General features: G+C 46.1%; 1 protein-coding gene across 1 annotated transcript; it reads right to left on the bottom strand.

The window, feature by feature from the left end:
* Positions 1 to 39501: 39501 nt before the first annotated feature.
* On the bottom strand, positions 39502 to 40796 carry LOC119293710 (calmodulin-binding protein 25-like). Its single transcript, XM_037572086.1, has one exon. It carries the CDS (start codon positions 40692 to 40694, stop codon positions 40146 to 40148), a length of 549 nt encoding a protein of 182 aa, XP_037427983.1. The 5' UTR covers positions 40695 to 40796; the 3' UTR covers positions 39502 to 40145.
* Between the last annotated feature and the right edge of the window lie 31293 nt (positions 40797 to 72089).

Genomic DNA, 72089 nt, shown 5'->3' with positions numbered 1-72089 from the left:
AATGTAATGTAGGCATGTATTCCATAAATAGTCACACGTGCTTATGGAAAAGAACTTGCATGACATCTTTTGTCCTACCCTCCTGTTGAAGCGGGGTCCTAGCGGAAACTAAGGGATATTAAGGCCTCCTTTTAATAGAGAACCGGAACAAAGCTTTAGCACATAGTGAATACATGAACTCCTCAAACTAAGGTGATCACCGAGAAGTATCCCGATTATTGTCACTTCGGGGTTGTCGGATCATAACACATAATAGGTGACTATAGACTTGCAAGATAGGATCAAGAACACACATATATTCATGGAAACATAATAGGTTCAGATCTGAAATCATGGCACTCGGGCCCTAGTGACAAGCATTAAGCATAGAAAAATCATAGCAACATCAATCTCAGAACATAGTGGATACTAGGGATCAAACCCTAACAAAACTAACTTGATTACATGGTAAATCTCATCCAACCCATCACCGTCCAGCAAGCCTATGATGGAATTACTCACGCACGGCGGTGAGCATCAAGAAATTGGTGATGGAGGTTGGTTGATGATGACGACGGCGATGAATCCCCCTCTCCGGAGCCCCGAACGGACTCCAGATCAGCCCTCTCGAGAGAGATTAGGGCTTGGCGGCGGCTCCGTGTCGTAAAACGTGATGAAACTTTCTCTCTGATTTTTTTCTCCCCGAACGTGAATATATGGAGTTGGAGTTGAGGTCGGTGGAGGTCCAGGGGGCCCACAAGATAGGAGGGCGCACCCTACAGCCCCCCCCCCCGTCTCATGGACAGGCCTTGGGACCCCTGGTCTTGCTTCTTTCACCAAAAATTCTTATTAATTCCAAAAAGTGCCTCCGTGGATTTTCAGGACATTCCGAGAACTTTTCTTTTCTACACATAAAACAACATCATGACAGTTCTGCTGAAAACAACGTCAGTCCGGGTTAGTTTCATTCAAATCATGCAAGTTAGAGTCCAAAATAAGGGCAAAAGTGTTTGGGAAAGTAGATACGTTGGAGACGTATCAACTCCCCCAAGCTTAAACCTTTGCTTGTCCTCAAGCAATTCAGTTGATAAACTGAAAGTGATAAAGAAAAACTTTTACAAACTCTGTTTGCTCTTGTTGTTGTAAACATGAAAAGCCAGCATTCAAGTTTTAGCAAATATTATGAACTAACCATACTAACAATAACACATAGGTCTCACAATTACTCATATCAATAGCATAATCAACTAGCGAGCCATAATAATAAAACTCGGATGACAACACTTTATCAAAATAATCATAACATGATATAACAAAATGGTATCTCGCTAGCCCTTTCTGAGACCGCAAAACATAAATGCAGAGCACCATTAAAGATCAAGTACTGACTAAACATTGTAATTCATGGTAAAAGAGATCCAATCAAGTCATGCCCAATATAAACCAATAGTAATGAATGCAAATGACAGTGTGCTCTCCAGCGGGTGCTTTTAATAAGAAGGGTGATGACTCAACATAAAAGTAAATAGATAGGCCCTTCGCAGAGGGAAGCAGGGATTTGTTGAGGTGCTAGAGCTCGATTTTAAAATAGAGATTGAATAACATTTTGAGCGGTATACTTTCACTGTCAACGCAACAACTATGAGATGGTTGTATCTTCCATACTACATGCATTATAGGCAGTTCTCAAACAGAATGGTAAAGGTTTATACTCCCCCAACCACCAACAAGCATCAATCCATGGCTTGCTCGAAACAACGAGTGCCTCCAACGAACAACAGCCCTGGGGGAGTTTTGTTTAATTATTTTTATTTGCTTTGATCTTTTGGATCATGGGACTGGGCATCCCGGTTACCGGCCCTTCCTCGTGAATGAGGAGCGGAGTCCACTCCTCTTGAGAATAACCCACCTAGCATGGAAGATATAGGCAACCCTAGTTGTAACATGAGCTGCTCGAGCATACAAAACAAAATTTTTCATTTGAAGGTTCGGAGTTTGGCACATACAAATTTACTTGGAACGACAGGTAAATACTGCATATAGGAAGGTATAGTGGACTCATATGGAACAACTATGGGGTTTAAGGGGTTTGGATGCACAAGCAGTATTCCCGCTTAGTACAGGTGAAGGCTAGCAAAAGACTGGGAAGCGACCAACTGAGAGAGCGACAACAGTTGTAAACATGCATTAAAATTAATTTACACCGAATACAAGCATGAGTAGGATATAATCCACCATGAACATAAATATCGTGAAGGCTATGTTGATTTGATTAAACTACATGCGTGAACATGTGCCAAGTCGAGTCACTCATTTTATTCAAAGGAGGATACCATCCCATTATACCACATCATAATCATTCTAATAGCATGTTGGCACGCAAGGTAAACCATTATAACTCATAGCTAATCAAGCATGGCACAAGTGATGACTCACAAGTGTAGGGGATCTATCGTAGTCCTTTCGATAAGTAAGAGTGTCAAACCCAACGAGGAACAGAAGGAAATGATAAGCGGTTTTCAGTAAGGTTTTCTCTGCAAGCACTAAAATTGTAGGTAATAGATAGTTTTGTGATAAGATAAATAGTAACCAGCAAAAAGTAAATAAAGTAAATAAAGTGCAGCAAGGTGGCCCAATCCTTTATATAGCAAAGAATAAGCCTGGACAAATTCTAATAATAAAGAATGACCTCCCGAGGACACATTGGGAATTATCGTCAAGCTAGTTTTCATCATGTTCATAAGATTCGCGTTCGGTACTTTGATAATTTGATATGTGGGTGGACCGGCACTTGGGTACTGCCCTAACTTGGACAAGCATCCCATTTATGATTAACCCCTATTGCAAGCATCCGTAACTACAAAAAGGAGTATTAAGGTAAACCTAACCACCGCATTAAACATATGGTCCCATATCAACCCCTAACGAAGCAACGCATAAACTAGGGTTTAAGCTTTTGTCACTCTAGCAACCCATCATCTACTTATTACTTCCCCATGCCTTCCTCTAGGCCCAAATAATGGTGAAGTTTCATGTAGTTGACATTCACATAACACCACTAGAGGAAAGACAACATACATCTCATCAAAATATCGAACGAATACCAAATTCACATGACTACTAATAGCAAGACTTCACCCATGTCCTCAGGAACAAACGTAACTACTCAAAAAGCATATTCATGTTCATAATCAGAGGAGTAATAATATGCATAAAGGATCTGAACATATGATCTTCCACCAAGTAAACCAATTAGCATCAACTACAAGGAGTAATCAACACTACTAGCAACCCCCAGGTACCAATTTGTGGTTTTGGCACAAGATTGGATACAAGAGATGAACTAGGGTTTTGAGAGGAGATGGTGCTGGTGAAGATGTTGATGGAGATTGACCCCCTCCCGGTGAGAGGATCGTTGGTGATGACATTGGTGATGATTTCCCCCTCCCGGAGGGAAGTGTCCCCGGCAGAACAGCTCCGCCAGAGCCCTAGATTGATTCCGCCAAGGTTCCGCCTCGTGGCGGCGGAGTTTCGTCCCATAAGCTTGCCCACAATTTTTTCTAGGGTAAAAGTGATGATATAGCAGAAGATGGACGCCAGAGGCCCACCAGGGGGCCCAGGAGATAGGGGGTCACGCCCTATAGGGGGGGCGCGCCCCCTGTCTCCTGGACAGGGTGTGGGCCCCCTGGCCTATTTCTTTCACTCATAAATTCTTATTAAATCCAAAAAGTTGTTTCGTGGAGTTTTAGGACTTTTGGAGTTGTGCAGAATAGGTTTCCAATGTTTGCTCTTTTTCCGGCCAGAATTCCAGCTGCCGGCATTCCCCCTCTTCATGGTAAACCTTGTAAAATAAGAGTGAATAGCCATAAGTATTGATATATAATGTGTAATAACAGCCCATAATGCAATAAATATTGATATAAAAGCATGATGCAAAATGGACGTATCAACTCCCCCAAGCTTAGACCTCGCTTGTCCTCAAGCGGAAGCCGAAATCAAAAAATATGTCCACATGTTTAGAGATAGAGGTGTCGATAAAAATAAAATACGGACATGAGAGCATCATGATCATTGTAATAACAACAACATATATAGATTTTGTCATATGATTTCCTATGCTCAAGTAATAAGCAATTCACAATGTCAAGTATGGTTCAAAAACTTCATTGGGAACTAACAAACTATAATCTCAGTCACTGAAGCAATTGCAATTTATCGTAACATCAGAAAGAATCAATAATAGAGTTTTTCAACAAGCTCACATACTCAACTATCTCGTAGTCTCCCATAATTGCTAACACTCACGCAATACTTGTGGTTATAGAGTTTAAGCCGGACACTGAGAAAGATAGGGGCTTATTGTGTTGCCTCCCAACGTATTCACCTTTAGGTGATGTCAACAATAATAGCCTATGCCAACTTACATCCAATTGGATATATGTATCATGATCTTTCAAACACTAGGAGCTTGCCAAAGGATAAAAATATAAAGGGAAAGGTGAGCATCACCTTGACTCAAGCATAAAGTAAAAACATAAAGTAAAAGATAGGCCCTTCGCAGAGGGAAGCAGAGGTTGTCATGCGCGTTTAGGGTTGATGCATAAAGTCTTAGTGCAAAAGAACGTCACTTTATATTGCCCTTGTATGTGGACCTTTATTATGCAATCCGTCACGTTTATTACTTCCACAACAAGTTCGTACAAGGTTTATTTTCTCTGCACTAATAAGTCATACATATTTAGAGAGCAATTTTTATTGCTTGCACCGATGACAACTTACTTGAAGGATCTTACTCAATCCATAGGTAGGTATGGTGGACTCTCATGGCAAAACTGGGTTTGAGGATATTTGGAAGCACAAGTAGTATCTCTACTTGGTGCAAGGAATTTGGCTAGCAAGAGGGGGAAAGGCAAGCTCAACATGTTTGGAAGGTCAATGACAATATACTTTAACTGAGATGTCGGAAAACATAAACCATTATGTTGTATTCCTTGTCCAACATCAACTCTTTTAGCATGTCATACTTAATGAGTGCTTCACAATCATAAAAGATGTCCAAGATAATATATTTATATGTGAACCCCTCTTTCCTTATCACTTCCTATTAATTGCAACGATGACCAAGGCTACGTTCATCAACTCTCAACAATTTTTATGCCTCATACTTTCTATGTGTGAAGTTATCACTATCCATAAGATCAATATGAACTCTTTTGTTCTTTCTACTTTCTCAAGATCATAGCAACATAGCAAAGCCCTTGACTCAACACTAATCTTTATTATAGATACCACACAGACTCGATTACATAAATAGATCACAATGCAAAACTCAAAACTACTTGATATGCAAAACATCAAACTACTAGATCAAGATACTACTAAAAGGATCGAACTAAATAAAGCGGTAAAAATAGGAGTGTGATGGTGATACGATACCGAGGCACCTCCCCAAGCTTGGCAGTTGCAAAGGGGAGTGCCCATACCCATGTTATTATTTCCTCGGAGGTGATGGAGGTGGTGATGATGACGGTGGAGTTGTTGCATTTTTCTTCTCTAGCTTGCATCTGAGGCAAAAAATTTCCTCCCTCAGATCCTCATTCTCGAGCTCAAGTTTCATTATCTTTTTGCATAGTGCTGCCCTGCTGTCCTGCAAAAAAACGTGGTGGGATAGATTGGACCTTAGGGAGGCTTGACTTCTTGAACTCCACATGCATATCACCAGGTTGAGGCAGTGGATCGTCCTCTTAATCAGAGCTTGGCTCCTCCTTCCCCTTTGGATCATAGTCTTGTTCTTCCTCTGTGGTCCAGCCATAATGTTCCACATCCCCATATACTTATGGGTTTGCGATATAATTAGCCATGTAGCTCTCTCCCTCCGAATCTTGGGATGACATCTTGTTCCAAATCTGCAACAGGAACAACTCGAAACGAAAGCAGAGGATATTTGCGTGATACGGTGATCAAAACCTTCGGGAGTATATATAATGAATTTTTACCGACCAAAATACGTAACATACAAGAAAACGGAGTCCGGGAGGCGCACGAGGTGCCCACGAGACACGGGGCGCGCTCTACAGGGGGGGGCGGCCTCCTCTCTCGTGGGAGCCTCGTGTCCCTTTCGGACTACTTCTTTCTTCCTAAAATTCTTAAATAATCCAAAATTGATAAAAATTGCCATTAGAGTTGTTTTGGAGGCAGTTTACTTACCGTACCACGTACCTATGCCTTTTCGGAGTCTGGAACGTTCTGGAAAGTGTCCCTTATGTATTCCTCAGGGGTTATGGTTTCAATAATATTAGTTTCAACATTGATAGGATTACCTGAAATATAATATTTAATTCTTTGACCGTTTACCACCCTCGGATTTGTGCCTTCGAAGTTGTTGATTTTTATAGCACCAGAATGATAGACCTCCTCTATAACGTAGGGACCTTCCCATTTTGAGAGAAGTTTTCCTGCAAAAAATCTTAAACCAGAGTTGAACAATAACACATAATCTCCTACATTAAACTCACGCTTTTGTATCGTCTTATCATGCCAGCGTTTGACCTTTTCTTTGAAAAGCTTGGCATTCTCATATGCTTGGGTTCTCCATTCATCAAGTGGGCTAATATCAAACAACCTCTTCTCACTGGCAAGTTTGAAATCATAATTGAGCTCCTTAATAGCCCAATATGCTTTATGTTCAAGTTCAAGAGGTAAATGACATGCTTTTCCATAAACCATCTTATATGGAGACATACCCATAGGATTTTTGTATGCAGTTCTATAGGCCCATAATGCATCATCAAGTTTTTTGGACCAATCCTTTCTAGATCTATTCACAGTCTTTTGCAAAATTAATTTGAGCTCTCTATTTCTCAACTCTACTTGACCACTAGACTGCGGGTGATAAGGAGATGCAATTCTATGATTGACATCATACTTAGCGAGCATCTTACGAAAAGCGCCATGAATAAAGTGTGAACCACCATCAGTCATAAGATATCTAGGGACTCCAAACCTCGGAAAGATAACTTCTTTAAGCATTTTAATAGAAGTGTTATGATCAGCATTACTAGTTGGAATAGCTTCTACCCACTTAGTAATGTAATCAACAGCAACTAAAATATGTGTATAACCATTGGAGGCAAGAAAAGGTCCCATATAATCAAAGCCCCAAACATCAAACGGTTCAATAACAAGAGAATAATTCATAGGCATTTCTTGACGTCTACTAATGTTACCTACTCTTTGACATTCATCACAAGATAAGACAAACTTACGAGCATCTTTGAAGAGAGTAGGCCACTAAAAACCAGATTGTAGTACCTTGTGTGCAGTTCTATCTCCAGCGTGGTGCCCTCCATAGGATTCAGAGTGACACTTGCGTAGGATCTGTTCCTGTTCATACTTAGGCACACAATGTCTAATAATACCATCTACTCCTTCTTTATAAAGGTGTGGATCGTCCCAGAAGTAATGCCTTAAATCATAAAAGAACTTTTTCTTTTGCTGGTATGTGAAACTAGGCGGTATATATTTAGCAACAATGTAATTAGCATAATCAGCATACCAAGGAGCAGTACGAGAAGCATTGACGACCACTAATTTTTCATTAGGAAAGCTATCATTAATAGGCAGTGGGTCATCAAGAACATTCTCTAGCCTAGACAAGTTGTCTGCAACGGGGTTCTCAGCTCCCTTTCTATCAATAATATGCAAGTGAAATTCTTGGAGAAAGAGAACCCATCTAATGAGTCTAGGCTTAGAATCTTTCTTTTCCATAAGATATTTAATAGCAGCATGATCAGTGTGAATAGTAACTTTGGAATCAACAATATAAGGTCTAAACTTATCACATGCAAACACAACTGCTAAGAACTCTTTTTCAGTAGTAGCATAATTTCTCTGGGCAGTATCAAGAGTCTTACTAGGATACTGGATAACATTCAATTTCTTATCGACTCTTTGCCCTAAAACAACACCTACAGCATAATCACTAGCATCGCACATAATTTCAAAAGGTAAATTCCAATCAGGTGGCTGAACAATAGGTGCAGTGATCAAAGCTTTCTTAAGTGTTTCAAATGCTTCTACACAATCATCATCAAAGACAAAAGGAATATCTTTTTGCAATAAATTAGTCAGAGGCCTAGAGATTTTAGAAAATTCCTTAATGAACCTCCTATAAAAGCCGGCATGACCAAGGAAACTTCTTATACCTTTTATGTCCTTGGCATCTTTTCAATAGCATCAACTTTGGCTTTATAAACTTCAATACCTCTCTCGGAGATTTTGTGCCCCAAGACAATGCCTTCATTAACCATAAAGTGACACTTTTCCCAATTCAGGACGAGACTAGTGTCTTCGCATCTCTGCAAAACTCGATCAAGGTTGCTCAAACAATCATCAAAAGAGGATCCATAGACGGAGAAGTCATCCATGAATACCTCACAAATCTTTTCACAAAAATAGCCATCATGCATCTTTGAAAGGTAGCAGGTGCATTACATAAACCAAAAGCCATACGTCTATAAGCAAAAGTACCAAAAGGGCAAGTAAAAGTAGTTTTAGATTGATCCTTCGCAGACACAGGTATTTGAGAGAAGCCAGAATAACCATCTAGAAAGCAAAAATGTGTGTGTTTGGATAGCCTTTCTAGCATTTGATCAATAAAAGGTAAATGGTAATGATCTTTCTTAGTAGCTTTATTTAACTTACAAAAATCAATTACCATCCTATAACCTGTAATAATTCTTTGCGGGATCAATTCATCTTTATCATTAGGAACAACGGTAATACCTCCCTTTTTAGGGACATATTGGACAGGGCTTACCAATTCACTATCAGCAACGGGATAAATAATACCTGCCTCAAGGAGCTTTAGAATCTCCTTTCTTACCACCTCCTTCATTTTGGGATTTAATCCTCTTTGAGGGTCTCTAACTGGTTTGGCATCTTTCTCCACTGAAATTTTGTGTTGACATAATGTGGGACTAATGCCCTTAAGATCATCCAGAGTATATCCAATAGCAGCTCGGGGCTTCTTCAGAGTTTTCAATAATCTTTCTTCTTCTTTCTCTGAAAGGTTAGCACTAATAATAACAGGATATATTTATTTTTCATCAAGATAAGCATACTTAAGATTATCAGGTAATGGTTTGAGTTCAAACACAAGATCACCCTTGGGTGGAGGAGGGTCCCCAAGAATTTCAACGGGAAGGTTATGTTTCAACATAGGTTCCTGTTTAAGGAACACTTCATCTATTTCTTCCCTTTCATTCATAAACATGTCGTTTTCATGGTCTAGCAAATATTGTTCTAACGGATCAGTTGGAGGAACAACAATGGAAGCAAGACCAACAATTTCATCCTTACTAGGTGGTTCCCTTTCATGAGGTTGTCTACTAAACTTGGCAAAATTAAACTCATGAGACATACCATCTATGCCAACAGTGACAATATTCCTTTCACAATTAATCTTAGCACTAGCTGTATCCAAGAAGGGTCTACCAAAAATAATGGGACAAAAATCATCTTGTGGGGAAGCAAGAACAAGAAAATCAGCAGGGTATTTAACCTTCCCACATAGAAATTCAACATCTCTAACAATCTCAATAGGTTTGATGGTATCCCTATTAGCAAGCTTAATAGTAACATCAATGTCTTCTAATTCAACAGGTGCAATATCGTGCATAATTTCTTTATAAATATCACAAGGTATCGCACTAGCACTAGCACCCATATCACATAAGCCATGATAACAATGATCTCCTATTTTAACAGAAATAACAGGCATGCCTACAACAGGTCTACGTGTCTTAGTATCAGGTCTAGCAATATTAGCAGTCTCACCCAAGAAAGAAATAACATGCCCATCTAAATCCTCATCCAAGAGATCTTTAACCATAGCAATACTAGGTTCAACATTAATTTGTTTAGGAGGTGTATAGGTCCTAGTATTACTCTTACGAACAACAGTCGAAGCTTCAGTGTGATCTTTTATTCTAACAGGAAAAGGAGGTTTTTTAACATAAGCAGTAGGAACAATGGGATCACTATATGTAATAGTCTTTTCTTCGATTGTAATAGGTGCAACTACTTTCACTTCAACAGGAGGATTATATTTAAACCACTTCTCTTTAGGGATTTCAACGTGAGTAGCGAAAGATTCACAAAAAGTAGCTACTATCTCAGAGTCAAGTCCATACTTAGCGCTAAATCCACGAAAAGCATCGGTATCCATAAAAGATTTAACACAATCGAACTTAGGTGTCATACCTGACTCCTTACCATCGTCGGAACCCCAATCTTCAGAGTTGCGTTTAATTCTTTCCAATAAGTCCCATTTGAAATCAATAGTCTTCAGCATACAAGAACCAGCACAGGAAGTATCGAGTAGGTTGCGATTATCAAGAGAAAGCCGAGCATAAAAATTCTGAATAATCATTTCCCGAGAGAGCTCATGATTGGGGCATGAATACAACATTGACTTAAGCCTCCCCCAAGCTTGAGCGATGCTTTCTCCTTTGCGAGGCCAGAAATTATATACGTAATTACGGTCACGATGAACAAGATGCATAGGATAGAACTTCTGGTGAAATTCCAACTTCAATCGCTTATAATTCCAAGATCTCGTATCATCACATAGCCTATACCATGTCATTGCATCTCCCTTCAAAGATAAAGGGAAGACCTTCCTTTTGACAACATCATTGGGAATACCTTCAAGCTTAAATAATCCACAAACTTCATCCACAAAGATAAGGTGTAAATCAAGATGCAATGTTCCGTCTCCTGCAAAAGGATTTGCTAGCAGTTTTTCTATCATACCCGAAGGAATCTCAAAGTGAATATTTTCATAAAGTTCAGTAGGTTGAGGATCATCTCTTTGCTCTTCTGGTTGGGGTGAAGATACCCCAAACAAGCCCCTCAAAGGATTAGTTTCCATAGTGACAAGTAACAGATAATTTCATTACCAAGTTCCACTCACCAAAAGCGCTACACTCCCCGGCAACGGTGCCAGAAAAGAGTCTTGATGACCCACAAGTGTAGGGGATCTATAGTAGTCCTTTCGATAAGTAAGAGTGTCAAACCCAACAAGGAGCAGAAGGAAATGATAAGCGGTTTTCAGTAAGGTTTTCTCTGCAAGCACTGAAATTGTAGGTAATAGATAGTTTTGTGATAAGATAAATAGTAACGAGAAAAAAGTAAATAAAGTAAATAAAGTGCAGCAAGGTGGCCCAATCCTTTATGTAGCAAAGTATAAGCCTAGACAAATTCTAATAATAAAGAAGGAGCTCCCGAGGACACATTGGGAATTATTGTCAAGCTAGTTTTCATCACGTTCATAAGATTCGTGTTCGGTACTTTGATAATTTGATATGTGGGTGGACCGGCACTTGGGTACTGCCCTAACTTGGACAAGCATCCCACTTATGATTAACCCCTATTGCAAGCATCCGCAGCTACAAAAAGGAGTATTAAGGTAAACCTAACCACATCATTAAACATATGGGCCCATATCAACCCCTAACGAAGCAACGCATAAACTAGGGTTTAAGCTTATGTCACTCTAGCAACCCATCATCTACTTATTACTTCCCCATGCCTTCCTCTAGGCCCAAATAATGGTGAAGTGTCATGTAGTTGACGTTCACATAACACCACTAGAGGAAAGACAACATACATCTCATCAAAATATCGAACGAATACCAAATTCACATGACTACTAATAGCAAGACTTCACCCATGTCCTCAGGAACAAACATAACTACTCACAAAGCATATTCACGTTCATAATCAGAGGAGTAATAATATGCATAAAGGATCTGAACATATGATCTTCCACCAAGTAAACCAATTAGCATCAACTACAAGGAGTAATCAACACTACTAGCAACCCACAGGTACCAATTTGTGGTTTTGATACAAGATTGGATACAAGAGATGAACTAGGGTTTTGAGAGGAGATGGTGCTGGTGAAGATGTTGATGGAGATTGAACCCCTCCCGATGAGAGGATCGTTGGTGATGACGTTGGTGATGATTTCCCCCTCCCGGAGGGAAGTGTCCCCGGCAGAACAGCTCCGCCAGAGCCCTAGATTGATTCCGCCAAGGTTCCGCCTCGTGGCGGCGGAGTTTCGTCCTGTAAGCTTGCCCACGATTTTTTCCAGGGTAAAAGTGATGATATAGCAAAAGATGGACGCCAGAGGCCCACCAGGGGGCCCAGGAGATAGGGGGTCGCGCCCTATAGGGGGAGTGCCCCCCTGTCTCCTGGACTGGGTGTGGGCCCCCTGGCCTATTTCTTTCGCTCATAAATTCTTATTAAATCCAAAAAGTTGTTTCGTGGAGTTTCAGGACTTTTGGAGTTGTGCAGAATAGGTTTCCAACGTTTGCTCCTTTTCGAGCCAGAATTCCAGCTGCCGGCATTTCCCCTCTTCATGGTAAACCTTGTAAAATAAGAGAGAATAGCCATAAGTATTGAGATATAATGTGTAATAACAGCCCATAATGCAATAAATATTGATATAAAAGCATGATGCAAAATGGACGTATCAACAAGCAACTATAATCTCTAGATGTCATTGCAAATATGTTTACTTCATAATAGCTGACTCAGAAATGATGAACTCATCATATTTACAAAAACAAGAGAGGTCGAGTTCATACCAGCTTTTCTCATCCCAATAAGTCCATCATATATCGTCATTATTGCCTTTCACTTGCACGACCGAACGATGTGTATAATAATAAGAGTGTACGTGCACTGGACTAAGCTGGAATCTGCAATCATTCAACTCAAGAGAGAAGACAAGTAACATGGGCTCTAAGTTAAATAAACAATCATGCATATAAGAGCCACTAAGCATTTTCAATATAGTCTTCTCGACCCCCAAAGGAAAGAAAAGAAAATAAAACTATTTACACGGGAAAGCTCAAAACAAGTAAAAGAAGAACAAGAAATCTTTTTGAGTTTTCATTTTAATTTCTACTACAAGCATGGAAATTAAACTAACTAATTTTTTGATTTTTTCTTAAGGTTTATCAAACACACAAGAAGAAAACTAGAAAAAGAAATTTAAACTAACATGGATAATACAATGAAAGAGTATGAGCACCGACAACTAGTGTGTGAACATGAATGTAAAGTCGGTGAGAAATACGTACTCCCCCAAGCTTAGGCTTTTGGCCTAAGTTGGTCTAGTACCAAGGACCGCCGCTACTCTCCCTGGTGTAATGGGAGGTGTAATCAGGATACCACTGGCTGGTCATCTCCGGATCCCACTGGACAGATGATGCACGATAAGGGTCCAGTTCAGGTTCCGGCTCAGGTTCAGGTTCTGGAGTAAAAGCTTGGGCTTGATGATTGTTCACCGCTTCTGGTGTGACAAGAAAATTTTCTGCAAGCAAATCAAACAACAGAGGCGCAGGCAAAATAATAATCTCAAAGTGTTTCTTATTAAATCGCAGCAAAATGAGCTAGAACTCGTGCTTGAGCTGGATGAGGATTTTTTTGGGTAGAAGATGAAGTGTGTGGGTGCTGGCATAAGTGGAGGGGGGCCACCAGGGGCCCATGAGACAGGGGGGCGCGCCCTCCTCTCTCGTGGCCTGGTGCTTGCCCCTCCTGCAGTGTTTTAAGTGTCTAAAATCCTCAAATATTCCAGAAAAAATCATACTAAATTTGCAGGGCATTTGGAGCACTTTTATTTTCGGACTATTTTTTTAATGCACGGATAATTCAGAAAACAGACGGATAATAATATTTTTGCTTTATTTATTCTAAATAACAGAAAGTGAAATGAAGGTACAGAAGGTTGTGCCTTCTAGTTTCATCCATCTCGTGATCATCAAAATGAATCCACTAACAAGGTTGATCAAGTCTTGTTAACAAACTCATTCCGAATAACACGGAACCGGAGAAATTTCGAATAGCACTAAGTTACCTCAACGGGGATATGAAAATCCCCAATAATAAGAATATCATACTTTTCTTGACAGTAGGGAGAGGAAATTCAAAACCTCCAAAAATGATAGCTGGAACTTTTTCAATAGAATTGATGCTATGAACTTGAGATTGTTTCCTCGGAAAGTGTACCATATGCTCATTACCATTAACATGAAAAGTGGCATTGCCTTTGTTGCAATCAATAACAGCCCCTGCAATATTAAGAAAAGGTCTACCAAGAATAATAGACATACTATCGTCCTCAGGAATATCAAGAATAACAAAGTCCGTTAAGATAGTGACATTTGCAACCACAACAAGCACATCCTCACAAATAGCAACGGGTATAGCAGTTGATTTATCAGCCATTTGCAAAGATATTTCAGTAGGTGTCAACTTATTCAATTCAAGTCTACGATATAAAGAGAGAGGCGTAACACTAACACCGGCTCCAAGATCACATAAAGCAGTTCTAACATAATTTCTTTTAATGGAGCATGGTATAGTTGGCACACCCGGATCTCCAAGTTTCTTTGTTATTCCACCCTTAAAAGTGTAATTAGCAAGCATGGTGGAAATTTCAGCTTCCGGTATCTTTCTTTTATTTGTGATGATATCCTTCATGTACTTAGCATAAGGATTTAATTTAAGCATATCAGTTAAGCGCATACGTAAGAAAATAGGCCTAATCATTTCAACAAAGCGCTCAAAATCCTCATCATCCTTAGACTTGGATGGTTTAGGAGGAAAGGGCATGGGTTTCTGAACCCATGGTTCTCTTTCTTTACCGTGCTTCCTAGCAACAAAATCTCTCTTATCATAACGTTGATTCTTTGATTGTGGGTTATCAAGATCAACAGCAGGTTCCATCTCTACATCATTGTTTTTGCTAGGTTGAGCATCAACATGAACATTATCATTAACATTATCACTAGGTTCATGTTCATCACCTGATTGAGTTTCAGCATCAGAAATAGAAGTATCATTGGGATTCTCAGGTGTGTCTACAGTAGGTTCACTAGAAGCATGCAAAGTCCTATCGTTTTTCTTTTTCTTCTTCTTAGAAAAACTAGGTGCCTCTAAATTATTTCTCTGAGAATCTTGCTCGATTCTCTTAGGGTGGCCTTTAGGATACATAGGTTCCTGAGTCATTCTACCAGTTCTCGTAGCCACTCTAACAGCAAAGTCATTTTTATTATTTAATTCATCAAGCAAATCATTTTGAGCTTTGAGTACTTGCTCAACTTGAGTAGCAACCATAGAAGCATATTTGCTAACGAGGTGAAGTTCATCTTTAACTCTAGCCAGATTATCGCTTACGCGTCCCATCTCGAAAGCATTATTCTTTAACTCTCTACCAACATAAGCATTAAAACTTTCTTGCCTAGCCATAAAGTCATCAAATTCATCTAAGCATGGGCTATGAAATTTAGTAGAGGGAATTTCAACTTTATCATATCTATAGAGAGAATTTACCTTTACTACCCGTGTCGGGTTATCAAGAAAATGTGGTTCTTTAGGCGGTATATTAAGACCATGTATTTCTTCAATAGGAGGTAAATTCTTAACATCTTCAGCTTTGATACCTTTTTCTTTCATTGATTTCTTTGCCTCTTGCATATCTTCAGGACTGAGAAATAAAACACCTCTCTTCTTCGGAGTGGGTTTAGGAATAGGCTCAGGAGTTGGTTCAATTGGTTTAGGAATTACTTCAGGAACTACTTCAGGAATTGGCTCGGGGAGAGTCCAATTATTTTCATTATCAACATATTATTCAATAATATTTCAGCTTCGCCGACTGTTCTTTCCCTGAAAACAGAACCAGCACAACTATCCAAGTAGTCCCTGGAAGCATCGGTTAGTCCATTATAAAAGATATCAAGTATTTCATTTTTCTTGAGAGGATGATCAAGCAAAGCATTAAGTAACCGGAGAAGCCTCCCCAAGCTTGTGGGAGACTCTCTTCTTTGATTTGCACAAAATTATATATTTCCCGCAAGGAAGCTTGTTTCTTATGAGCAGGGAAATATTTAGCAGAGAAGTAATAAATCATATCCTGGGGACTACGCACACAACCAGGAGCAAGAGAATTATACCAAGTCTTAGCATCACCCTTTAATGAGAACGGAAATATCTTAAGGATATAAAAATAGCGAGACTTCTCATCATTAGTAAACAAGGTAGCTATATCATTCAACTTGGTAAGATGTGCCACAACAGTTTCAGATTCTAGGCCATAAAAAGGATCAGATTCAACTAAAGTAATAATTTCAGGATCAACAGATAATTCATAATCCTTATCAGTAACACAGATAGGTGAAGTAGCAAAAGCAGGATCGGGTTTCATTCTAGCATTAAGAGATTGCTGCTTCCATTTAGCTAATAATTTCTTAAGATCATATCTATCATTGCAAGCAAAGATTTCCCTAGCAGCTTCTTCATTCATAACATAACCCTTAGGAACAACAGGCTATACATAATCATTGGGAGAACCTTCATCATCACTATCATCAATAATAGGTTCTTCGGTAATTTCATTCCCTCTAACTCTAGCAAGTTGTTCATCAAGAAATTCGCCTAATGGCAAAGTAGTATCACGTACAGAAGTAGTTTCATCATGCATAGCAGAAGTGGCATCATCAATAACATGCGACATATCAGAATTCATAGCAGTAGCAGGTTTAGGTGTCGCAAGCCTACTAATAACAGAAGGAGAATCTAGTGCAGAGCTAGATGGCAGTTCCTTACCTCCCATCGTAGTTGAGGGCAAAATAGTAGTTCGGTCGTCTTTCAAGTTCTTCATAGTGATCAACAGATATAAATCCCAAGTGACTCAGAGAATAGAGCTATGGTCCCCGGCAACGGCACCAGAAATTAGTCTTGATAACCCACAAGTATAGGGGATCGCAACAGCTTTCGAGGGTAAAATATTCAACCCAAATTTATTGATTCGACACAAGGGGAGCCAAATAATATTCTTGAGTATTAGCAGTTGAGTTGTCAATTCAACCACACCTGGATAACTTAGTATCTGCAGCAAAGTATTTAGTAGCAAAAGTGGTATGATAATAAAGGTAATGGTAGCATAAGTAAAGATAAATGTTTTTGGGTTTTTGTAGTAGTTGTAATAGTAGCAACGGAAAAGTAAATAAGCGAAGAACAATATGTGAAAAGCTCGTAGGCAATGGATCAGTGATGGATAATTATGCCGGATGCGATTCCTCATGCAATAGTTATAACATAGGGTGATATAGAACTAGCTCCAATTCATCAATGTAATGTAGGCATGTATTCCGTAAATAGTCACACGTGCTTATGGAAAAGAACTTGCATTACATCTTTTGTCCTACCCTCCCGTTGAAGCGGGGTCCTAGTGGAAACTAAGGGATATTAAGGCCTCCTTTTAATAGAGAACCGGAACAAAGCCTTAGCACATAGTGAATACATGAACTCCTCAAACTACAGTCATCACCGAGAAGTATCCCGATTATTGTCACTTCGGGGTTGTCAGATCATAACACATAATAGGTGACTATAGACTTGCAAGATAGGATCAAGAACACGCATATATTCATGAAAACATAATAGGTTCAGATCTGAAATCATGGCACTCGGGCCCTAGTGACAAGCATTAAGCATAGCAAAGTCATAGCAACATCAATCTCAGAACATAGTGGATACTAGGGATCATACCCTAACAAAACTAACTTGATTACATGGTAAATCTCATCCAACCCATCACCGTCCAGCAAGCCTACGATGGAATTACTCACGCACGGCGGTGAGCATCATGAAATTGGTGATGGAGGATGGTTGATGATGACTATGGTGACGAATCCCCCTCTCCGAAGCCCCGAACAGACTCTAGATCAGCCCTCCCAAGAAAGATTAGGGCTTGGCGGCGGCTCCCTGTCGTAAAACGCGATGAAACTTTCTCTCTGATTTTTTTCTCCCTAAACATGAATATATGGAGTTGGAGTTGAGGTCGGTGGAGGTCCAGGGGGCCACGAGATAGGAGGGCGCGCCCTACAGGGGGGCGCCCCCCTGTCTCGTGGACAGGCCCTGGGCCCCCTGGTCTTGATTCTTTTGCCAAAAATTCTTATTAATTCCAAAAAGTGCCTCCGTGGATTTTCAGGACATTCCGAGAACTTTTCTTTTCTACACATAAAACAACATTATGGCAGTTCTGCTGAAAACATCGTCAGTCCGGGTTAGTTTCATTCAAATCATGCAAGTTAGAGTCCAAAACAAGGGCAAAAGTGTTTGGAAAAGTAGATACGTTGGAGACGTATCAAGTATGTTGTATAGTTCCACCACATCTATAGTTAGATGAACTAAACAAAATTGCCATTAAATATTACTACTACTACGGAGGGGCTTTGTACTACTTCCGCCTGCCTATCCTCTGCCGAGCACGCTCAGTAAGAGGCGGAGGAGGAGGAGCCTACTGACGGGCTGGGCAACCGCAATGCGGTGCCTGCCGCTAATGCAGCTTCAACGACGCTCGCCTCGAACGCCCTCTGTCGCTCTAGACGACCCCTCTCGAAGCGGTGGTTCTTCTCGTAGATATCCTGATTCCTCGCCTCTGAGGCGGCGTGTACCGCTGCCACTACGGCGGTAAGGCTCTTTGCATGCTCGACGAGGTGCTCCTCCTCCTCCCGCAGGAACTCAGTGTAGCACACAAGGTCGTTGTCGCACGTGCAGGCATCCACCTCCGCCCCTCGCCTTCAGGCGGCGGCGGCGGAGCGGGTGATGACCCCGGCGGTTGACGGTGGGCTGGTGGCCACGGCGACAGACGACGGGGTGGCGGCCCCGACCACCACCTCCCGCCTTCGGGCCGCGGTGGCGGAGCGGGTGATGGCCACAGTGGCCGGCAATGGGGTGGCGGCCATGACGACCATCTCTGGCCTTCGGGCCGCGGCGGCGGAGCGAGCGACGGCCCTGGCTTTCGACGGTGGTGTGGCGGCAATGCCGGCCGGCAACAGCTGCTGACGGGCACCGGCGATGGAGCATGTGGTGGGTGTTCCGCGCACACCCAACAGGGACGCCACGCGCACTACACTACGCCGGGAATGCGCCGCCGCTGCGGTGTAGCGTCCCAGCTGGAGCTATCCTTTGATGATGACGGAGTGATTGAGCGACAACGACAGACCGGTGCCATTGGCGAATGTGGGAGAAGCAAACGAGATAAGCTACAGGGATGGAGGGGAAAATGCAACGCAGGACTCGCCGGTCGTGAGGGTTTTTATAGAAGGCTGGTAAGCATTGGGATTTTGGGGGATTTCACCGAGTCGGGCGGGAAGCTTGCACGGGAACCTGTGAGGTTGTCGGCATTCTGGGAACGGGGGTACCTAGACTTGCCTGCTTGCGGCCTGCAGCGTGGCTCAAGGAGTGGCCCAGCACGGCCCATCTTCATCAGCACTTGCTCACGACCCTCGCGAGGGGCCAAGCCTCGCGGGGAAGGGCGACAGGAGGCTTCCACAGGCACGGCCTCGTCAGGCTGGCTCGCGAGGAGGCGGAGAGATCAAGGCGGGGTACCTCACGAGGTGCCCGTGACGCAAGCCATGATGATCAGGGCCAGGCGGGCGCCAGGCGGGCGCCGGTCTGTGCAGAGTCCTTGTTTCCCCTTTGGTGCAAAGGGGGCAAGCGCAGGCAAGGGTATCAAGCAAAGGCAACCATTTCGGTGCAACAAGACCAAGACCAGCAGGGCGGCAGAACCGAGGTCATCGTGGAGCCCAATCCAGCGTCATCGTCAGGGTCTTTGGCAGGCGAGGACCAACTTTAGTCAGGATAAGTGTACTAGATGTTCCCCTTCAAAATGGCCAATTGTTGGCGCCCTTCCCGCTCAATATTTGGGAAGAGGCCCAGGGCCTCCGCCTATAAATAGGACTAGCCACCCCCAGGGTAGAGGGACGGATCCATCGGCATCTCAAATCGATCCCTCCAAAGGGACAACACCACCATAGGAACAGACCCTCGCGAGGCTGTTCTTCCCTTGTATTGTTCATCAGCCCCAGAGGCAATCCACCACACCACACACTGGAGTAGGGTATTACACCACAATGGTGGCCTAAACCAGTATAAATCTTGTGTCCTTTGTGTTGTTCTTCGTGTAGTTTAGATCCTAGCGAGGCGGTGAGACATGAGTAGGCTAGGGGTGTGATCTCCGTGTGCACCCCAGTGTTCGAACCTCAAGGGTCTACCGGAACCCGAAATCCGACATTTGGCACGCCAGGTAGGGGTGCACCGGAATCTGCCTTCCGTCGGCTCGTGTTTCGCCACCCGTCGCACCATCATCAACATGTCCGGCGACCCGACGGGCAATCCCGATCCCTGGGCGGCGTGGCCCGCCCGCACAGAGCCGCCTGCCCAGGGCGACCTCAACCCTGCGCCCCAGGCAGCCCGCGGTCCGCAAGGCGCTGCGGGCCTCGGGTGACGTGGCCAAGCGGCACCAGCTCTCACGCCACGGCAGGTGCGGTCGGCAGCCAAGGCCTCGAGCCATGCCGTGGCTGCGGCGCCGTACTCGCGGCGAGAGCAGGCAAACTCAAGGGATGCGCTCACAGTAGCGCGAGAGCTGCTGCAATGCAGGCTGCAAGAAGGCGGCCGCGACGTGCTACTGGAGCGGGTGGCAGAGGTTCTGGGCTCTGCCGCCTCGGGGGCTCACCCCTTCTGCACCCAGCTGCCCCCTCAGGCTCAAGGCGGATTGCACGGAGGCCCCACGCGCGCCCGCACAGCCCCGAGCGGGTTCCAGGGCCACTCCAACACCACCCTGGCCGTCAGTGCCTGGTCACCAACGGCACTTCCTCCGCCCCTGGCCAGCGAAGGAGGACTTGCCGCAGCCCAAGATCCCAGCGGGCCGTCGTGCCACCACCCCCAGGTGGGCGCCTCAAGCAGGGTTGCGTGGCACGCGGGGCACTATAGCGAAGCGCTCGGGGTGGCGGCCCCGGAGGAGTACGTGCCCCACATGATGGATCAAGGGCACGCGCAGGAGGAAGATCACAACTTGTTCCTCGGCCCAAGCTGGGGGGGAGAGACACCCGAAGCTGAGCTCTTTCATGAGCCCCGAGAAAGCCCCGTCGACCGCGCTGGAGGCAACGATTATCGGGTACCGCTAATTCCTCAGGAGCAAGCATACACTAACTGTGGGTCGCAGGAGGTACAGGTCGTCGCAGCAGATGGCTGCCCCAATCCAGCAGCTTCCTACCCCTCTGGAGGAGGGCGCCGGAGGCTGTAGGAGAGGGACCGGGATCCGGCATCACCACCGCAGCGTTCGGAGCAAGGCGTCCTCAGGAGCTAGGCCCTCTGTCGGGGAGGTGCCTCAGGGCCTACCCCCGGCAGAGGACCCGTGGTCGTCGGGGGAACCGCTGGCGACCGCTCTACCCCATCGGCAGCGTCCTCGGTCTCCGGCCGTCGTTGATGTCATTAGAGTGTGGCGCAAGGCGGGGCCCTCGTCTGGCGATATGAAGCAAGGCCGATACCTAGGAAGAAGGCCCAGTGCCTGTGAAGCTCGCCGCCCCATGACACTCTCATATAATAATGAGTGGGGTTGTACATGCCCCGGAGTCTCCGGAGAGCCGCCCTCGGGCCTCGGGGGCTCCCACCCACGCCCAGTGGCAGCACTTAGCTCCGCGCTGGTGAGAAGACGTCAAACACTAGACTAGGTGCCGGACGCGGCTTTTTCTGCTTTCCTTGCTTTCCCCCTCGGTTGTTGCTTTTCCCTGTTCGGATTTAAGTTGGATTTGAGCTTGAGACTTGCGTGTGTTCGGGGAAGGGGTGTTTTGTCTCGTTCGAGAAATCTCTCGCGTTCTGGTCACTGCTTTGCGTCCGTCCGGCCTCAGTCGCCTCCCCTCGTGAGCCCCTCACGAGCCAGGTTAGGCCCAGCATGCGCGCAGCCCAGGCTGCCGTCACCACGCCCTCTCCAGAGGTTCTCCTTGCAGGTCCAACAGGCTCGCTCAGGAGACATTCATGACACCACGACCCCCCTGAAGGCTAGGGGCCCGTACGGGTCAAAGGTAACAGGCCAGTCGACTCGCCACGACACCGGTCGGCTGGCGCATGCACACGGGTGATATCATGTCTACAAATACGCTAACTGCAAGTTTTTACATGAGGGGCTCCCCCTCCCAAAATGCTCTTACAATCCTCTGGGCCAAGCCCGAACTCTCTCTGCGCAGGATGAAAGCAGGAACAGCACGCGGTCAATCGGACAAATCCCCCAATGCATCCTCAGGGACACCTCCGGAGTCGCCACTGGCATCACTGGCCTCGCCATCACCTTCTGCGCCGCCGCCGACAGCACCTGGGCCGTTCACCACTCCGCCCTCGTCAGCGGCCACGACCATGCCATCGTCGTCGAGGTGAAAGCCCTGACGAGGGCATCCACGTTGTCTTCCACCCAACGCGTCAGATCGCCCCGGATCGCCAGGGGTACCGGTGCAATGGCGGCGTCAAAGTCGAAATGGTGATCCATATTCTGGAGATGACTGAAGACGCGAGAAAAACCACGCCCCAGTAGGGCACGACTCCTCTCCTCCACCAACCTGTCGGCTCTGCCCGCCCGAGCCTCTAGCTGTGTCACCACGTCGGTGAAGAACTGAAGATTACCAGCATAGTTGACCACACAAGGTTCCCCAATGGCTGCCTCGCAGATGATACCCAGGGTCGTGTTGGCTCTTTCCCGGAGCTCACGGAGCATGGGGCTGTGCATGTGCTCCAAGGTCTGCCGCTGCGTATCTCATCCTCGTTCCGTCGTGCAACGGCCTCGGCCACGTCCACCCTTTGATGGAGAAGAAGCACCTCAGCGCGGGAGGAAGCCAGTTCCGCCTGTGCCGTGCTAAGAGCGGCTTGGGCAGCGTCCCCGCGCCGCGTCACTTCATCCAGCTTGGCCTTCAGGGCGGCAGTCCTCCCCTCTGCTTCAACCTTGATCAACTCCAGCCTCTCCTCGAACTCGCGCTCAAGGTTCAAGCGGGCCGCTGCCACCCGACGATCAACCTCTTCTATGTCTCGGGCTTCCCTCTCAGCAACATCATCCTCCGCCCGCATCACCATGCGCTCCCTTGTCTCCAACCGCTCGAGGTCCAGGGTGCGTTCGGTGGCCTCCATCATCAGCGCCTCCTCGCGTCTCTGGAGCTCCGCCTGGTCGGCCGAAGCCCCCTCCATCGACGCAAGGGTTGCCTCATGCAACTCCACCTGCTCCTCCAGGGAGCTACTCCAGGCCCGAAGCTCCCACACCCGCTCTTCTGCGACCTTGCATCGACGGTCAGCCTCCTGAGCCTCCAAGATGGCCCGGGAGCAGGCCTCCCGAGAAGCTGCCAGTGACACCTCGGCCTTCTCATTATCAAGGTCACGCTGGTGGCGCGCAAGGGCAACGACCACCTTCAGCTTACGCCTCTCCTCAGCTAGGCGCAGGCCCTCGGCCTCAAGACGTGCGTCCTCGTCATCGAGCTCTACACCAAGCTGGCTCACCGCGTCCGCCGCCCTGTGGAGGAACCCTTGGCGGAGGGCGCGGCGCTCTCGAGCGTGCTTGAGCATGTCTTCCGCATCGCCTTCCGCCTCAGGCACGCGAGGAGGTCCACATACCAGCACGCCCCATCCGGGTAGGGGGCTAGGGGCTGGCATCCTCACGGTGACCGGACGCGCCTCACCAGAAGCCTGGCCCGGGACCAGTTCGCCCTCCAAGGAAGACCGCAGGGCTGACCTCAGCCCGACGCCGTCCACAACCAGTCGAAGATCCCAGGGCAGGCTGGCTATGCCTCGGAAGGGCTCGCGAAGGATGGTCGCGAGGTGCGCAGAATCGGGATGCACCACAAGATGGCGTGCCTCTCCGACCGGCCTCACCACAAGGGCAGTGCTGGAGCCCGGGGCGCTTGGGGAAGGTGGAGAGGGCGGGGCCCGGAGGGATGGCTCCTCAGCCATCTCCGCGAACTCGGTAGGAAGGGCCCTGCAGGGCGATAATCAGTTGAAGCAGCAGGAAATTAAGGGACAGAGAAAGGGAAAGGCTTACTCATCGGTGGCGAAGTACTTCCTGCGCTTCAGTAGACGGCAAGGGTAATCATCACCCAAGGCCTCCCTCCTCTTTCGGAGAGCCTCGAAGTCCACTCGAAAGCGGCCCAGGAGCTCGGCGCAAGGGTCAGCCTGCGACGAGGAGGAAGCGCCGATGAGGTCGACGTCGGGGGCATCGCCTTGGCGCCTGCTGCCAGGCGCCGCACCAAGGAGGGTGGCTGGAGCATCAGAGGCCTCTGCCACTGGGACTGCAGGCTGCGGCTCAGCCCCCTCTATCACCATAGGATGGACTTCAGGAGCTACCGCCTCAGGAGCCCCGCTTGGCGTCGTCGTCCCGATAGCGGTCGCCTCAGCCCCCGGTGGCCCCTGCCTCCTAGCTCCACCACTTGAGGAGGGACCGTTGTGGGCAACCGGAAGGGCGACCACCACGACTGGGTTCTCGCGAGGCCCCTTGAGGCCTGCGGGGTGCAGCCCCCATTCGTCGAAGCTGGGCATCTGCTTCACGAAGTCACCCCTGCTCGAGCTGAGGTACAGCAAGGCGCCACCATGCTGGATGCTGCCAGGAGAAGGGTCGCCAGTTAGGATCATGAGAACCTTCCTCAGCACTTCAGGCGTCAGATCTTCCTCTTGGAGCCTCATGCGGTCTCCACGCCCCCCGAAAGACCACATCCGGTGGGAATGACGCTGGAGAGGGGCAATGCGGCGTAGGAGGAACTCCTTCACCACCTTGGGCGCCGTCACACCGAGCGTCCTCAAGTACGCGAAGCGATGCCAGACGAAGACGAGCCGGGGGCTCATGAGCGTCTCCTGGCCCCAGCCCGAATTAGGGACGGCAGGCAAGGTGGGCTCCAAGAGCAGGGGGCTGAGTACTCCGACATCCACGTACATGCACCGCTCTCGGAACCCAGTCGCAGGAGGAGGGAGTCTGAAGTTAATTCCCGAGGCCTCTGTTTCTGGTGCGGCAAAGAAGCTCATGCACACCGAGCGTTGGAAGGGGTCACTAAGGCGCAAGGAGAAGAAATGGTGCAACAAAGCAACGGAAGGAGGGATGCCCATCATCGCCTCGCAAACAAAAGCGAAAACAGCAAGAAGAGCAATGGATTCGGGACCCAAATGCATCATGTGGATCTGGTAGTGGGAAAGAACGGCATTGAAGAAATCAGAAAAGGGGGGAACCAATCCCGCCCACAGGGCGTCAGCGAAGTACTGAACCTCGGTGGCTATCCTACCAATGGAGAAGTGAGACGCGAGCTAGATCGTCGTCCTCCCACACTCGTTGAAGATGGTGGCAATGGTGGAACTGACCTTGTCCAAGCCTTCTAGGTTGAGTATGATTGACTTATCAATAGCGGGAGCCATCAACGGCGACGGGCCGGAAGAAGGCACCAACTTTTGCCCCTTCCCCTTCTTCATCGGAGCCATGGCGACGGGAAGGGGGAGGATTCAAGATTAGATTGGAGGCGGAGGCTGGAGCTTGAGAGAAGGAAGAGCAGGAGGCGCGCGAGCGGCGAGAAGAGGGGAGATTGTGTGCACCCGCGGGTCCGCCTAGCTGGGCGCAAAATAAGGAGGCGTGGGGGAACAGAGACGCCCACGTCCAACCAACCGCCATGCGGCGCCCAAGGCCGCAGGCTATTGGGGCCCGCGGCGCTTCGCACTTGCCTCTTCGCTTCTCTGCTAAGCCAAGTCCGAGCGCGCCTTGGGGCCGGGGGCTACTGTTGGCGTTCTGGGAACGGGGGTACCCAGACTTGCCTGCCTGCGGCCTGTGGCATGGCTCAAGGAGTGGCCCAGCACGGCCCATCTTCATCAGCACTTGCTCAAGACCCTCGCGAGGGGCCAAGCCTCACGGGGAAGGGCGACAGGAGGCTTCCACAGGCACGGCCTCGTCAGGCTGGCTTGCGAGGAGGAGGAGAGATCAAGGCGGGGTACCTCACGAGGTGCCCGTGACGCAAGCCATGACGATCAGGGCCAGGCGGGCGCCGGTCTGCGTAGAGTCCTTGTTTCCCCTTTGGTGCAAAGAGGGCAAGCGCAGGCAAGGGTATCAAGCAAAGGCAACCATTTCGGTGCAACAAGACCAAGACCAGCAGGGCAGCAGAACGGAGGTCATCGTGGAGCCCAAGCCAGCGTCATCGTCAGGGTCTTTGGCAGGCGAGGACCAACTCAGTGTAGCGCGCAAGGTCTTTGTCGCACGTGCAGGCATCCACCTCCGCCCCCCGCCTTCAGGCGGCGGTGGCGGAGCGGGTGATGACCCCGGCGGTCGACGATGGGCTAGTGGCCACAGTGACAGACGACGGGGTGGCGGCCACGACCACCACCTCCCGCCTTCGGGCCGTGGTGGCGGAGCGGGTGATGGCCACAGTGGCCGGCAATGGGGTGGCGGCCACGACGACCATCTCCGGCCTTCGGGCCGCGGCGGCGGAGCGGGCGATGGCCCTGGCTTTCGACGGTGGTGTGGCGGCAATGGCGGCCGGCAACAGCTGCCGACGGGCACGGCAACGGAGCATGTGGTGGGTGTTCCGCGCACATCCAACAGGGACGCCACGCGCACTACACTACACCAGGGACTGCGCCGCCGCTGCGGTGTAGCCTCCCAGCTGGAGCTATCCCTTGATGACGACAGAGTGGTTGAGCGACGACGACAGACTGGTGCCATTGGCGAATGTGGGAGAAGCAAACGAGATAAGCTACAGGGATGGAGGGGAAAATGCAACGCAGGACTCGCCGATCGTGAGGGTTTTTATAGCAGGCCGGTAAGCATTGGGATTTTGGGGGATTTCACCGAGTCGGGCGAGAAGCTTGCACGGGAACCTGTGAGGTTGTCGGTGTTCTGGGAATGGGGGTACCCAGACTTGCCTGCCTGCAGCCTGCGGCGTGGCTCAAGGAGTGGCCCAGCACGGCCCATCTTCATCAGCACTTGCTCACGACCCTCGCGAGGGGCCAAGCCTCGCGGGGAAGGGCGACAGGAGGCTTCCACAGGCACAGCCTCGTCAGGCTGGCTCACGAGGAGGCGGAGAGATCAAGGCGGGGTACCTCACGAGGTGCCCGTGACTCAAGCCATGACGATCAGGGCCAGGCGGGCGCCGGTCTGTGCAGAGTCCTTGTTTCCCCTTTGGTGCAAAGGGGGCAAGCGCAGGCAAGGGTATCAAGCAAAGGCAACCATTTCGGTGCAACAAGACCAAGACCAGTTGGGCGGCAGAAGCGAGGTCATCGTGGAGCCCAAGCCAGTGTCATCGTTAGGGTCTTTGGCAGGCGAGGACCAACTTTAGTTAGGATAAGTGTACTAGATGTTCCCCTTCAAAATGGCCAATTATTGGCGCCCTTCCCACTCAATATTTGGGAAGAGGCCCAGGGCCTCCGCCTATAAATAGGACTAGCCACCCCCAGCGTAGAGGGACGGATCCATCGGCATCTCGAATCGATCCCTCCAAAGGGACAACACCACCATAGGAACAGACCCTCGCGAGGCTGTTCTTCCCTTGTATTGTTCATCATCCCCAGAGGCAATCCACCACACCACACACTGGAGTAGGGTATTACACCACAATGGTGGCCTGAACCAGTATAAATCTTGTGTCCTTTGTGTTGTTCTTCGTGTAGTTTAGATCCTAGCGAGGCGGTGAGACATGAGTAGGCTGGGGGTGTGATCTCCGCGTGCACCCAGTGTTCGAACCTCAAGGGTCTGCCGGAACTCGAAATCTGACAGAGGTTGCGCAGGAACGGGCTCACCGATGATTCATTGGCGCCACCATTTGGCAAAAAGAACGCCCCCGTGTGCTGCGCAAGCTTGCGCTGTAAGCCATCTGCGTCAGCGGGGTGACAAGACGTGTGCGAGGAGGACGAAAGGCCACATACACGTATGGTTAATAAAAAAACGTTTGCGATTTAATTACCTACTATACCACCGTCCTGGTTTATAAGTATGATTTAATTAATAAAATACGAATGCATGTCGCCAAAGATTATATAGTTGGATTTGTATTTGAACATAGTTTCCAATTATATAATTTTTAAAACATGCATTCACATTTTGTTGGTTAAATTTGAGGGCAAAGTATGGCACGGAATATAAAGAGACTATAGAGTAGACGAAGGTGGTACCACACGGCCGCTCTCTACGTAGCGACGCAACTGTCGGCCGGCTTGTAGGCGACCATTTGCTTGCGGTTCAGGCGGCCGCGGCGCGCTCTGCTCGTGTCCCGCCGTGCGCGTTCTGCTCTCGTGTCCCTCTCGGTGCTTTGCCCTTGTCCCTCCACGCGCGCTACCAGTGTTTTGGGCCGACGCACGATCACGCACGTTTGTGTGCAAGCGGTTGTGCCGAGCGCGGCGAGAGATGCTATTACCCGTTGCAAAAACTGCCATGCAGACGCGCCGAGAATCCATGCCGCCCGACCCCCTTTTATTCCTGCGTCCATTTACCTTCATCTCTCGTCTCACACGACACAATAAGCACACCCACGAGGACACATACAGAGAGGACATCCAGCGGTTCCAATGGCGCTCCCCGTGGCTCTAATGGCGCTCCCAGCGGCCGATAACGACAATGGCGGGCAGTTCACCACACATCACGTAGTGGACACCCACGTGAAGGGGAAGGCCCTCTTAGTGGTGTACACGAATGATCCGGTCTCGGTGGACATCTCCATCGAAACTATGGAGCAGTTCCTTGCCGAGGACAAGTACCGAGTGGTCGGCTTCGACCTCGAGTACACCATCGGTCGTGCCGGGCACGATCAGAAGGTTGTCGTCGCCCAGTTGTGCATGCGACATGACGTCCTCGTCTACCACTTCCACCTTTCCACAAGGCCTTGCGAGCGTTTCTCTAGGTTTATCAAGAGCTCCGACTACAGTTTCGCTATGGTGGAGACCACCAACTATCTAAAAGCGCTCAAGGTTTCGGACTTGAAATGCCCGAATCTTGTCAACATCCAGCACCACTACAAGGTCTGGGGCACCGACAAAAGCAACCTGAACTCCCTGGTTGACCTCGCCTCGGCCATCATCGACCCCTACTACGCGAAGATGAAGCAAGAGAGCAATAAGGACAAGAATGCATGGCACAGTGTGTGGCATAGGAGACTGGATGAACAACATGTCAAGTACGCGGCCATGGACGCATACACAAGCTACGAGATGTACAGGCAGATTGTTGACATGAGAAACTGTCTTCTTCCTGACCCAGACGAGGGATCGAGCCACATAGCAGTGGCGGGAGCGTCACAAGAAGTAGATGACTAGATGATCATTTCTCCTACTTTAGAATGCATGCAATTATTTATTGAGGTGTGTGCGAATGATCTGTATAGTCACTTATGTAATTGGATGTTTATTTTATACAAACACACACACATACATATTATTCTACTGTAGATAGAGCAATTCACACGTCTTATTAGCAACAATCATCTGTGTTATTATTGGTCTTCGCACACATTTCAGATTACGGACCTGTTTGCCGCGTATCACACACATCTTGTTCAGTTGAACCATTTCCATTGTGTTGCCTAATCACACATAGTTCATCCCAGTGAACTGTATGCTGTATATTGCACACGCCTTCATCTGGCTGCATGTTTCTTTTGTGCCTCCTCGTCCCAACAGTTAATTGAGCTGAACTGTATGCCCTACATCGCACACGCAACTAAATTCTAAACCGTGTTTGATGCATCTGTCATCACAAATGTTTTGCACCTTTTTTGATGGTTTTTTACACCACCTTTTGCGATTATGGCATCGCACACAGTTTCTTCTAAGGGTCTCTGATCGTAGTGTCACGTTTGGACCATCCTGCAGTAGTGACCACGCCTATTGTATACCTTATCATGAGTTTGGCAAGGGAGTACAATAGTGATCTAGGAGTAGATCACTGGACAATGGTCAAAATTATCCTTAGAGGACTAAGGAAATATTTCTAGGTTATGGAGGTGATAAAGAGTTTGTCGTAAAGTGTTACATCGATGCAAGCTTTGACACCTATCTGGATGACTCTTAGTCTTGATCTGGATACATATTGAAAGTGGGAGCAATTAGCTAGAGTAGCTCCATGCAGAGCATTGTAGACATAGAAATTTGCAAAATACACACGAATCTGAATGTGGCAGACCTGTTGACTAAACTTCTCTCACAAGCGAAACATGATCACACCTTAGTACTCTTTGGGTGTTAATCACGTATCGATGTAAACTAGATTATTGACTCTAGTAAACCCTTTGGGTGTTGGTCACATGGCGATGTGAACTATGGGTGTTAATCACATAAAGATGTGAACTATTGGTGCTAAATCACATGGCGATGTGAACTAGATTATTGACTCTAGTGCAAGTGGGAGACTGAAGGAAATATGCCCTAGAGGCAATAACAAAGTTGTTATTTTATATTTCCTTATTTAATGATAAAAAATTTATTATTCATGCTAGAATTGTATTGATCAGAAACCTAAATACATGTGTGAATACATAGACAAACACCATGTCCCTAGTGAGCCTCCATGTAACACCCAGTTGTAACATGTCCCATTTTGGCAATATATCAACTTGACCTTCATCCAATTCTTGTGGGTTTTGTCATGCTTGGCCTCATCTTGTTTTGGTTATGTGTGTTATTGTTTTCTTTGTCATGCTCTCCTTACTATATTGCATTTGTGCCTCTTGTCATTTTGCATTCATCCTCATCATATAGTGCATTTTCATCTCATGCCACCTCATGTTGCATTTTATCATTCATGTGGTTGCCATGAGCATCATGGGCATGACCTTTGTCCCCCCTTTCATACCACTGCACCATCACTTCTCCTCCTTCCCTCTACTTCTTTCTTTTATCAAGTGCTAATTTTCCTTTCTCTATTAATGTTCATCTTCTCCCTGTAAATCTTGCTCCATGTCATTTACCTATCTGCCAAAGATCTCCTTATTTGAAGTTGTTTTGGTCAGGTTCAAAAATGACCCAAGTTTGAATATTATTCCAACTTGTTTTATTTTTCTACCTCTAAAAATGCCCAATGCAATTTATTCAAATAGTGGATAATTCCAGGAGTCTGAGAATATTTTCTGTATACTCTAACTCCTCTCCTTTTTTCCCTGAGCTTTTCTTTTTCTATTTCTGTTTGCAAAACTAGAAATAGAATAGAAAGCAGCAGTGGGCAGCCCAGCAGCATCACATCCCGGTTGGTCCTCCTCACTCCAGGCCGGCCCAGCTACCCCAGCGAGCCAGCAGTGCTCGCTCGCTCACCCTCTTTTCCATGCTGGAGCCTGCGCCGGCCCCACCTGCAGTGACCCGAGCCCCTGTTTCTCTTCCTCCTCCCTCGCTCGTTCCTCTCACAGTAAAGCAGAGGACAGGGGCACACATGGCCACCGTGGCCACCACGTCCCTCGCTTCCCCCTATAAAGGGCCAACCCAGGGCAAGCCTAGGGTTCCTCCTCCTCCGTTCTTTCCCCTCCACGCCGCCGCCACGGGTAAGAGGCACCCACGCCCTGCTTCCCCGCTCCGTTTCCTCCCTGCAGCCACCATGACCGGCCCGAGCAAGAGCTCCTCGCCAGCGTAGGTGTGTCGCCGGCTTCCCCTCCGTCGACCCCGAGCACCGCATCGCCTCCCCGAGTCCATTCTGACGCTGATCCAAGCCCAAGGACGCCTTCCCCGACGTCCTCTTCATCCTCTACGTCATCTCCTTCTCGGACAGCAAGTCCACCGGAAATCTTCGCCTCCCCGCTGTCGATCTGCTGCGCCACCGGCCTCACCTCCTTGTCATAGGTATACTAGGTATACCCATCCTCCCCCCTGCTCTTTTCGTTTTCGTCGATCGGTCTCCGTAGGAGCGGCCAAGATCTCGCCGTCGTCGTGTTCCCGGCGCACCGAGGCGAGTTCTGAAGTTTTCTTCAGTACGGTAGTTCAGAGACAGCCCATGTGCACCTCCTGCTCTGGATCCTCCTAGCCGAGCTCCTCCATGCCTTGCTGCACCCATGCGCGCACTCTCTCACAGCCTGCCCGCGCCGCACCCTGCTGCTTCCCCCTGCCCGTCGTGCTCGTCCTAGCCCGAGTCGAGCAGATGCTCGAGCTCGAGTACCCCGTGCCAACTCCCGCAGTTGCTCCACAAGCACGCACACGCCTTCCTTAGCATGCCCCGCTGCACCCGCACTCCCTTGCACATCCTGCATGCCCGCCGCCGCAACCCAGGCCCCGCCGTCGCCGTTGCTGCCGCCGACGGCGTCGTCATTTTCTTCTCTGTCTTGGAGAAGAAGTCAGGGCTATGTAGCTTGGTCAAGTAGGCCAGAGCCCCTTCCCAACCAACAGCCTAGCCTAGCCGAGCTGGTTTGCACCCCACGCGCCCACTGCAGCGACCTGGGTTCGAATCCCAGGCGCGCCCCTTTTTATTTTCTCTGTTGATATTTTAGCAGTAGCAGCAGATAAAAGGAGCCGGAGCCCCTTTCCTAACAGACCCGCCTACCTAGCCCAGTGGTTGCCGAAGTAGAGCCACACTGGGGAGACCAGGGTTCGATCCCCCTTGGCTGCATATTTCTTCCCCCCCCCCTTTTTCCATTTCTGTGAGTATGACAGGGTGGCCCCACCTGTCATCCTCCTTAGCCCCTGTTTTTTTATTATTATTTGTTTTATTTCTGTTCCCAGAGAATATTCCAATTCTGGCATGTGGAATCTGTCCTTTTTGGGCAAGTCCAATTCTGGACGTTTCCAATTTTGGAATATGTCATTTCTGTCATTTACCATATAGGGCAGGTCTTATCTTAATGCATTTGTGATGATTTTTCTACAGCAACCCTAACATATTATATATGTTTTTGGGGTAGAAAAATCCCACCAATCCAGATATTTTAGCAGTAGCAGCAGATAAAAGGAGCCGGAGCCCCTTTCCTAACAGACCCGCCTACCTAGCCAGTGCTGGCATTAGTTTCTGCATTTGAGCAAGTTCATAATCATGCCATCTCACTTCTTATTGTTGTGTTGTCTCTTATGTGCTTGTTCATGCAATATGCTAGTTGTTTGTTTTGCACATGAGTAGCTTCATTGTCATGCCTACTTCATGCTAGTACTTGTTCCATGCCATGACATGCCTGGTAGTGAGTTAATCAAGCCTGTTAAGATGCCATGTTAAATCTGTTTCTGCTATGCCTAGTAATTCCACTAAGTCTGTAGAAACTGTTATCTCTTGCATTATTGCCATGCTAGTTTAGTCATGCTCTAGTGGTTTTTAGATTGAGCTCAGTGTTCATGTTTTGTAGGGTATCTCCTGTACATCACTGTTATGCATCTTGTTCATATGTTTGGGTGCTATAGCTTATTCATACTTTGCATCCAAGTGGCCATGTTGCCGTTTGCATCATATCTTGTCTTGCTTGTCTTTTGCAAATCGTGCATCCGAATCCGGTGATCTCTATATCGATTCCAACCGAAATCATCTCATCTTTCCAGCGGCATACTTGGTTTGCCAAGTTGATGCCTTGTTCATCATCTTTCCTTCCGAAGCACGCATACGCTTTGCATATCACCTCTCGCATATCATGACATGTGTTGCATCATGATGCCTGTGCATTGCACCGTGATTTATTGTGGTTCCTTGCTTGTGTTATTGCTTTGGGTAGAGCCGCGAGACAAGTACGTGAACGAGGAACCTGTGGAGTACGCTAACGAGGATCCAGCCTTTGTCAACTCTGAGAACCTTGCAGGCAAGATGACCATACCTTCGAAATCATTTCTATCTTTGCTTGCTAGTATTCGCTCTTTCGCTATGTTAGCCCTGCCTGCCTTTGTTTACCATGCCTACCTATTGCCATGTCAACCCTCTAACCAACCTGTCCTAGCAACCATTGATTGGCTATGTCACCGCTTTTGCTCAGCCCCTCTTATAGCATTGTTAGCTGCAGGTGAAGATGAAGGTTGTTCCAGGTCGGAACGTGGTTACTTTGGGATATCACAATATCTCCTGTTTAAATTAATGCACCTTATATACTTGGTAAAGGGTGGAAGGCCTGGCCTTATGCCCGGTGACTTGTTCCACTCTTGCCGCCCTAGTTCCGTGATACCGGTGTTATGTTCCTTGAGTTTGCGTTCCTTACACGGTTGGGTGATTTATGGGACCCCCTTAACAGTTCGCTTTGAATAAAACTCCTCCAGCAAGGCCCAACCTTGGTTTTACCATTTGCCACCTAAGCCCTTTCCCTTGGGTTTTTGCGAGCCCAAGGGTCATCTTTATTACCCCCCGGGCCAGTGCTCCTCTGAGTGTTGGTCCAAACTAGAGCCACTTGCAGCGCCACCTCGGGGAAACTTGAGGACTGGTTCTAGTTGTACGTAGTGTTCATCCGGTGTGCCCTGAGAACGAGATATGTGCAGCTCCTATCGGGATTTGTCGGCGCATCGGGCGGCTTTGCTAGACTTGTTTTACCATTGTCGAAATGTTTTGCGAACCGGGATTCCGAGACTGATCGGGTCTTCCCGGGAGAAGGTCTATTCCTTCGTTGACCGTGAGAGCTTGTGATGGGCTGAGTTGGGACACCCCTGCAGGTATATAATCTTTCGAAAGTCGTGCCCGCGGTTATGAGGCAGATGGGAATTTGTTAATGTCCGGTTGTAGATAACTTGACACTTGACCTCTTTAAAATGCATCAACCGTGTGTGTAGCCGTGATGGTCTCCTCTCGGCGGAGTCCGGGAAGTGAACACGGTTTGTGTTATGCTTGACGTAAGTAGTTTCAGGATCACTTCTTGATCACTTCTAGTTTCTCGACCGATGCGTTGCTTCTCTTCTCGCTCTCACTTGCGTATGTTAGCCACCATATACGCTTAGTGCTTGCTGCAGCTCCACCATATTACCCCTTACCTACCTATGAGCTTAAATAGTCTTGATCTCGCGGGTGTGAGATTGCTGAGTCCTCGTGACTCACAGATTCTACCAAAACAGATGCAGGTGCCGAGGATACTGGCGCAGATGGCGCAACTGAGCTGAAGTGGGAATTTGACGAGGCCCTTGGTCGTTACTATGTATCGTTTCCAGATGATCAGTAGAGGTGCCCAGTCAAGACGATCGGGGATCTAGCATTTGGGGTTGTCTTCTTTTCATTTGAACTTGACCGTAGCCGGTCTATGAGTGTATTTGAATGATGTATGATCTTAAATTATGTATTGTGTGAAGTGGCGATTGTAAGCCAACTCTCTTTATCCCATTCTTGTTCATTACATGGGATTGTGTGAAGATGACCCTTCTTGCGACAAAACCACCATGCGGTTATGCCTCTAAGTCGTGCTTCGACACGTGGGAGATATAGCCGCATCATGGGTGTTACACTCCACTTGACTAGCTCGTTGATCAAAGATGGTTAAGTTTTCCTAACCATGGACATGAGTTATCATTTGATAACAGGATCACATCATTAGGAGAATGATGTGATGGACAAGACCCATCCGTTAGCTTAGCATAATGATCGTTTAGTTATATTGCCATTGCTTTCTTCATGTCAAATACATATTCCTTCGACTATGAGATTATGCAACTCCCGGATACCGGAGGAATGCCTTGTTTGCTATCAAACGTCACAACATGACTGGGTGATTATAAAGATGCTCTCAGGTATCTCCGAAGGTATTTGTTGGGTTTGCAAAGATCGAGATTGGATTTGTCACTCCGAGTATCGGAGAGGTATCTCTGGGTCCTCTCGGTAATACACATCATAAGAAGCCTTGCAAGCAATGTGACTAATGAGTTAGTTGCGGGATGATGTATTACAGAATGAGTAAAGAGACTTGCCGATAACGAGATTGAACTAGGTATGAAGATACCAACGATCGAATCTCGGGCAAGTAACATACTGATGACAAAGGGAATAACATATGTTGTCATTACGGTATGACCGAAAAAGATCTTCATATAATATGTAGGAACTAACATGAGCATCCATGTCCCGTTGTTGGTTATTGACCGGAGAGGTGTCTCGGTCATGTCTACATAGTTCTCGAACCTGTAGGGTCCGCACGCTTAACGTTCGATGACAATTTTGTATTATATGAGTTATGTGATTTGGTGACCGAATGTTGTTCGGAGTCCCGGATGAGATCATGGACATGATGAGGAGTCTCGAAATGGTTGAGAGGTAAAGATTCATATATAGGACGATGATATTCGGACACTAGAAGTGTTCTGGGGGTACCGGGTACATATCGGGTCACCGGAACGGGTTCTGGGCATCCCCCCGGCAACTACATGGGCCTAATGGGCCAAGAAGGGGATATACCAGCCCCTAAGTGGCTGGTGCGCCCCATGTAGGCCGAATTAAGACGGGAAGGAAAGAGGAGAAGAGGGAAAGGAAGGGGAGGGATTCGGCCTCCCCCTTCCTTCCCTCCTACCTCCTCCTTCCTTCCCCTCCGAAAGATATGGTAAGGGGGTATGCCGAATTGGGAGGCGCCAAGTAGTATTCCTCCTACTTGGGGCGCCCCCTTGGCTGCCTCTCCTCCCCTCCAACCTATATATACGAGGGGGGCACCGCTAGGACACACATCAACAGTTGTTAGTTGTGTGTGGTGCCCCCCTCCATAGTCTATGCCTCCGGTTATATTCACGTAGTGCTTAGGCGAAGCCCTGCGCGGATCACTTCACCATCACTGTCACCACGCCGTCGTGCTGATGTAACTCTCCCTCTTTGCTGGATCAAGTGTTCGAGGGACGCCATCGAGCTGAACATGTGCAGAACTCAGAGGTGCCGTACGTTCGGTGCTTGATCGGTCGGAACGAGAAGAAGTTCGACTACATCAAGGGCATTGTCAAACGCTTCCGCTTTCGGTCTACGAGGGTACGTGGACACACTCTCCCCCTCTCGTTGCTATGCATCTCCTAGATAGATCTTGCGTGAGCATAGGATTTTTTTTGAAGTTGCATGCTACATTCCCCAACAACTTGTGGGCCCACCGTGGCTCTCCTAACCCTAACTCCGCTTCTATAAATACCCAAATATTCCCCCTACACCAGAGGGCACACCAAAAATACTTTTCTGCCGCCACAAGCTTCTGTTCTCGTGAGATCCCATCTTGGGGCCTTTTCCAGCACTCAGCGGGAGGGGGATTGGATCACGGAGGGCCTCTACGCCAACCTTGTTGCTCGTCCGATGATGTGTTAGTAGTTTACCATAGACCTATGGGTCCATGGCTAGTAGCTAGATGACTTCTTCTCTCTCTTTGATCTTCGAATATTCTCCTCGATTTTCTTGGAGATCTATTCGATGTAATCTTCTTTTGCGGTGCGTTTGTTGAGATTTGATGAATTGTGGATTTATGATCAAATTATCTATGAATATTATTTGAATCTTTTCTGAAATCCTTTATGCATGATTAAGATAGCTTTGTATTTATCTCTGATCTATCGATTTGGTTTGGCCTACTAGATTGATTTTTCTTGCAATGGGAGAGGTGCTTTGTGATGATTTCAATTTTTCGGTATCCTCACCCGGTGACAGTAGGGGTAGCGAGGCACGTATTTATATTGTTGCCATTAAGGATAAAAAGATGGGGTTTATATCATATTGCTTGAGTTTATCCATCTACATCATGTCATCTTACTTAAGGCATTACTCCGTTCTTGTTAACTTAATACACTAGATGCATGCTGGATAGCGGTCGATGTGTGGAGTATTAGTATTAGATGCAGGCAGGAGTCGGTCTACTTGCCACGGGCGTGATGCCTATATTCATGATCATTGCCTTGGATATCGTCATAAGTATGCGCTTTTCTATCAATTGCTCAACAATAATTTGTTTACCCACCGTATGCTTTCTTCAAGAAAGAAGCCTCTAGTGAAACCTATGGCCCCGGGTCTATTTTCCATCATATATTTTCAGATGTATAAAACCAAAACCCAAAAATACCTTGCTGTAATTTATTTATATTTACTTTATTTTGCCTTTTATTTATCGTTTATATCTATCTCTATTAGATCTCACTCTTGCAAGCGACCGTGAAGGGATTGACAACCCCTTTTTCGCGTTATGTGCAAGTGTTTGTTAGTTTGTGCAAGTGCATCTATTGGGGACTTGGTTGTGCCTCCTACTGGATTGATACCTTGGTTCTTAACTGAGGGAAATACTTATCTCTACTTTGCTGCATCACCCTTTCCTCTTCAAGGGAGAAATCAACGCAAGCTCAAGAAGTAGCAAGCATCTGTTCCCATGGCAAGAAAAATCAATCTAGTTGGCCAAACCAAACCAAAGTTTCGGAGAAGAAATACGAGGCTATAACAATCATGCATAAAAGAGTTCAACAAAGACTCACATAATATTCATAGATAGATCTGATCATAAACTGGCAATTCATCGGATCCCAACAAAGACACCACAAAAAAGAGTTACATCAAATAGATCTCCAAGAACATCGAGGAGAACATTGTATTGAAGATCAAAAAGAGAGAAGAAGCCATCTAGCTACTGCCTATGGACCCGTAGGTCTGTGGTAAACTAGTCATGCATCATCGGATGGGCAAGGGTGTTGATGAAGAACCCCTCCGTGATCGTTGACCCGTCTGGCAGAGTGCCGGTAAAAGGTCTCTAAATTGGATCTCGTGGTTCTGGAATTTGCGGCAGTGGAAACACTGATCTCTCGACTCCCCTAGGGTTTTTGGGATTTTAGATTATTTATCGAGCTGATAGGCGGTGGAGAGGGGGCCTATGGGCCCCCACTACCCACCAGGGCGCACTAGGGGCCTCTGGCGCGCCCTGGTGCCTTGTGGGCCCCACAGGCCTCCTCTCGGGCACTTCCTTGGCTCCCAAGTTGTCTTCTGTCCAGAAAAAAAACACCAAAAAGTTTTGTGGCATTTAGACTTCGTCTGGTACTAATATTCTGCGAAGTAAAAAACAAACAAAAAATAGCAACTTGCACTCGGCAGTATTCTATCGATCATTAAAATTGTCATGGCAACCTTAATTGAAATTGCATGGTGATTTGACCTTTCGCTTGGAAAACGCTGCAAAGGAAAGTTCCCCATCTATTGGCGTTCAAAATTAAAAAAAAGAAAAAACAGACCAGCCCGCATGAGTCTTAGGGCATCCACAATGTATGCCAAATTGATAGTGCCAAATGTTAAAATGGCTTTTGGCACCGGTGAGAACATTGTGGAGGGTGTAGCCAAATTAGAAAAAAGAGGCATCGATGCAAAAAGTCACTTTGGAACCCGGGTGTATTGGAGCCTTATTTTTTGAAATGTGCCAAAACGCTTTTTTGAAGTTTCAAAAATTTTTGAGAAAAAATCTACATGTTTATATGAATGTATATTACACATGTTTAAACTTTGATGCTGAAATAAGTAACCATGTGAGTTGCACAAAAATGACAGAATCGTGATTTTAGAAAGATGAACAGTACATGCATTATTCCTTATTTGGAAATCATCATTTTGTCATTTTTATATAGGTCGCATATTTACTTATTTCATCACCAAACTTTACACATGTGTAATATAAATCCATATGACCACGTAGAATTTTTTCAATTTTTTTTAAAATCTTAATTATTTTTTTTAAAATATTTAAAATAAGGTCCTTCAATACACCCGGGTTCCAAAAATCAACTCTCGGCATCGATGCTCCTTCATGCTTCGATGCCAAAGAACCTCAGCTAATAAAATAATACATAAACTGATGTGAACAGCCAGAATGTTGTGGGTAAAGAGAGACGTGGTAGTGTTTTTATCCTATTCTATTCTATGGTGGTCCCCAATATGCATAAATTAGGAACCAGCTAACGTTGTGGACTGCTAGCCTATTTGACATCGGTGGCAAAACTCTGACAACGTTGCAAATTTGGCAGCATCACATTGTGGATGCCCTTAGTACAACACATTTGTCCAACGGATACTGGCTAATCTCAATCGACTGGGTTTTAGCAATCCTCTAAAAGCATGGTGCAATCAGATCACCACAAAAAATATCCTGGGTTCCACGGCAGTACCAGCTGGACCATGTATCCGGTGGCAAGAACCAAGAACAGGCAGATTGAACTACCTAAGTTGAAGCAGCGAGTGCAACCGGCGAGGAGACCAAGGAGCACCTCTGCATTCCTACACTGCTAGTGCGTGCTATACTGGTAGTCTGGTGGTACTCGCACTTGCATACAGCACTACTACTACATCTCTAATCCTCTCCTACTGCTCTGCAACGACCAAAGGGAGCAATACATCACAGGCCAGACGCAACGGCGCCTTCATCTTGCTGCATGATGTTTATACAGAGCATAGAGCTTCAGTTTCGACCCAAAGTCACCTAGTTCTTGTCGTACATGACGTTCCACGAGTCCAGCGTCGGGAAGCACGGCTGCTCTGCCGCCGCCGCCGGAAGGGCGTACGCGGCGACTTGGGCCGCGGCCGCCGCAGGGTCCGACGGTAGCAAGTGATCAAAGTCGAAGGGCGACAGGAGGACACCGAGGCCGGCGTCGGCGTCGACCTGCGGCTCGGCCTCGGCGCCGGTGACGTGCTGCACCATGAGACGGAAGGTTGCCGCGTCGGTGTTTATGTACGTGGTGGGCACGCGCTTGGACGGCCGCGGCCGGCGCTTCCCCGCGCGGCCGCCCGCGGGTCCCAGCCTGCAACGCGCGGACGGTGCCGCCGGGGGAAGCATCGCCACGGGGCCGCAGGAGGAGGACGAGGCCGTCGTGGCTGCCGCGCTGCAGGCGCCGAGGTCGGCGACGATGGACGGCTCCGGGACGGGGGAGCAGCCGGCCGAGAGAGAGAAGTGGAGCGCGCGCGCGATGGCCGCGTCCGCAAAGGACCGGGAGAGCATCGCAGGCGGCGCAAAGCAGGAGAGGGCGTCCATACTTGAGTGAGTTCCTTCCTGCAACGCAGGAGCCTGAGATGCGCGAGCGGGAGAACAGGGTTGGCTAGCCGGGGATGCGAATGGAAATGGGAATGGCTGAGGAGGCAGTTGGCGTTCTAAAAGGAGGCGGCTGGGCTGGCCGGGCTGGGCAAAGGCGCCACCGGGTGGTGGCGAGTGGGGGCAGACGCCCACGGGAAAACGCGTAGGGTTGCCTTGGATTCGGGTGGATGGGCGATGGTGTGGGGCGTGGAGGTGTCGGCGCGTGGGCACGAGGGGGGGCAGCGCGCCGGTCTTGCCCTGCGACATAGCCAAGCCAGCATGCAAGCTAAGGCCAACTCCACCACGCGCGATCTTATTTTGTCCGGTCCCCTTCGTTTGGTGTAAAACAGACAAATCAGTCGGCCCAACGCGCGACGGCCCGGTTCCATCCTGTTCGCTTTGTGTCCGGGCCGATCCATTTTAAGCGCAAACATGCGCCGGTTTAGGGTCGCAGCGGACAGCGAACGGACACACGCTCGTCCGCGTCGGGGCCGCGTGATAGGCGGGCCACCTACCTCCCACCCGCTCACATCAATGCGCACGCGCGGCCGGGCCCGCCTGACATCCGCCCAGGAAAACGTCGCGGTCGTACTTAAATGCGGAAGTCGTGGACCGATCGTCGTTCACACTCCCCACTCCACCCCGCGGCCTCCTCGAAACCCGACACCTCCAAACCCTAGGCCTCGAACTCGCCGGCTGGCCGCCTCGCAGCCTACCGTCGAGCCCCCGCCCCGAGCGCCAATGGGACGGCTTGGAGGAGGCGCTGGCACTCTCTGCCGCCGGCGACGTCGCCTTCCCCGAGCTGGAGATGGTGGTTGTCAAGGAGAAGGAGAGGAAGGAGGAGGTGTTAGAGGAGGAGCCTGTCGCCGCGTTTCACCCGGGCCTGGTAGGCCAGCGGTGGAGCTGGTCCTGCACGGCTCCGGACATGGCCGACGCCGTGGGGGGCGTGAACTGTTGCCCCACGCCGCTGCGGTCACCGGAGCGGGAGGCCTCGCCACGGGAGGAGGTGGTGCAGGCACCTCCACCCTTCCAGGCCGCCCCCGTGTACCACGCGCCGTCATCCCACCTCTGGATGCCGCTGGCCTACGTCGACCTCGTCGGCGACGACGACAACACTGGCGGCCACTGAAGACGGCGAGGGCCATGGCATCGATGGGCGCGGCAGGAGCGCGCCGCGGCGTTTTTTTATTTTCTTTTTATGTTAATTATGGCACTGGCCGTTAAGTGGACTGCTAAGCTGGGCCGTTTTATGGCCGTGACCTCTAACTAAGTTTTATGTTTTTTAACTGCGTTTATTTTTTTAGTCATTTTATTTATGTTTTTTTGTTTTTTAAATCATGCCCAACGCGGACGTGATTGAGGTGCGGTTACGCGGTGGGCGCACGCACGATCCAACAGACAAGGCCGGACACGGACGAACCTATCGACACCCAAAGGGACAAAATCTGATCAAACCGGACGTCCGTTTGAGATCACGTGGTGGAGTTGGCCTAACCGAACAGGCTGAAGACTGACACGAGTGTGTGGATGCGTGGTGCTTGTGCACGGCATGGCGGCACGGGCTTTCATGTGCTTGCCCTTCGATTGATGCACGCAGCCGCACCGTACAGCGCCCCCATCTAGAACAGTCAACCCGAGTGGACTACGGCCCAACTGTTGTCTACCGATCAATCGAGGTAGGTGTGTGCGTTTGACCTTGCCACCAGAATCAGGTACAGCTTATTTTCTTCGACACATCTAGAGGGGTAGCAAGTCCAGTCACGAGGATATGCTTACGACTCCCTTTTTCATGGCTAACCAAAGTCTGCTGCATGCTGCTACCTCTTTTATATTAAATAGACATATAATGATTCGCCACGCGTTTGCTGCAAGAATGACTCGCAATATAGTATTTGAATGAAATTTAATTATAATATGAACATCAGTATTTTAATTAACAATATAAGAACTAAAATATCTATGATTGTTTGTATAATTATAAAATATGTATTCATCATAATATAATTAAAACATTCGGAGCCTTTTGCATACCTTCTTGCATGTTGAAATGGGTCTTTTTATCCCCCCGAAAGAAAAAGTGGGTCTTTTATAGAAAAATATTGCATTATGAGCTGATATAGTTGCATGTGAAGATAAATATGTTAATGCAAATCACCTACTTAATTATATTATATATATATAGGATACTGTTGCACACTTTCTCTATGGGAATATTGTTCAGGTTTCAAATGAAAATTGATTTTTCTTCTTGAGAAAATAACACAGATGAACTAGTTGCATGGCCCGGTGCTCAGTCAGCCATGCCAAGTACGCTGCTATCGTTGTCATTACGACCATGAAATGCGAGCGTGAAGAGTTCAACAAAAATCTAGAAGTGATATTTCTTTCTTTTGGGCAACTTGTAGTGCGTTTTAATCACCCTTTCAAGATGCCCAAGCCTTCTTATTACATTTGTTATGCACTTGTGCGTGTCTTTGTCTCCCAACATCACATGGTATCGTAAGTACCTAACTTCACTAAGAGCAACTCTAGCACATCATTATATCTACATGATCACCAAAATAATAGTTATTATGACAATTTTGGTCCCAAAAGGCACTTTACAGGAGTCGTCTCCTGCCCTGCATTGCCATAAATTTTGGAGCGCACTCTAAAAACACGTCCACGGGGCTCCATATTTGGCGTCTAGGGTGGCAGGGGGTCCATCGCCTTCCCTCTCTCGCTATAGCGCCACCTTTCATCGCTTCCGGACATCTCCAATTCTTCGCCTTCAACGACATGGACGATGCCTCGATCCTCATGTTTGGTTCTGTCGTTTTGAAGTTGGATACCACACCTTCGATGATCGGCCGCCGTCACCTAGGCCAACACCTCGTCCACGTTGTCTCGGAATAACCCGATCTAGAAGTGGTAAAGCCTATAGCGCAACGTGAAGGCGGTGGCCTCCGCCCGTCGATGCCGAAGTGATAGAAGAAGAAAAGGGGGGAAATTAGGTGCCCGTGAGCCTCCCCCACCTCGTTTCGTCCCGATGGTGGAAGAAACTGGGGCAGCTTCCGAGTCTTCACCGGATTCGGAACGACGCTGAGGTAAAAGAAAGGCATCATATGCCTTGTATTTGGTTTTTGTTTGAATGAATGTGAGATGACCGTGCAAACTACTAGAAAGCGTGCAATGTTCATGATTTAGCGATGAATGCCAAATTATGACAGTTCTCTGAGATATTTTGCTCGGTTTTATGCGGGGTTTGCCGGATTTCACTTTTTCACAAACAATAATCTATCAAAAACAGGGAAATGTTTTTTCCTTACTTGTTGTGTAAGTTTGTTCATTTTTGGAAGGTATGAAAGTTATATGAGGTGATTGAGGAGGAAATGGACAACATCCCTGTTGTAGAAAACTCCATTAGGTGCATCGAGAAGAGAGGAGAGTGTGTGGTATGAGCAAAGACGCTCATACCACTAAACCAGCCGGCATCACGTTCCTCCCGTTTATGCAAGCCACTTTCGTGTCGGCAACCAGAGAAGACGACGAGCAGAACACCTCCAAACCGTAACAGAATGCTGGAAAATAAATCTAGCGGAGGATTTTACTTAAATGTATTCCGTCTTCCTCTTCATCACGGTCCTTCATCCATTCATCGACAAGACCATCGTAGATGGAGTTTCCAACTTGTAAGCCTGGGGTTTGTAAACTCTATTCATACTTGATTGATGTTGAGACAGGTTCAATCATCCATCTTATTGTGGCAAACTATGGTATTATCAAGTTGTTTTCCTTATACATAATCTTTCTATTTGGTTGTTATTCCTCCCTCGTGCGTGAGTACTTCCCCTAGGTGTGGGAGATTTAATGGATTGGTGAGATTTGTGTGTACCTAATCGGTATGCTGATATTTGTGAGACTATCCCTATGATCAATTATTAGGTTGATTATTTGTTGTAAGTGTAATGCTTGTTCTCTAATATAGGGGCTCATGTAGCGTGATCCGAAGATCTACAAAGGTAACCATCTATTGTTTAGTGACTCTATGACCTTCAAGTTAGAAGTGTTGGTATCAATGAGGAGCAAAGACAACATGAGGATAACAAGAAGACACGATGCATAAAGCGTTGGTCCGATCTAATGATCTTAATTGCTGAGTAGACCATGGTATATGGTAACGGAATGCAAGACAATAGATTCAAAAAAAAATCTTGTTAGGAGTAGCTTGACTACCAAAGGGTAACTCACCTACATAACATGGAATACAAGAGGTAAAATCACATGAATAGATAATTATAAGTTACTGTTGCACTAGCACATCCGATATTCACCATGAACTGAATCTCTTTGCACCTAAATTCCCCATTGTAGGATAACCGTAGTTTATGTTTCGTCTCTACCTTCATGCTCTTAGTAAAATTTATAGTTTTAGCCATTTTATTTCAACTGTCAATTACTTTTCTTCCACCATAATCATAACTAGCGGGGTGAACGACGCATTTGCACGGCTAGATTAGTTTGTAATGTTTTGATACTATTTTTGTTCAAAATAATGGGTTGTGCAATAGCCTATCATTCCAAACATAGTTAAAAGCGAGTCTTGTGAAAACATGCCTTTATTTTGGTTGCATTGTTTCATCAAGTTTATTACGGCTTTGGTAAGTAGCGAAAGTAAGACCGACATCTCTAAAGTGTTCGGCTTGACTTGTAAGACCATGTACTTCTATAAACACATATGTTTCTTTTTCCATATTCTGCTCCATGTGTCCTTTCATATGAATATTATTTTGGAAATTTCGTCAGAAACAATTACTCTAAAACATTGATAGATAGCTCATATCTAAACCGAGAGACTGCATTGTCTACTACCTTCTTGGTAGTTCTAGTGTGGTGTACTTACTATTGGTCCAACGCCATGTCTCTATTGTAAGTGCATCTAGTGCCACCCCTAGTTGCTTTTGGAGTATTGACGACAAACCTGATTGAGGGACTAATGTGTTTGTGAGAATTGCAGGATAATACAGGTAGTAGTCCCTCTTTGATTCGGTTTACCTACCAGAGATGACCCCTAAAAATGTGTGAAGACATTGAAGACAATGGTGGTCTGTGAAGATATTCACATTGAAGACTATGACACGAGAAGACATAGAGTGAAGACTATGGAGGGCGAAGACTTAGTTGTTTCATTGTTTCCTTTTCTTCTTTGTTGAGTCATAGGAACCACCGCACTGTTAAGTGGGGTCCAAGTGAACAAAGTCAGAGTGACTGAAGTGATGCTCAAACCAAATCCTATGTCTTCGAGCGAAGACAATGAGAGCAAATCTTATCCTGTGTCGGATAAGTCAGCTTTACTTGTAGCCCAAGTCAAGCTGCCACGTGTGTTTGAAATCTGACCATTGCGACACGTGTCAGTTCCTTAGTGACCCAGGGTCATTTCGGACAAATCCGGTCGGGTTGCCTAGTGGCTATAAATAGCCCACCCCCTACACCATAAATTGGTGGCTGCTCAGAGTTAGTACACGGCTTTTGTCATTTGAGAGCAACCCACCGCCGAAGCTTTCGAGAAAGAATCCTTGAGAGGATAAAGCCCAAACCCCCCAGAGCGCAAAGAGTGTTTGGCATCACCGAAGTCTTTCTGTCCGCGTGATCTGAAGACTTGTTACACTTGAGGACTGTGAATCCTCCAGCCAGTTAGGCGTCGCGTTCTGAGTATCCAAGAGCCATTGTGGATTGCCGGTGAACGAAGTCTGTGAAGGTTCGGAAGTCTACCTTGAAGACTTACTAGAGTGATTGGCCGGGGACTAAGTGTCCTTAACTCAAGGGGAATAAGGTGAAGACGCGGTCTTCTGAGTTGAATCCCAGCCTCCCTAACCAGACGTACCATTGTCACAACAACTGGAACTGGTCGAACAAATCCGTGTCCTTCTGAAGCCACTGGTTATATCTCTCACTTCTCTTTACTTTCAGTTTGTCTTCGTGAAGTCATTGCCTGCTTGCATTATCTGTTTGACTTCACTGTGTGACTACTTGTTCTGATCGGCTTCATACTATCTTCCATTCCGATCTTTACTACCTAGCTGCTATTAGTCTTCGTTCTTTCACTCCATTGAATACTTGACTATGGCTTGTCTAGTGTAGTCTACCTTCCACTGCATTTGAATAGTGTTGTTTATATTGGTTGTCTTCGAAACTCCATGTTTTGAAGACTTTCATAAAAATCGCATATTCACCCCCCCTCTAGTCGATAACTAGCCCTTTCAATTGGTATCGGAGCAAGGTACTCCCTTGTTCTGTGTGATTCGGTTTAACCACCTAGAGTTTAGCTATGTTGACTGCAGGGATAATAAAAGTTTCCGCTGCGTGCCCCATCTTCGATGGCACTGAATATCCCTACTGGAAGAATAGGATGCGCATGCATCTTGAAGCCATTGATGTTGATCTATGGTATGTCGTCAAGAACGACGTTCCCAAGACTGGTGAAGGTGCCACCCCTGTTGATGTCAAGAAGTTAATTCAACTAGACTCTACTGCCAAGAATATCATCTGTGGTCACCTTACCAAAGGACAATATGGCCATGTGAGTGCTCTGGAAACGCCGAAGCTAGTCTGGGACTGGCTATCCAAGGTCAATGAAGGCGTCTCAACTCAACGAGATCAACGTATCAGTACTCTCTGCAACCTCTTCAACCGTTTCAAGAGACACGATAACGAGAATGTCCAGCTCACATTTGATCGCCTCACTGATATCACAAATGAGCTCCAAGCACTCGGCGCCACTCAGATCACGAAGCATGAGATAGTGAAGACACTACTGAGATCTCTTGACAGCTCATTTGACACCTTAGCCCTGATGATACAAGAATGCCTTGATTTCAAGACTCTCGATCCGTCTGACATACTTGAGAGGCTCAACACACATGAGTACCAGCTATCTGAGAAACGAGATATCTATGGCCCCAACTATGGCCGAACTCGAGCTTTGAAGGCAAAGGCTGCTGCTTCCTCATCTGAAGAAGAATCTGACTGCAGTTCTGGTGATCCTGAAGATATTGGAAAGGAGCTTGCTATGCTTGTGAAGAAGTTCCAGAAATTCACCAAGAAGAAAGGCTTCAGAAAGTCTTCACGATCCAGCTCAAGGAATGATGAAGCTTCTGCCTATGATCACAAGAAGAGAACCTGTCACAAGTGCAAGAAACCTGGTCACTACATCTCTGAGTGTCCACAGTGGGACAATGAGAAGAAGAAGAAGAAGAAGAGCAAAGAATATGATTCTGATGACAAGAAGAAGAAGAAATCCTCAAAGTCTTCTTCCAAGTCTTCGTCACACAAGAAGAGCTCATCTGGCAAAGCCCGTGCTTTTGTTGGCAAGGAAATGGATTCAGAGGAGGAGCCAGCTTCTGAGGAGGCGGAGGTGGAATCTGAGGAGGAGTCGGACTCTAGAGTTGCGAGTCTGGCTCTGGCTACAACCTACATCGCCAAGTCCATCTTCAACACCGAAGGCAATGGCTCCATCACCAACGCTGATGATAATGACAAGGACGACTCGCCTCCCACCTACTGCTTCATGGCACGTGGTGCCAAGGTAAAATCACGCGATGCTTACTTTCAAACATCAAGTGAAGATGACTCTGATGGTGAATCCAAACCTAGTTACAAAACACTTGCTAAAATTGCAACTAAACAATAGAAAGCTATGCAACATACTCAAAAACTATTAGACAAAAGCGATGACCTGTTGGACGCGGAAATGACCAAGTCTCAGTCCTTAATTGAAGACATAAAAATCTTCATATTAAGTACCAGGAACTTGAAGGTCAACATGAATCGCTCACAACTTCTCATGAAAAGCTTTCCTATGATTATCTTCAAAGGAAGCAGGAACTTGAGAAATTGATATTGGATCATGAAGATCTTCAAAAGGAAAATGAGTCACTTCGCGCCCAACAGATCAGTCCCACTCAGGAAGGATTTGAACCACCATGCCTAAAATGCATTGAGCGTGATAACGCTGCTTCTGTTGCTGAATGTTCTACTGCTGCGACTGTTGCAATATCTTCAACTGCTGATGTGGTAACTAACTGATACGTCTCTAACGTATCTATAATTTTTGATTGTTCCATGCTATTATATTACTCCTTTTGGATGTTTATGGGCTTTATTTTACACATTTATATCATTTTTGGGACTAACCTACTAACCCGAGGCCCAGCCCATATTGCTGTTTTATTGCCTGTTTCAGTATTTCGAAGAAAAGGAATATCAAACGGAGTCCAAACGGAATGAAACCCTTGGCAGCGTGATTTTTTTGGAAGAATATGATCCTGGAGACTTGGAGTCCACGTCAGAGGATCCTCGAGGAGGCCACGAGATAGGAGGCCGCGGCCCCCTTACGGGGGCGCCCCCTGTCTCGTGGGCCCCTCGAGCACCTCCCGACCGACTTCTTTCGCCTATATATGCCTACGTACCCTAAAACCATCAGAAATCAAGATAGATCGGGAGTTCCGCCACCGCAAGCCTTTGTAGCCACCAAAAACCTCTTGGGAGCCTGTTCTGGCACCCTGCCGGAGGGGGAATCCATCACCGGTGGCCATCTTCATCATCCCGGCGCTCTCCATGACGAGGAGGGAGTAGTTCACCCTCGGGGCCGAGGGTATGTACCAGTAGCTATGTGTTTGATCTCTCTCTCTCTCTCATGTTCCCTCTACGGCACGATCTTGATGTATCCCGAGCTTTGCTATTGTAGTTGGATCTTATGATGTTTCTCCCCCTCTACTCTCTTGTGATGAATTGAGTTTCCCCTTTTAAGTTATCTTATCGGATTGAGTCTTTTATGAGAACACTTGATGTATGTCTTGCCGTGCTTATCTGTGGTGACAATGGGATATCATGTGCCACTTGATGTATGTTTTGGTGACCAACTTGCGGGTTCCGCCCATGAACCTATGCATAGGGGTTGGCACACATTCTTGACTCTCCGGTAGAAACTTTGGGGCACTCTTTGAAGTACTTTTATGTTGGTTGGATGAATCTGAGATTGTGTGATGCATATCGTATAATCATGCCCATGGATACTTGAGGTGACAATGGAGTATCTAGGTGACATTAGGGTTTTGGTTGATTTGTGTCTTAAGGTGTTATTCTAGTACGAATTCTTTAATAGATCGATCCAAAAGAATAACTTTGAGGTGGTTTCGTACCCTACCATAATCTATACGTTTCTCTCCGCTATTAGTGGCTTTGGAGTGACTCTTTGTTGCATGTTGAGTGCTTGTTATATGATCTTTCTATGTTATTATTGTTGAGAAACTTGCACTAGTGAAAGTATGAACCCTAGGCCTTGTTTCCTATCATTTCAATACTGTTTACGCTCACTTTTACCGTTAGTTACCTTGCTGTTTTTATATTTTCAGATTATAAATACTTTTATCTACCATCCATATTGCAGTTGTATCACCATCTCTTCGCCGAACTAGTGCACCTATACAATTTACCATTGTATTGGGTGTGTTGGGGACACAAGAGACTCTTTGTTATTCGGTTGCAGGGTTGTTTGAGAGAGACCATCTTCATCCTACGCCTCCTACGGATTGATAAACCTTAGGTCATCCACTTGAGGGAAATTTGCTACTGTCCTACAAACCTGTGCACTTGCAGGCCCAACAACGTCTACAAAAAGAAGGTTGTGTAGTAGACATCAAGCTCTTTTCTGGCGCTGTTGCCGAGGAGGCTAGGTAAAGGGCACTCACTCACACCCCGTCAATTAAGCTCTTTTCTGGCGCCGTTTCCGGGGAGGTGAGTGCTTGAAGGTATATCTTTAGATCTTGCAATCGAATCTTTTTGTTTCTTGTTTTATCACTAGTTTAGTTTATAAAAGAAAACTACAAAAAAATGGAGTTAAGTTTGTCTCATACTTTTCATCTTTTTAATATCTTTCGTGAGTATGGCGGAAAGGAAAATTGTGCTCAAGTGCTAGAACAAGAATGCATTAAAATGCTTGGTACTAGATCTTTGTATGATGAGCATGATTGCAATGTTGTTAGTATAAATTCTTTGAATATCCATGATGCTAATGATATGCAAAGCCACAAGCTTGGGGAAGCTATGTTTGATGAATATGATATTTTGTGTCCCCCAAGTTTTGATGAGAATATTTATTTTGATGAAAGCATGCCTCCTATTTATGATGATTATGTTGATGAGAGTGGGTTTGGAAGAGTGTCAACTTTAGTAAGTAGTGATCCCACTATTTTGTAGGATGTTGAATCTTATTGTGATGAATATGAAAGTGGATTTGGAAGAGTGTCAACTTTATTTAGTGATGATTCCACTATTTCGGAAGAGGTTCCAATTGATTATGAGAACAAAGTTGCTATCTATGATGATTATTGTGATGACTTGTATGCTATTAGGAATAATGATAACCATGAAACTTGTCATCATGATTTTAGTTTTCAATTGGATTATGCCTCACATCATAATTATCTTGTTGATTTTTCTCCCACTACTATTCATGAGAAGAAATTTGTTTATGTGGAGAGTAGTAAATTTTCTATGCTTGTAGATCATGAAAATAATGCTTTAGGTTCTGGTTATATTGTTGAATTCATTCATGATTCTACTGAAAATTATTATAAGGGAGGAACATATGCTTGTAGGAATTGCAATAATGTCAAGTTTCCTCTCTATGTGTTGAAAATCTTAAAGCTATACTTGTTTTACCTTCCTATGCTAGTTGATTATTGTTCTCATAAGTTGTTTGCGCACAAAATCCCTATGCATAGGAAGTGGGTTAGGCTTAAATGTGCTAGTCATATGCTTCATGATGCTCCCGTTATGTTTTAATTCTTATCTTTTATGTGAGCATCATTGCCATCATCATGCCTAGCTAGAAAGGCATTAAAGAAAAGCGCTTGTTGAGAGACAACCCAACATTTATCCTTACTATTTTTGTGTGTTCACATGATTATGCTACTGTAGTAATCATTTTTTATAGCTTTTGCTTCAATAAAGTGCGAAGTAAGACCTTTAGGATAGCTTACGGTGATAGTTGTGTTGATCCTGCTGAGAATCAGAAACTTTTGCACCTAGTAAATTAGTTTAGTTAATTCACAGAAACGTGATTCTGATCTGATTCTTTTTTCTCTTGATTGGTAAACAAATTTCTTAGGACTTCATAGTTTTGTAGAATTTTTGTGGGTCCAGAAGTATACGTTTGATACAGATTACTACAGACTGTTCTGTTTTTGACAGATTCTGTTTTCTATGTGTTGTTTGCTTATTTTGATGAATCTATGAGTAGTATCGGAGGGTATGAACCATAGATGAGTTGGATTACAGTAGATATTACACCAATATGAATTAAGAATGAGTTCATTACAGTACCTAAGTGGTGGTTTTATTTTCTTATACTAACGGAGCTTACGAGTTTTCTGTTGAGTTTTGTGTTGTGGAGTTTTCAAGTTTTGGGTAAGGATTCGATGGACTATGGAATAAGGAGTGGCAAGAGCCTAAGCTTGGGGATTCCCAAGGCACCCCCAATATAATATTCAAGAATAGCCAAAAGCCTAAGCTTGGGGATGCCCCGGAAGGCATCCCCTCTTTCGTCTTCGTTCATCGGTAACTTTACTTGGAGCTATGTTTTTATTCACCACATGATATGTGTTTTGCTTGGAGCGTCATTTTATTTTGTTAGTATTTGCTTGCTGTTAGTTAGAATAATGTTTTGCATCTTTATTTTCAATAAAAATGTCAAGGATAGCCTTTTCCATGCTTATTTTGCTAGTATACATGTTGCTGTTTGAAAACAGAAAGTTTACCGCTATTGCAAAAATTCACTAGAAAAGTCAGAGAATGATATAATGTTGAAATTTTTTGCATAATGAGATCTGATAAATTTAATACAGTGGGAATTTTATTTCATAATTTTTGGAGTTAAGAAAGTATTGATACTCTTGCATTCTTTACAGACAGTATTGTTTTGATAGATTGCTGTTATGTTTGCATTGTTTGCATATGTTTGCTTGTTTAATGATTCTATTTGAGGATAGGAGTATTAAATATGCAGAGGCATTTAGTATGCAATGTTGAATAATAATTTTAGTTATTTGTTACAGTATAAAATGATAAGGTTTTGCATTGGTTTATACTAACCTATCTCACGAGTTCTTATTGAGTTGTTGTGGATGAAGCTTTTGAGAAATAGAGAAACCATGATATGAGAGGAACTAAGGAGACACAAAAGTTCAAGCTTGGGGATGCCCCGTTAGGCATCCCACCTTTCTTCTTCAACAACTATCAGTTAGTATCGGTTGAACCTAAGTTTTTGCTTCTTCACATGAGTTGTGCTATCCTTGCAATGTCATTTTATTTTGTTTTGCTTGCTGTTTGATTAGAGTACCAAGATCTGAAATTCCTTAATGTTAGAGAGTCTTCACATAGTTGCACAATTATTCGGCTACTCATTGATCTTCACTTATATATTTCGGAGTAGTTTGTCGTTTGCTCTAGTGTATCACGTATAGAGCACGGTGGTGGTTATATTTTGTAGAAATTGCTAGTCTCTCATGCTTCACTTATATTATTTTGAGAGTCTTTTAGAACAGCATAGTACTTGCTATGGTTACAAAGTTGGTCCTAGAATGATGGGCATCCAAGTTGGGTATAATAAAAACTATCATAGAAAGTGAATTGGATGCTATGATCAATATGATGCTTGATAATTGTTTTGAGATATGGAGGTAGTGATATTAAAGTCATGCTAGTTGGGTGATTATGAATTTAAAGAATACTTGTGTTGAGGGTTGTGATTCCCGTAGCATGCATGTATGGTGAACCGCGTTGTGATGAAGTAATTATTGATTGTCTTCCTTATGAGTGGCTGTTGGGGACGAGCGATGGTCTTTTCCTACCAATCTATCCCCCTAGGAGCATGCGCGTAGTGCTTTGGTTTTTGATGACTTCTAAATTTCTGCAATAAGTACATGAGTTCTTTTGACTAATGTTGAGTCCATGGATTATACGCACCTCACCCTTCCACCATTGCTAGCCTCTCTTGTGCCGCGCAACTTTCGCCGGTACCATACACCCACCATACCTACCTATTATGGCATTTCCATAGCCATTCCGAGATATATTGCCATACAACTTTCCACCGTTCCGTTCATATGACACACATTACTTTTGTCATATTGCTCTTTGCATGATCACATAGTTGACATTGTATTTGTGGCAAGGCCACCTTCATAATTTTCATACATGTCGCTCTTGATTCATTGCATATCCCGGTACACCACCAGAGGCATTCATATAGAGTCATATCTTGTTCTAGCTTTGAGTTGTAATTCTTGAGTTGTAAATCCATAAAAGTGTGATGATCTTCATTATTAGAGCATTGTCCTAGTGAGGAAAGTATGATGAAGACTATGATTCCCCCACAAGTCGGGATGAGACTTCAGCCTTTACAAAAAGAAAAAAAAAGAGAAAAAAAATTAGAAAGGCCAAAAAGAAAAAAAAGAGAAGGCCAAAAGAAAAAAAAAGAAAAAAAGAAAATAAAAAAATAAAATGAGAGAAAAATAGAGAAGGGACAATGCTACTATCTCTTTTTCCACACTTGTGCTTCAAAATAGCACCATGATCTTCATGATAGAAAGTTTCATATGTTGTCACTTTCATATACTAGTGGGAATTTTTCATTATAGAACTTGGCTTGTATATTCGTACGATGGGCTTCCTCAAATGCCCTAGGTCTTCATGAGCAAGCAAGTTGGATGCACACCCACCTAGTTTCTTTTGTTGAGCTTTCATATATTTACAACTCTAGTGCATCCGTTGCATGGCAATCCCTACTCACTCACATTGATATCTATTAATGGGCATCTCCATAACCCATTGATATGCCTAGTTGATGTGATACTATCTTCTCCTTTTTGTCTTCACCACAACCACCATTCTATTCCACATATAGTGCTATGTCCATGGCTCACGCTCATGTATTGCGTGAAAGTTGGAAAAGTTTGAGATTATTAAAGTATGAAACAATTGCTTGGCTTGTCATCGGGGTTGTGCATGATTAAATACTTTGTGTGATGAAGATAGAGCAACAACCAGACTATATGATTTTGTAGGGATAACTTTCTTTAGCCATGTTATTTTGAGAAGACATGATTACTTTGATTAGTATGCTTGAAGTATTACTATTTCTTATGTCAATATGAACTTTTATTTTGTATCTTTTGGATCTGAACATTCATGCCACAATAAAGAAAGTTACATTGAGAATTATGCTAGGTAGCATTCCACATCAAAAATTCTGTTTTTATCATTTACCTACTCGAGGACGAGCAGGAATTAAGCTTGGGGATGCTTGATACGTCTCCAACGTATCTATAATTTTTTATTGTTCCATGCTATTATATTACCCCTTTTGGATGTTTATGGGCTTTATTTTACACATTTATATCATTTTTGGGACTAACCTACTAACCGGAGGCCCAGCCCATATTGCTATTTTATTACGTGTTTCAGTATTTCGAAGAAAAGGAATATCAAACGGAGTCCAAACGGAATGAAACCTTCGGCAGCATGATTTTATGGAAGAATATGATCGTGGAGACTTGGAGTCCACGTCAGAAGATCCTTGAGGAGGCCACGAGATAGGAGGCTGCGTCCCCCTTACAGGGGCGCGCCCCCTGTCTCGTGGGCCCCTCGAGCACCTCCCGACCGACTTCTTTCGCCTATATATGCCTACGTACCCTAAAACCATCAAAAATCAAGATAGATCGGGAGTTCCGCTGCCGCAAGCCTCTGTAGCCACCAAAAACCTCTCGGGAGCCCGTTCCGGCACCCTGCTGGAGGGGGAATCCATCACCGGTGGCCATCTTCATCATCCCGGCGCTCTCCATGACGAGGAGGGAGTAGTTCACCCTCGGGGCCGAGGGTATGTACCAGTAGCTATGTGTTTGATCTCTCTCTCTCATGTTCCCTCTATGGCACGATCTTGAGGTATCCCGAGCTTTGCTATTGTAGTTGGATCTTATGATGTTTCTCCCCCTCTACTCTCTTGTGATGAATTGAGTTTCCCCTTTGAAGTTATCTTATCGGATTGAGTCTTTTATGAGAACACTTGATGTATGTCTTGCCGTGCTTATCTGTGGTGACAATGGGATATCATGTGCCACTTGATGTATGTTTTGGTGACCAACTTGCGGGTTCCGCCCATGAACCTATGCATAGGGGTTGGCACACATTCTTGACTCTCCGGTAGAAACTTTGGGGCACTCTTTGAAGTACTTTTATGTTGGTTGGATGAATCTGAGATTGTGTGATGCATATCGTATAATCATGCCCATGGATACTTGAGGTGACAATGGAGTATCTAGGTGACATTAGGGTTTTGGTTGATTTGTGTCTTAAGGTGTTATTCTAGTACGAACTCTTTAATAGATCGATCCGAAAGAATAACTTTGAGGTGGTTTCGTACCCTACCATAATCTCTACGTTTGTTCTCCGCTATTAGTGGCTTTGGAGTGACTCTTTGTTGCATGTTGAGGGCTTGTTATATGATCTATCTATGTTATTATTGTTGAGAGAACTTGCACTAGTAAAAGTATGAACCCTAGGCCTTGTTTCCTACCATTGCAATACCGTTTACGCTCACTTTTATCATTAGTTACCTTGCTGTTTTTATATTTTCAGATTACAAAAACCTATATCTACCATCCATATTGCAGTTGTATCACCATCTCTTCGCCGAACTAGTGCACCTATACAATTTACCATTGTATTGGGTGTGTTGGGGACACAAGAGACTCTTTGTTATTTGGTTGCAGGGTTGTTTGAGAGAGACCATCCTCATCCTACGCCTCCTATGGATTGATAAACCTTAGGTCATCCACTTGAGGGAAATTTGCTACTGTCCTACAAACCTGTGCACTTGCAGGCCCAACAACGTCTACAAGAAGAAGGTTGTGTAGTAGACATCACTAACCCCTCTGCTGAGGATACCACTACTATTGCTGATGAGAATGCTAGGTTGAAGACACTGCTTGAGACAGGGATGTACAAAAGTCTCAAAGGGCATCAGACATTATGTGATGTCCTCAAAAAGCAGATTCTGAACGGAAACCCTAGGAAAGAGGTGTTGGGTTCGAGAGGAAAATGAATGTTGATGGGTCGTACTATAAGCCTGAGTAGTACCCCAAAACCACATGGGTTGCTGCAAAGGAACCTCCAGTTGATCCATCCACCTTATCTGGTTTCACTTGTGCTAACCCCATTATCATTGATGAATCCTTTGATGCAAACTATAAACTGTTTAAGAATCAGAATGGTGAAGTGTTTGCCAGGTATATTGGTACTAACTGCAGGAATGGGCCACCTTTGAAGAAGATATGGGTTCCCAAAAGTTGTCTTGAGAATTTTCCAGTGAATGCCATCATGACACCACCTATGAAGAAGACAAATCCCATACCAAAGGCTTCATATGGTCCAAAAGCTTCATACAGACCGAGGACTCATCTGAGTCACCCTAACGTAAATGTTTTGCAGGGAAATCATACTCAGACCCATGAATATGAGCGTGTTTCCTCAAACCACTATGTTCATAGAACAAAGAATTTTTCTTCTTATTCCTATGAGTATTATTCACCTCCTACAAGGCTATTTACTAGGGCTCCAAAGCCGAAATTCTCTCTCCTGAAAATGTGGGTGGTTAAGAAAACTTAACTCTCTTTTGTAGGGTAAGGTCTCCAGCCAGAAATCAAAGGCGTCCAAATCTAATGCTGGGGACCTTAAACATCTTGTGGGGCGCAAGATAAAATGCCCAAATGGTCTTACTATGTACTTCGTTCCAGGATTCCTTGATACTCACCCTATCTATCCTAACCAAGATCTGAATTTTCATGTTCCACTTGTTCGTCAAATGTTTATCTTCACAAGCTTCTGAAGAAAACATCCTATGAGCTCCTAACGGTAAGAAGCCAAATGTAAGCTACTTCAGAGTATTTGGTGCTAGGTGCTGGATCAAGGATCCACATCACACTTCAAAATTTGCACCGAAAGCACATGAAGGTTTTATGCTTGCTTATGGAAAGGATTCGCACTCCTACAGAGTCTTCAACCTCTTTCACTATAAAGTGGTTGAAACTATGGATGTGCGGTTCGATGAGACTAACGGCTCGCAAAGAGAGCACCTGCCAAATGTGCTAGATGAAACACCTCCAAGTGAATCTATCAAGCAGATGGGAAATGGAGATATCATACCCTCTGAGAATCAATCTGAAGAGGAACTTGTCATTTCTGCACCTAATCAACCTGAAGACAATGCTCAGCCTGAAGACAATCCCCCAAATGATGACATTGATCAGCAAGAGCAAAATCTTTGTCCTGCTCATCCTCGTGTTGCAAATGAAGTTCAGATTGAGAAAATAATTGACAACTTGAATGCACCTCGTTCACTCACTCATTCAAAAGCAACTCAAAGAGCAACACAGCTAACTAACTTTTGTGGGCATTTTGCATTCGTCTCAATCTCTAAACCCAAGAAAGTTGATGAAGCCTTCATGGAACCTGAATGGATTCAAGCTATGCAAGAAGAGCTTCAACAGTTCGAGCTGAATAATGTGTGGGAATTGGTCAAGCGTCCTGATCCTCGGAAGCACAATATCATTGGCACCAAATGGATATATTGCAACAAGCAAGATGAGCATGGTCAAGTTGTCAGAAACAAGGCTCGTCTCATTGCGCAAGGTTACACTCAAGTGGAAGGAATTGACTTCGATGAAACATTTGCTCCGGTGGCAACACTTGAAGCCATTCGCATACTGCTAGCCCATGCAAATCATCACAATATCCTTCTGTATCAAATGGATGTGAAGAGCGCCTTTCTCAATGGAAAGATAGAAGAAGAAGTATATGTCGCACAACCTCCCGGCTTTGAAGATCCAAAACATCCTGATATGGTATACAAGCTCAACAAGGCACTATATGGCCTCAAACAAGCCCCTCGTGCTTGGTATGACACGCTCAAAGACTTCCTGAAGAGCAAAGGCTTCAAACCTGGTTCACTAGATCCTATACTCTTCACGAAGACATATGATGGTGAACTATTTGTGTGCCAAATCTATGTGGATGACATTATCTTCGGCTGCACCAACAAGAAATACAGTGATGAATTTGGTCACATGATGCAAGAGAAATATCAAATGTCCATGATGGGTGAGCTGAAGTTCTTTCTGGGTCTCCAAATCCGTCAACAACGCAACGGCATCTTCATATCACAAGAAAAATATCTCAAAGATTGCCTAAAGAAGTTTGGAATGCAATACTGCAAAGGATACACGACGCCAATGCCAACCAAAAGTCATCTGGGTCCCGACGACAATGGTAAAGAGTTCGATCAAAAGGTATACCGCTCCATGATTGGTTCTTTACTTTAATTATGTGCATCTAGGCCATATATAATGCTTAGTGTTTGCATGTGTGCCCGATTCCAAGCGGCACCAAAGGAATCGCATCACTTAGCTGTGAAGCGAATTCTTCGATATTTGGCTTACACCCCAACACTAGGATTATGGTATCCAAAGGGCTCAGAGTTTGATCTAGTTGGATTCTCAGATGCTGATTATGCTGGTGACAAGGTTGATCGCAAGTCCACATCAGGCACATGTCACTTTCTGGGACGATCTCTTGTCTGTTGGTCTTCAAAGAAGCAGAACTGTGTATCTCTCTCCACTACTGAATCTGAATACATTGCTGCTGGATCCTGCTGTGCTCAACTTCTCTGGATGAAGCAAACTCTCAAAGACTATGGTATCCATCTGAAGAATGTGCCTCTCTACTGCGATAATGAGAGTGCCATCAAGATTGCCAACAACCCAGTTCAGCACTCGAAGACAAAGCACATTGAAATTCATCATCACTTTCTCAGAGATCATGTTATGAAGGAAGATATTAATATGATTCACGTCAAGACAGTAGAGCAGTTGGTTGATATCTTCACAAAACCCTTGGATGAGAAAAGGTTTTGCAAGTTGCGGTGTGAGCTAAATATCTTGGAATCCTCAAATGTCCTGTGATTAGGCACACATCCTAACACTTATGCATTTTGATGACTTAGATGTGCAACACACGAAGTAATGTATATCTTCAATCAATGAAGACATACACTCTAAGTGTGAATACATTAATGCGGAATTTGACTTCGGAGCGCCACGATAATTGTGCGCCGTGTCTGGGTCTAATACTTCCTATACGGTGGGTAACGCCACCACCAAACTTTTGTTTGAAGCGTTTCTCTTGGCGTTATGTTTGCATAGTTCTCATATTGGATTCATATTCATCCTTGTCTTATATTCAAGTTTATCTTCAATTGGTTGAATTAGATTAGTATTAGCTATATATATATTTATCTCTGTTCTGTCCTCTACAACATTCACTTATAGCTATGGCTTCGTACATAATCTTTTGAACTAAGTGAATGTGATCGGACCCTAACCTATCTATGCTTCTACCTCAACTCTATCTGTCCAAATCATATGCATTCTATTGAAAACTGTTGATTGTCTTCACTGAGACCTTGCCAGCTGAAGTCAATCTGACAAACATTTATATCTGTTTTTAATGCTATATCATATTTGCCTAAAACCCGGAGAATTCGGAACGACACCCCGACAATCTAGGCATGCGTGGGAACATGGAACAACTCCCAAGGTGTTGCATGCTTGCCACGTGTCCGTCAGATGTGAACCGCCAGGGGCACCTACGTAATTACGCTATGCCGTCTCTTTCCTTATAAATACCCGTCACGTCTTGGTCAAAAATTCTTCTTCCTCCTCGCCACCTCTCGCAAACCCTAGCGCCTCCGCTCTCGACGACGCTGATGACGAAGCGCTTAGATGCCGCGACTTCTTCGACGCTGTCCTCTCGCTGGCCGCGGACCTCGTCCTCCCCGCCGTCGTCGTAGGTGTCTTCCATCGCCAAGTTAGGGCACGGGAGATCGAACTGCTTGGCCTCCACCTTCGCTCCGTCTAGCAGTTCTTCGTGTGGTAAATAAATCTCACTTTTTACCGTCTTTTCGATCTGATAGATTCATCCGTCTTTGCCAAAAGTGGTTTCTAGATCTCCAAACTTGAATCTATCTCATTCTGCATCTCATATTCTGCCTAGTCTATTCACTTATGCCTCTTACTTGTACTCATTCTAGGATTTGTACAACTCTGGAACCAACTCTCATCAAATAAGTGAAATGTCTTCGCGTTATGAGGTCAATGTCTTCAAACTGATTTATCTTCAAAATCTTCTGAGAATGCATATGACCTCTTCCCCTTCCCTCGCACCTCTAATGCTGTCACAGGTACATGTCCGTGGGAGAATCCCTTGGTTCTCATAGTGTACATTCGTTTGCAGAATTCTTGCAGAGTCACATCAATTCACCTGAAGCCAGTTCTTGTCTGACCAGCCGTCTGAAGCCATTGCAAGTACTGAAGCCTTTCAGATTAAGCTTCATGGCCGCTGAGAAGTCAGCGAGAAAGGGTGGCAGACAGCACCGTGGGAACACATCCAAGGATTTGCCTCCAGATTTGCACGAGCTGTACAAAACAGACCCTGAAGAAACCTATACCACCGCAAGAATCGAATCCAGTGGATTCGAAGATATTGGGCTGAGGAATGGTTCAAGTACCGCTTCGTCACTGAAGAATATGCAGAGAAGAATGCCATCAAGGGACCCTGGGGAGATATTGTGTACAAAAATCTTCAACCCCAGTCCCTTCCTGAAGCCATCCAACGAGAATTCTATCCGTGCATGATTCGCGGACCGCAGCCAGAGAACGCTGATCTTTCTTCTCTGCTATGGTGTTGTGAAGACCATCTGTTCAAGCGCAACTACCAGTTTGCCAAAGACTCAGCTGCGAAGAACAAGAAGGCTCTAGGGCTTGACTTCAACCCTGGTCCTTCTTCACCTTGGGACGATGGCACCCGTGAAGCCAATGAGAACAGGATCGGCCCCTTCTACTGTTGGGGAACGTAGTAATTTCAAAAAAATTCCTACGCACACGCAAGATCATGGTGATGCATAGCAACGAGAGGAGAGAGTATGTCCACGTACCCTCGTAGACCGAAAGTGGAAGCGTTAGAACAACGCGGTTGATGTAGTCGTACGTCTTCACGCCCCGACCGATCAAGCACCGAAACTACGGCACCTCCGAGTTCTAGCACACGTTCAGCTCGATGACGTTCCCCGTACTCCGATCCAGCAGAATGTCGGGAAAGAGTTTCTTCAGCACGACGGCGTGGTGACGATCTTGATGTTCTACCATCGCAGGGCTTCGCCTAAGCACCGCTACAATATTATTGAGGACTATGGTGGAGGGGGGCACAGCACACGGATAAGAGATCAAGAGACCAATTATTGTGTCTATGGGGTGCCCCCCTCCTCCGTATATAAAGGGGGGGGAGGAGGAGAGGGCCGGCCAAGGGGAGGAGGCGCGCCCAAGGAGGGCAATCCTACTCCAAGTAGGATTCCCCCCTCTTTCCTAGTCCAAGTAGGAGAGGGGAAGGAAGGGAAGGAGAAGCAGAAGGAAGGAGAGGGAGGAAAAGGAGGAAAGGGGGGCAGGCCCCCAAGTCCAATTCGGTTTGGGCTAGGGGGGGGCGCGCGCCCTTGTCTTCTCTCTTCCACCACTTGGCCCATGACGACCATTGCTTCTTCCTCGTATTTCCGTAACTCCCCGGTATCCCCAAAAATACCCGAATCACTCGGAACCTTTCCGATGTCCGAATATAGTCGTCCAATATATCGATCTTTACGTCTCGACCATTTCGAGACTCCTCGTCATGTCTCTAATCTCATCCGGGACTCCGAACTCCTTCGGTACATCAAAACTCATAAACTCATAATATAACTGTCATCGAAACCTTAAGCGTGTGGACCCTACGGGTTCGAGAACTATGTACACATGACCGAGACATGTTTCCAGTCAATAACCAATAGCAGAACCTGGATGCTCATATTGGCTCCTACATATTCTACGAAGATCTTTATCGGTCAAACCGCATAACAATATACGTTGTTCCCTTTGTCATCGGTATGTTACTTGCCCGAGATTCGATCGTCGGTATCTCAATACCTAGTTCAATCTCGTTACCGGCAAGTCTCTTTACTCGTTACGTAATTCATCATCCCGCAACTAACTCATTAGCCACATTGCTTGCAAGGCTTATAGTGATGTGCATTACCGAGAGGGCCCAGAGATAACAAATCCTAATATCGAAATATGCCAACTCAACATGTACCTTCGGAGACACCTGTAGAGCTCCTTTATAATCACCCAGTTACGTTGTGATGTTTGGTAGCACACAAAGTGTTCCTCCGGTTAATGGGAGTTGCATAATCTCATAGTTGTAGGAACATGTATAAGTCATGAAGAAAGCAATAACAATATACTAAATGATCAAGTGCTAAGCTAACGGAATGGGTCTTGTCAATCACATCATTCTCCTAATGAGGTGATCTCGTTAATCAAATGGCAACTCATGTCTATGGTTAGGAAACATAACCATCTTTGATTAATGAGCTAGTCAAGTAGAGGCATACTAGTGACATTAAGTTTGTCTATGTATTCACACATGTATCATGTTTCCAGGTAATACAATTCTAGCATGAATAATAAACATTTATCATGATATAAGGAAATAATAACTTTATTATTGCCTCTAGGGCATATTTCCTTCATCTACAACCTTGCTTGCCTCATCACCCACATTGATTTCCAAGGTGCCAAAGTGGATCATTCTAATGATGGTGCTGACACTGATGAAGCTCCAGCTCCTACTCCAAAGCCGCAGAAGCAAAAGAAGGCTAAAGCTTCAAAGTCATCTGCTGCTCCAAAAGCTTCACGAGTGAAGCCATTGGCAACTGCCCCTTCTGCTCCCAGTAACACCTCTGAAGATCTCTCTCGCATCTCCCAGAAGCGTGAGAAGCCACAGAAGAAACCTATTCAGCGACACAGTCAAGCACTGACACCAGCTGCCATTCTGAGGAACGAATCTGAAGCCATTGATTTGTCTTCAGATGAAGAATTTGGCAATGATGCTCTCGAGCAGCTGATCAAGAGCAAGCAAGAGGCGGAGATCTTCAATGATATGCCCCTCTTCGATGTGAATTTCTTTCACAATTTCATTGATGAATGGTTCGACAATCAAGATCTCAACTTTGATGATCTTCAACTCCCCATTGGCATCAACATCTCCTTTCAAGGCGCAATTGCTCCTGAGCTGGCTCTGGCTCAGCGAATTGTTGAATTGAAGCACAAGATTGATTTTGAGAAGGAAGAGTTCAAGAAGCATGTGGCCAAGCTGAGTGTGGCTAATGTCCAGAAATTCAAAGTGATGCTCAATGACCTCAAGGAGGCGTTTCGCAAGAAACGTGAGGAAGCCAAAGGCTCAAGAGAGCGCATGAAAACTCTAGCTGCCAAGTGTGTTCAGGCTTACAACGAAACTGAAAAGCGCAAGGCTCTTGGGCGTCCTGGCATTGACCCCAAGATGGCTGCCAAGCAGAAGAAGAAACATACTGTGGCCCAGATTGAAGCTCCATGGCGGGAAGAACCTCACATTGTCCTCCCAGCCTGCATGGCAGGCTCGAAGGCTAAGGTCTCCATAGTGGCTTCAGATAAGCAAAAAACCAAGTCAGCTGAAGCCAAAACCAGAAAGCGAAAAATCAAGCGCACTACTAATGATGCACCACCCCCCAAGAAGAGAAAAAACCAAGAAGAGAGATCGGGCTGCTCCCACAGAGCCCCTTATAGTTGAACCCATTGCTTTCGCTCGCCCCGACCCTGACAATCAAGAGCGTCAGTTGATCGTTCATGAGTCTGCTTCCACAGAGGCTCCTGAAGCTCAAGAAGTTCTAGTCGTTGACCCCATCACGACTGAAGACATTGGTCCTCAATACAATGTAGAAGATGATGAAGTCCTTCCTCAGATTGAGTGCCCAATGGTATCATCGCTTGTTCTCATGAACATCGAGCTCATCAGCATTGGTCGTCCTTTGACGCCAATCTCTCAAGATGCCTCATGGGCCGATCGCCCCCAACCAGCTACTCCAAGTCAAGATTCACCAAGTACTCCCCGTCCTCCACCAGCGCAAACCACCAGTCTGTTGGTGAATGATGATAATTACATGGAGACCACACCCTCGCCAAAGGCGTCACCCGTGTTTCAACGGCTTCGCAAAGGTCTCAAGCCCTTTGTCTCCATGACCACCATCACAGAAGAAGACTCAAACCAGTCTAGCTCAGTGGCACGTCAAGTGTTCCCTGAAGATAATCCTTCTGTGATGGTTCCCTCGTCTGAAGCAAATGTTGCTGAAGACAATCCGGCTGCATCAGCCGAAGAAAGACAAGAAGAAGAGCATGCTGCTACTCCCCCTACCTCCCAAGAAGTTGTTCTTGAGGAGAACGTATCTGTGCCCGACCCTCCAGCTCCTCAAGTGGAGGTTGAGAATTCTGAGGCGGCCACCAACAACGCCTCTGAAGCCAATGACGTTGTCATGGCTGAAGCCAATGTGGTGCCTGCAGTGAACACTGTGCTTGAAGCCACTATTGATCCTACAACGAATGTGCAGCCTGACGCCTCTACTGATGCCACTGCTCCTGTTCCGCCACCAAGGCCCCACACAATTGAGCATGCATTCTACCAAGGTGAGCTTGTTCCTGTCAGATGGCCCATTCTGGTTCCTCCGCCTGCTCCTGGACCGCAATTTGACTATCATGTGGAGCACATGCCTCAGGTTTAGAAGCCAAAACCAAGGCTGCCAAGGTTCCCAGGTACTGCATCGGCACCAGGCTCATTCAATGTCAACGGCTTCATTACACACAACACCTTCTTCGATACTGGCAAGAACCCATATTCCAAGCCAAGAATATCATCAGATCGGTTCTGGAGCTATCAGCAGCGCAACTACTACTCATGTATTCTATACAATCAAGAGCGCATATTTCCTCATATGCGTTTGGACACTGAAGCCATTGCTGGTCTGCCCTGCCTAGAAGAAGCCCTTGACTGTTTCGTGACGCTGTCCTTCTGTAGTTTGTCATCGACAAGGAACATTGGAATAAAGAGATTCTACTGCAATTCTATGCAACCCTCCACATTCGCGGCTACAACAGGGATAGAACGACATGGGTCCTTGAGTGGATGACAGGCAACGTTCATCATGAAGCCAAAGCCTTTGATCTCATTGAGCTTACCGGCCTCTCCACTCTAGGCGAACTGTATGAACCTGGTTGTCAGCTTCACCGCGATGCACTGGAGAGCATCTTTCAGAAGCCAGAGCCCAACATGAGCCAGATGCTTAGCATGATGAAGCCACTACCCCAGGATGCTGAGTTTCCCAAGGAATTCCTTGTTGAAGACCTAGAGTATCTGCCCCGCACTATCTATCATATCATTAAGCAAACTCTATGTCCCATCAAAGAGCATTCCTCCTCAGCAAAGCTTGAAGGTGCAATGAAGACATTGGTATTCTACATTCTAAATGCCAAAAGCTTCAATACTCAAGATTTCTTCATTCGCCAGTTTGCTGCATCTGGGTCTGACATTTTTGGTCTAAAGTTCTATGCTCCTTGGATTATGCGTCTGATCAAGCTTCATTCTGCAATTGACTATTGATACGTCTCCAACGTATCTATAATTTTTTATTGTTCCATGCTATTATATTACCCCTTTTGGATGTTTATGGGCTTTATTTTACACATTTATATCATTTTTGGGACTAACTTACTAACCGGAGGCCCAGCCCGTCTTGCTGTTTTTTCCCTATTTCAGTATTTCGAAGAAAAGGAATATCAAACGGAGTCCAAACGGAATGAAACCTTCGGGAGCATGATTTTTGGAATGAACGTGATCCAGAGGACTTGGAGTGCAAGTCAAGAAGCAACCGAGGCTCCCACAAGATAGGAGGGCACCCCCCCTGTAGGGCGTGCCCCCTGTCTCGTGGGCCCCTCGGGCGGCCACCGACGTACTTCTTCCTCCTATATATACCTACGTACCCCGAAAACATCCAGGGGCACCACGAAACACAATTTCCACCACCGTAACCTTCTATATCCGCGAGATCCCATCTTGGAGCCTTTGTCGGCACTCTGCCGGAGGGGGAATCGACCATGGAGGGCTTCTACATCAACATCCTTGCCCCTCCGATGAGTTGAGAGTAGTTTACCACAGACCTACGGGTCCATAGTTATTAGCTAGATGGCTTCTTCTCTCTTTTTGGATCTCAATACAATGTTCTCCCCCTCTCTTGTGGAGATCTATTCGATGTAAACTCTTTTTGCGGTGTGTTTGTCGAGATCCGATGAATTGTGGGTTTATGATCAAGTTTATCTATGAATAATATTTGAATCTTCTCTAAATTCTTTTATGTATGATTGAGTTATCTTTGCAAGTCTCTTCGAATTATCAGTTTGGTTTGGCCTACTAGATTGATCTTTCTTGCCATGGGAGAAGTGCTTAGCTTTGGGTTCAATCTTGCGGTGTCCTTACCCAGTGACAGAAAGGGTTGCAAGGCACGTATTGTATTGTTGCCATCGAGGATAACAAGATGGGGTTTATATCATATTGCATGAGTTTATCCCTCTACATCATGTCATCTTGCTTAAAGCGTTACTCTGTTGTTATGAACTTAATACTCTAGATGCAGGCAGGAGTCGGTCGATGTGTGGAGTAATAGTAGTAGATGTAGGCAGGAGTCGGTCTAATTGTTATGGACGTGATGCCTATATACATGATCATGCCTAGATAATCTCATAACTACGCGCTTTTCTATCAATTGCTCGACAGTAATTTGTTCACCCACCGTAATACTTATGCTATCTTGAGAGAAGCCACTAGTGAAATCTATGGCCCCCGGGTCTATCTCTTATCATATTTGCTTTCAATCTACTTTTATTTGCATCTTTACTTTTTACATCTATATTAGAAAATACCAAAAATATATTTATCTTATCATACTATCTTTATTAGATCTCACTTTCGCAAGTGGCCGTGAAGGGATTGACAACCCCTTTAGTTCTCAGTTTGTTTGTGTAGGTGCGTGGGACTTTTGAGGAGCCTCCTACTGGATTGATACCTTGGTTCTCAAAAACTGAGGGAAATACTTATGCTACTATTGCTGCATCACCCTCTCCTCTTCGAGGAAAACCAAGGCAAGCTCAAGACGTAGCAAGAAGGATTTCTAGCGCCGTTGTCGGGGAGGTCTTCGCTCAAGTCAAGAAATACCAAGTACCCACCACAAACCCATCTCCCTCGCATTTACATTATTTGCCATTTGCCTCTCGTTTTCCTCTCCCCCACTTCACCCTTGCCATTTTATTCGCTCTCTCTTTCCCAATCTTCTCCTCTCTTTTTCGCTTGCCTTTTTCTGCTTGTTTGTGTGCCTGTTTGCCCTTATGGCCTCGCCTAAGGGTCCTGACCACCTTCTTAGAAGGATGGAAGAGATTGAATCAAATATCAGAAGCTTTATGAATTTGCAATTTGAGCATAATAATTTCTTTAGAAAAGAGCTTAAGGAACAAAAAGGTTTTTTGGGGTTTATGAACAAAGAGCTTGATGATATGAATAAAGAATTTTATGGTGTTAATGCTCAAATTACCCATCTTGAAAATTCTATAGCCAAAATTCCTGATAAGCAAGCCACCTTAGTCAATAAGATGGCCACTAAACCAGAAAAATTACATGAAAATAATGATGAGGATCTTAAAGTTATTGATGCGTCTCCTATTAGATCTATGTTTTTCAATATGAATTTTGATGATTATGGGACTGATGATGAATCAACTTTGCCTAGATGGCGTCCCAAGAATTCGGAGTCTTTAGATCTTGATGCTAAAATTGGTAAAAGTGAGATTGGGGAGTCCTCAACTTCTAATAACATTGAACCTACTATCTCATATTTCAAGGAATTTGATTATGATAATTCCTCTTTAAAAGGTTGTATTTCCTTGTTGCAATCCGTTGTTAATTCTCCTCATGCTTATAGTCAAAATAAAGCTTTTACCAAACATATTGTTGATGCCTTGATGCAATCTTATGATGAAAAACTTAATTTGGAAGTTTATATACCTAGAAAACTTAATGATGAGTGGGAACCTACTATAAAGATTAGAATTAAAGATTATGAGTGTTTTGCTTTGTGTGATTTGGGTGCTTGTGTTTCCATGATCCCGAAAACTTTATGTGATATTCTAGGTTTCCATGATCTTGATGATTGCTCTTTAAATTTGCACCTTGCGGATTCCACCATTAAAAACCAATGGGAAGGATCAATGATGTTCTTATTGTTGCAAATAAAAATTTGGTGCCTGTCGGGGATATACCCTGCGGTATGACCCGACCGGAGTCGTAACCCGGCCGGGACATGGTAAACCGGCGGATGGTAAACCGGCAGACAGTTAAGACAGATGGCTAAGACAGACGGTAAACCGACGAGTGTTAAACCGGCAGAGTTAAGACAGATGGTAGCACCGGCAGGTGTTAAGACAATCATAACCCGGCAGACCATGTTAAACCGGCAGACAATGTTAAAGCGGCAGACAATGTTAAACCGGCATACGTTAAGAAGCCCAGGAAAGGAAGTCAAAATAGTTTAAGTCTTAGTCCGAGATGAACTCTACATGTAACCCACCCCTTGAACTTATATAAGGAGGGGCAGGGCTTCCCAAAGGGGGAGGAGCAAGAAACAATCTTTAGGGCTAGACACAACTAGAGGAGAGCCGGTTTACGACGACTCCCTCGTGATGATAATGAGATCTAGCCTCAAACAACATGTAGGGTTGTTACCTGATGATGTTTCCCGGGGCCCGAAGCTGTCTAAACACTTGTCTTGTGTTGCATCTCTCGATTCCGCTCAAGCCCTCTCAAGCTACCACATAGATGGTGTTGAGTTCTTGGAGGGAGCTCTTCAGGGATCAAGAAACTCACGTTTGGCCGGATGACGAAGAACCGGCATGAGACAGTCACATAGGATTTACTTTGGATCGGGACGTCCAAGATTTGAGTTGAAGGGAAATTAGGGTTGCAGGAGGCGCGCCACTATGATTAGATGATTCGTCGAAACCAGATCAATTTTTACTGGGTTGCCGAGACGGACAGAAGTTTTTCCGCTGCAATACCTCGTGCTCGGCGTCAAATCGCTTCAAGGCAGATCCTCGTTTTTAAAAGGAAATTATGCATGGAGTAAATCGCATCTAGGGTCGCTGACGTGAGCAAAAGCAATCAATGCTGAAGCTGATCGTGATGGTGACGAGAAGGACCAGAGGAACAACCCTCGTTTTGGATTACGCAGGGTTCAAAAAAAACCCACGATGGAAGTGGATAAGGCCACGGACTTAATCTACGCCTTCTTCCGTCTTCGTCTTCAAGCCGCCGCCACTGGACGTGCTTCTGACTACTACTTGGTCGCGGTCCCACCGTGTCGACGCCACTCCAGCCTGCTGTCGTGGCTGCATCTGCGCCTGGCCGGTTGCCGACTCTCCTCGAAGCCGGCATCGCTTCTCCCCGTGGCCGCAGCTGTGCCTGGCCGGTCGCCGCCTCTCCTCGAAGTTGGCGTCGCTTCTTCCCGTGGCAAAGGCTGCGCCTGGCCGGTCACCGCTTCCCCTTGCAGCCGGTGTCGCTTTTCCCTGCGCCTGCCGCTCCACCCATCCGAGTGTCACTGAACCACCAGGGTCCCCCGTGTTGCGCGCGGCCTCTACTCCGGGTTGCTTTGTGCTGAGCCGCCGCGGACGACGCCTATCTTCAAACCGCGGACGACGCCTGTCTTCAAACCGCCGGGCGCTGACCCACCATTCGACCTGCTGCGTTAATCCACCGTATCCGCGTTCAAACCCGGCGGCTTTGCGCGCGCATTGGCTGGGTCCCGTCTCCATCGTACCACTCCAACTCACCGCGACAGCGAACGTACCTCGTTGACCCGCCGGAGTGCCCTCGATGTGGCCGCTTCACCTCCACACCCGAGACGCGCCTCTGACCCACCTACGGCTCGTCACGGCCAAACTCGGTCCTGCGGCTTCAAAGCCGGGTCAAACCCCGGGTTACGCCGCCGAACTGGCTCCGCTCTCGGACGCCTCCTCTGCTTGCTGCGCGTCGAATACCCGCACATTAAACCGACGTCGCCTGAGTTACCAGCCCTCTTCCACATCATGACTCTGCTTCAAATAGCCGGACGTTGCAAATCCCCAGCTGCGTTTCCATGGTAGACTCACCTCCGCGGCCAGACACCACGCTCGCCGTGCCTGGTTACCTCCGTCTCCGCCGTGGCGCGGTGAGCTGCACCTGCCGGCGCGGACCTCCAAACCGGCAACCCCGAGCCTCCGAGGCCATCACCGCCGCAGGTTGGAGCACTGCTGCCGTCCACCAGAGACGCCGACGCCAAACTCAAAGACTATAGAGCCTCCGTTTCAGCTGGTCTCAGAGCTGCACGGTTGTGGTTTTCAACACATCAGACTGCACTTTTGCCACGGCCTCAACCCGCCGTTTTTGCATTGACTTCAACCCGGCGGACCACTTCAACGACCGCTACGAGTCACCACCTACTGCCTTGTTAACTCGTCTTGTTAACTCGTTACTGCTGCTCCCCACGCGCCGGTTCACCACAGCCCCGAGCTGCTGCCATCCCTGTGCGCCTTCACCGGTTTGAGAGTCACCAGCAGGTTGCCCCGACCTCCAGTTGCTCCGCTGTCGAGCTTCTTTGAAGATATGATTCAGTATGAAAGGATTGGACCAGCTACTGATTTGGAACAGACGGTCTGAGTGGTGTTGCTGTTTTTGCTGTCAAAATTCCAATGCAAGGTACTAGCAAGGCTAATATACGTCAAGACCCGGAGAATAACCCGGAGGGTTTCTGCTCGAACCGCAGGGACCATATTGAGTCGCCAACCTGCTTAAACCGCCTCTGTCGTGATGAACGGATCATCCATTGTCCAAACAAAAAACATCAGGTGATATCCGTCCGGTTTGTTTTCATAGCACATTAATTTTTGTGTGAACAATTACTTTGGCATGTGATATTTTTTGGCGCAGGACAGTTGTTCATTGCAAATGAGGCGTTATATTACGGGCACGGAGCACGCGCTAGCAACATTCTGCATCGGTGTTTCGTCCGTGTCATACCACCGGGTGAATGAACGTGCGCAAGTCACCGTCCCTGTGGCCTGGTCTACATCAACATACCGGGCCGCACGTGTCTGCATGAGATGTTTTATTGAGTATGAGCAAGTCACAGCTTGGGTATCCCAGTTTTCTTTCAAGTTGGAGGCAAATTATCATATGCTATCAACCGCCGTCTGCACTAGATGGCTCAATGGGCAGGCGTACAAATCGCCGCTA

The sequence above is a fragment of the Triticum dicoccoides genome, chromosome 4B (genome assembly GCF_002162155.2).
Source record: "Triticum dicoccoides isolate Atlit2015 ecotype Zavitan chromosome 4B, WEW_v2.0, whole genome shotgun sequence".
Classification (NCBI taxonomy): Eukaryota; Viridiplantae; Streptophyta; class Magnoliopsida; order Poales; family Poaceae; genus Triticum; species Triticum dicoccoides.
This window is presented reverse-complemented; position numbering and strand designations above follow the sequence as displayed.

What these genes read in the sequence shown, in the direction of transcription:
- LOC119293710 (XM_037572086.1), bottom strand. Translation starts at nt 40,694, where the DNA reads ATGGACGCCCTCTCCTGCTTTGCGCCGCCTGCGATGCTCTCCCGGTCC.